General features: G+C 36.0%; 2 protein-coding genes across 3 annotated transcripts; one reads left to right on the top strand and one right to left on the bottom strand.

Annotated features, from left to right (window-relative positions):
- Window positions 1-27,993: 27,993 nt before the first annotated feature.
- LOC141711759 (putative F-box protein At4g22660) lies at window positions 27,994-32,961 on the top strand. 2 transcript variants are annotated; one of them, XM_074514433.1, is made up of 3 exons: window positions 27,994-28,245; window positions 30,588-31,883; window positions 32,559-32,961. In XM_074514433.1, exons 1-2 carry the CDS (start codon window positions 28,185-28,187, stop codon window positions 31,868-31,870), a joined length of 1,344 nt encoding a protein of 447 aa, XP_074370534.1. In that variant the 5' UTR covers window positions 27,994-28,184; the 3' UTR covers window positions 31,871-31,883; window positions 32,559-32,961. The 2 variants fall into 2 exon arrangements, with proteins under 2 accessions (XP_074370534.1, XP_074370536.1); XM_074514435.1 differs by having other exon boundaries at window positions 27,995-28,312; window positions 32,559-32,959.
- Window positions 32,962-37,479: 4,518 nt separating this feature from the next.
- LOC141713909 (cytochrome P450 72A397-like) lies at window positions 37,480-45,312 on the bottom strand. The gene is made up of 6 exons (XM_074517472.1): window positions 45,033-45,312; window positions 44,700-44,926; window positions 38,581-38,763; window positions 38,460-38,542; window positions 37,977-38,364; window positions 37,480-37,896 (listed from the first exon to the last, which is right to left on the bottom strand). Exons 1-6 carry the CDS (start codon window positions 45,310-45,312, stop codon window positions 37,480-37,482), a joined length of 1,578 nt encoding a protein of 525 aa, XP_074373573.1.
- Between the last annotated feature and the right edge of the window lie 26,777 nt (window positions 45,313-72,089).

The raw sequence follows: 72,089 nt of genomic DNA, 5'->3' as shown, positions 1-72,089 counted from the left end.
TAAAGACTGATCATATAACCCATTTGAGGGAAGCTTTTGAGATCCTGAGGTACCACAAGATGATGTTAAATCCTACAAAGTGTGCTTTCGGAGTAGGATCTGGAAAATTTTTGGGATTGATGGTCTCCAAGAGAGGGATCGAGGCTAACTCCGATAAAATAAAGGCAATCCTGGACATGGAATCACCAAAAACTGTCAAGGATGTTCAGAAGCTCACAGGAAGGGTTGCTGCACTGGGATGATTCATCTCCAAGTCAGGAGATAAGTGCTTGTCATTCTTCAAGTCACTAAAAAACATTAAGGACTTTGTATGGAATGAGGAAAACCAGAAAGCATTCGAAGAATTGAAGAAATATATGGCCCAGGCCCCGTTTTTGGCCAAGCCAGCTTTGAATGAAGTTTTATTCTTGTACTTAGCCATTTCAGAAAGTGTCTTGAGCGCTGTATTGGTTAAGGAGGAATTGAAAGTCCAGAAACCCGTATACTATGTCAGCAAAATTCTGCATGGTGCTGAGTTGAATTATTCAACTATTGAGAAATTTGCTCTAGCCTTGGTGATGGCTTCAAGAAAGTTACGTCCCTACTTTCAGGCTCATCAAATTGAGGTGCTAATAAATCAGCCCCTGAAAAATATCACTCATAGTCCCAAGGCTAGTGGGAGGTTGATCAAGTGGGCAATAGAGCTGGGAGAGTTCGACATTAAGTACAAGCCACGGACGGCAATAAAAGCCCAGGCATTAGCTGACTTCGTGGTGGAATATACCATATCCAACCAAGAAGTCGGGGGGCAGGAAGATACTATACCTCAGGACAAGGAAATTCATAATGGGAACAAAGAGAAGGCTGATAAGGAGAAAGAATATTGGGTTCTCTATTTTGATGGAGCATCAAAAAGAAACTCAAGTGGAGCAGGATTGGTTTTACAAAGCCCTGATGGGTTCTTGATTGAGTATGCCATGAAATTAGACTTCCCAACCACAAATAATGAGGCAGAATATGAAGCCCTGATAGCTGGCCTCGGCCTAGCAGGGACACTTAGAGTCAAAAACTTAAAAGTCCGTGGAGACTCGAAGCTGGTCATATCCCAGGTAAAGGGAGAATTTGAGGTAAGGGATGATACGATGGCTAAGTATGTCCGCCTAGTAAGGGGTGTGATGACCCAATTCAATGAATGCCATGTTGAGCACATTCCAAGGGAGGAAAATGCTAAGGCAGATGCGTTATCAAAGTTTGCTTCATCCGAGATAGAAGAAAGTTCAGGAAGTGTGTACTTCCGCGTTTTGAAGACACGGAGCATAGATGTTAAGCTCGCAGCTCCTGTAGGCCTGGGGACGTCATGGATAGATCCCATTAAGGCCCACATTCAAACCGGTTGGTTGTCAAATGATGTTACTAAGCACGGAAGTTAGCTGTTCGGGCACTAAGGTACTCTTTGATAGAGGGGATTTTGTACAAAAGATCTTTCGTAGTTCCTTACTTAAGGTGTCTCAGGCCCGATGAGGCACGCTTGGCTCTTGAGGAAGTACATGAAGGTATTTGTGGGCAACACTTGGAGGGCAGGGCCTTGGCTCATAAGATAACCCGTGTAGGCTTCTATTGGTCGGAAATGATGGCTGATGCCAAAGAATATGTGAAGAAGTGTGATCGCTGTCAGAAGCATGCACCTGTTGTTAGACAACCCCCCGAGATGCTGACCTTTATCAACTCGCCCATTCCCTTTGCTATGTGGGGAATAAATATTCTGGGGCCTTTTCCCATGGCCACGGCACAAAGGAAGTTCCTGATTGTAGCCATTGACTATTTCATTAAGTGGATTGAAGCCAAACCCTTGGCCAAAATCACAACTAAGCAGGTTGCACAGTTCCTGTGGGAAAATATCATGTGTCGGTATAGAATTCCCCGTATCCTAGTCACCGACAATGGAACACAATTCAACGAGGAATTCAAGAAGTACTGTGAAGAAAATGAAATTGAGTTACGATTCACCTCTATGGCTCACCCACAAGCTAATGGGAAAGCGGAGGTAGCGAATCGAATGATCCTGGATGAACTGAAGAAGAGGATCGAGAAATCGAGGAATAATTGGGTGGATGAGATACTTCCAATACTATGGGCCTATAGGACTACCTGCAGAGTCACGACTGGAGCAACTCCCTTCATGTTAGCATATGGGGCAGAAGCAGTTGTTCCCCTGGAGATATCACATTCCTCTCCCAGGATTTAAGGTTTCAATGCTGAGGAGAATGAGGAAGGACAAAGGTTAGCCCTGGACTTAATTGATGAAGTGCGAGATGAGGCACATGCGAAGATAGTGGAATATCAGAAAAAGGCTTCATTTTACTACAACCTAAGGGTTAAAGAAAGGTTCTTCAAACAAGGTGACCTAGTCTTAAGGAAGATAGAAGCTTCTGGTGTAGGACAGAAAGGGAAGCTTGCCCCGAATTGGGAAGGGCCATACAAAGTCAAAAGTGTTCAAGGTAGAGGAACCTACAAGCTGGAGACTATGGATGGTTTTGAAGTCCCGAAAACTTGGCATGCACAAAACCTGAAGATTTACTATGTGTAGGGTAGCTGAATACGATTCTCACTTGTCAAGATGACAAGTAGGTTGAAAAGCACCTTGAAGCTTTGCTTGCTTAGGATTTATATGTTCTAGTTTTATTTTGAGATTTATTAAGACTCATATAAGGGATGAATCCCAACCAATTTATGAAAATTCATAAAGTTCTCGAGATATGTTTGAATCTATATGGCAAGGCAAGTAAAACCAAATACATGAAATGCAAGCATAAATTCCGATAAATAAAGTAGATCAAATATTACAAGAGTTTGATAAATAAAGTCTCGAAAATAAGATGAAGTAAACAAGCCACGCAGGGCTGGAAAAGCTCTAACGAGTTGAGGTGCCATCGGCATCCATATCATCATCCCCACCGCTCTCGCTAGATGTCTATGTCGTCTCAGAGGAGGAGGAAGAGCTGTCATCCTCGGCAGGTCTGGAACAAGACTCGGGAGGAGGAAGAAGCGGGTCCTGAGGGACGTCACCCGAGACAACTACTCGAGCACAAAACCTCTGCAGCAAAGCCTCGTCATCAGGGCAGACATAGTCCGCCGGGTTAATATCAGGACAAGCCTCGTTCACGGTCCCAAGGGCCGTGTCCCAACCAATCCTAAAAAACCCGGGGAAGACTGAGTCATCCCTAATCCTTATGGACTGGGCAAACTCCTCCGAGTCCAGGTAGTTATCTATAGCTTTATCCTTCTCTGCCCGAAGTACCACCAGCTCGGCATTAGATTCTCCGAGTTCCTCCTCCTTGCGCTTGAACTTCTTCTCTAGAGCAGCATACTTCTTCTGCTGCCTCCTGAGGGCATTGTCGGCCTTGTCAGAAGCCCGCTTCCACGACTCGGCTTGCCTCACAGCGCCTTGGAAATAGGCGTTAGACTGAAATAAAACAATTAACGAAGTGTAAGGCAGGAAAATGCTACAAGTAAGAAAGATTAAAAAAAAGAGAAGGGAGGCATACCGAAGCTAGAGACTGAGCTCCCATGAGCTTTATCCTCTCAAGATCAGGGGTGGCCACCACATCAATAAAATCCTTGGGAGTCACACCATGGTAGGACCAATCCCAATCATGCTTCGTGGATCCAACCACGGTATCTCCTCGGCGGAATCCCCAGAGAGGCTGGAAGGCGCCTGTAGCAGCAACAGCAGGGGCAGCAGCAGTAATAGGAGCACTGTGGCCCTCAGCTCCCTCAGCTGAAGCTTCCCCCATGGGCTCCTTGTGCTTCCTCAAGAAGATAGGCTTCGTGGCCTTTCCTTGAGTGTCCAGGCCTGCAAGGCGAGCTTTCTTCATTCTAGCAGTTTCCTCAACAAGGGGCACGTTCTCCTCGTTGATCTCCTTGACAGCTGCAAGACAAGATAAAAAACAAAATAAGTGGCGTCAATAATGCATGAAATGAAATAAAATTGAGAAGGGAAGAAAAATACCCTGTTGAGAAACATAGGATAGTCCCACATGAATGAGGGAGAATTCCTCTAAGATAGTACAACTGGTAGTAGTGTCGTCGTCCCGAGTTAGCTCATTATAAATATTAGTTTCCTCGGGAGTTAAGTGAATGGATTTGAGGCTACCATCACTAACCTTCCCGAAGGAAGATCTGAATAGTGTGCCCCAGTCGTCATTCTCCCAACGTAACCCAACGAAACTATTCCTCCAGTTTTGGTTATTATCAAGAATGGAGGCGCCGTTAAAGATATGCTTACATTTGGGTCTTTGTTTGACATAGACCCAACCACAATTACCAGAAGCACTATTGTAACATTGAAAAACCTTCCTAAAAAAGCTACAAAAAGGGGAAAACCTTCTTTAAGGCAGCAAACCATAAAACATAAAATGTTCCTCCAAGCGTTTGGAGGAAGCTGACATGGGTTGATTTGTAAATCGGCTAAAAGATGAGGGATGAAGGGATGAAAAGGGAACCTAAGCCCAGCATCAAGGGCATCTGTATAGATAAAGAGAGTGTCGGGTTTCCAGTGGCAAGTACGGTCACCACCAGAAACTGAAACTAATCTAAGAGGAGGAAGAACGTTATAAAGTGCATTTAATTTATCGAAATCAATGTTGTGCCAAGTGTTACAATGATTAAAAGAATCGAGATGTGCAGTAGAGGGATATTCATCCCCCCTAATGTTAATCATATCGATTAAAGACATGAATGAAGAACGAATCTCGATATCCTTACCTTGTTTTGAAGCCGAGGCTATCTTGGCCGCCCTCTCGGAATTCTTGTCAGCCATTAGTAAAGCTGGGAAAAACCTGGAAACCTTGGAAAGAAAGGTGACTGGAAAACTAAAGGAAAATAAGTGATTGAGAGTTGAAGATTGTGTGAAGAGGTGAAATGAGAGGTGTGAGGAAATCACACTCTCATCCCACCTTTATATAGCCAAGAAGGAGGTGATTTGGGCCTTGAAAAGCCCATTTGGGCCCAAAAATAAGAAGGTTATGGAATTATCCAGGAAATTCCTGGAAAAATCAAGAGAAAAACTTGATTTTTTTGAAGATTCTGGAAGAATCCATAAAATCCTTAGTAGAGTTTGGAATTTGGGCTCAGAAATGACGCCCAATTCTAGAAAAATCTTGAAAAACCCAAGGCCCAGTACCAAGGCCCAAATACAAAAAGCCCTGTTTGAGGCCCAAATGATTTTTAGAAAAGCCAAGTCTTCAGGCCTAGGATTAATAAAAACATTGGGCCCAAAGGTCAGCCCAATGAAACCAGCCCAGAAAAGGGCCCAATTAGTTAAAAATACAAAACCCAGTTGAAATGGGCCCAAGTTATAAACCAAAAAAAGGGGGGATGGCCCAAAAGAATCCAGCCCAGGTTTAAGGGCCCAAATCCCAATTACAGAAATATATGCAAGAAATTAATATATTTAAGACCCATTCGACCAGGAAACATGAAGAAATCCTGATCGAAGATCCTGAGGTCAGAATCTTGTCGATTAAGGCTGAAAAATAAACTTAATTCGACCAGAATTGAGACTCATTCGACTAGAAATCAAGAGAAGATCCTGATCGAGTGGATCCTTCCCGAATTTCTGTCGACCTAGGCAACTAAGGGAAGTTAATTTGATCAAAACTAGGGCTCCTGACCGAAATTAAAATTTCCTACTCGAAAATTTTCTGCTCGAAAATTCAAAAAAGAAATATATATATATATAGGAAAAAATCCTGGCCGAAATTCGACCAGGATTCTTGCTCGAACCCATCCTCCTCGAAATACCGTCGACCAGGGCTGAATGGAGGGTAATTCGACCAGGATCCTGGTCGAATGGGATTCCTGGTCGAAATCAATATAAAAAAAAAAGAAAAAAGGAAAAAGGGGGAAGAAAAAGAAGAAAAATTCCTGGAAAATTACAGAAATTAAGAAAATTCCTTAAAATATTTTCTGAAAAATGTTAATATTTTCAGAAATAAGGAATAAATCCAGAAAATTGAGGATAAATCCCATAAATTAAAGGAAAAATCCAGAAAATTAAGGATGAATCCCAGAATTAAGGGAAAAATCCAGAAAATTAAGGATAAATCCCAGAATTTAGGGAAAAATTCAGAAAATTAAGGATAAATCCCAGAATTAAGGGAAAAATCCAGAAAATTAAGGATAAATCCCAGAATTAAGGGAAAAATCCAGAAAATTAAGGATAAATCCCAGAATTAAGGGAAAAATCCAGAAAATTAAGGAAAAATCCCAGAATTTAGGGAAAAATTCCTGAAAATTAAGATAATTCCTGAATAAAAGGAATAAAAGAAAATCGTTGTAGATGTGTAGGTCGCTTCACACTTTACGTAAAAATGACACCCTGGAAGGGAACGAAAGAACTTAACTTCTGCGAAACCTAGTCACTATTTCCCAAAAGTTGGGGGGCAAATGATAGGGATAAATAAATCATGATTACGTAGTTAATGTTGCATTAATTACTTATGAATTGGGCTGTAAAGCCCAATAGGAAGATGTATGATATTCAGACCAAATAGGATAAACACGTTGATCAGGCCTGATGGATCAGATCAGGCCTGATGGAACAAAGAAGGCCCAAAACCCTGATTATTAATTAATTTCGTAATTAATTAATAAGGGAGAAAAACAGCTATTAAGATAAGTCCTAGTGGGGATATAAATCCTTGTAGATTGGACTCCAAGGAACCTCATAGGATAAGGAATCAGCTTTCTACTTCCTAGGACTCCAAAGTCCATTCTAATTCAGAGACTTGACCACCAAGTCTCCTATACCAAGTCCAATTCAAGGATTTCTAACATTTATATAAGGGGCCTCACCCCACAGATCAGAACGACATTTTAGACTTAGTCCTTGGAGGGCATGAAAGTCACTACGTCCTTGGTGAGCCCTCGCCTCCATAGCCCCGAGGGCAAGTATCACCAAGAACTACATTTTTTGACTTGATCCTTGGCAATCAGCAAGGTACGTAGGCATCTTGTTAAGGCAGATTGAGTCACGAAACACAAGAGCAGTCAAATCGAGCCTCGAAGCTCACGTTCCTTAGTAATAAATACAGCAATTATACATCTTAGTGCCCGCAAGGGTTGGCTCAATTGGTTAAAGAGAGGATAATTATCCTCTTGGTCACATGTTCGAATCCCATGGGAGGAGAACTTATGATTATACCTCCTGAGTCAGAGCCTGTCGCTTAAATACGGTTTACCTTGGTTCACGTGGTTTGCAGGCTATTACGTGAGCCCGTAGGGTTTACCCAGTGCGCACCCAAAGGGTAGCGGCTGCGGGTTACCTACGATAAAAAAATAAAAAAATTATACATCTTAATTTTTGATACATAACAAATATCTCTAAAAATAAAATAATCGGGGTTAAAATATAAATAAATTTCACAGGAGCCCAAGGATAAAATTATGACATATTGTCCGGAAGGAAGAAAATAAAGCAGAGGATTTATGATACTATAGATCAATCTTCTGCTAGCAAAATTATTGTTCTTTTAAATTAAATGGAAGATGCCATTTTAATTGATCTTCTTTCTGATATCAGGCAATTGTTTTGGCTTCATCAATGGCTTTTTTACCAACTAAAGATCATTTCTTCTTTGCTTCAGGTAACCCTAAAACTTTTATGCATACATTGTAAGACTTAGTCGTCGCTTATGGTTCCCAAAATGTAGAGCCCACATTTTTGCCTTCCCTATATATGTACATACCGAAATTTTATAAAAATAGTTGATTACTTAGTCAGGATTATGGGCTTGGAAGTTAGCGGTTTGGAATAAATGTGCTTAATGAACTATATTAGAGGTTTGACTAAAAAACTTATAATCTTAATGTTTGATAGTTAGCATATGAATTGAACTAGCGGTTTGGACCTTATAAGCTAAGGGAGTGTATTCGATTGAGATTTTGAAGGATTGATAATAATTCATGGATTTACAAGTATTTCGTTGATTTCAAATGTTTTTAATTTTTAACGGAGTTGATAAAAAAATATTGCAGAGTTTTTATGATTTTGTGAAGTTTTTTACAAATCCTTCAAAATCTCATGTATTTTGGTGAGATTTTGAAATCCTTAAATGAATTAGTTGTTTCATTCAAAACATTCAAGTTGAACTCGCTAGTCAAAACAACCAATCAGTTTAAAGGATTTTTAAGGATTTTCAAATAATTTTGAGATTTTGAAATACTTAAATGAAACTATTTGAAATCTAATTTTTAAGGATTGGTTGTTTTGACTAGCGAATTGAACTTTAAATGTTTTGAACTTAAGGATTTGATAGATTTTAAATGATTTTTAAGGATTTTCAAATAGTTTCATTCAAAACATTTAAGTTCAATTCGCTAGTCAAAATTCAAGTTAGAAACCAAAATTTTGAAAATAATTTAAATTTATATTAAAGTACAAGTTAGAAACCAAAATTTTGAAAATTCAAAAATTCGTACAGGCTCCCGATTTTTTTGCCACTCTCATGCTCTTACATACACATGCTTTACTAAATTTTCATACTTGACCCAGATTTCTGTAATCTTGAAACCCATTTGGGTTAATTCATTTGGGTAGTTCCTTATGTGTTAATCTTCTTGGTAGGGGAAGGGAGAGGACTGTGTATAAAGTGTTAATTTTGTTTTACTTTTCTTGTGATTTTGACATATTAATAATTAATACTTTTATGGATTGCTTGTTGAATATTTGTGTTTAAATTGTTCAAGATAATAATTACAAGAGCAATGCTAGATCTCTAAAAGATGTGCAAAAATTGTCCCCGATTTACACATGACATTGATTGACATATTATCATTTGAGAACTGGTTTGAGGCCTCTATCATTACAATTTAAACTCTAGGTTATATGCTAATCTAAAGTGCTTATCGTAGAAGTAATGCAAGCACTATATCATATGACATTGGAAAAGATTTTATGTAATTATTTTATATACAACATCGGCCTATGTGTTATGTTATAATATATCATGAGTAGAATTTGGAAAGAACTAGATACAGAAAATAAATGAGAACTTCTCTTCATTATATCACTTTTCACTAAACTTGTTCATTACAGGATGCCTAGTACAAGTTACATCGCAATTAAGTGCTTAATTTATATCTCCTTTTAATGGAAGCAAAGCCAAATGTTACATCTATTATTACTATAATCTATTATATCTATTATAGGTGAACATAACTTTTCAATCTATTTAGTAAGTTACTAATATACGCTTCTAACCATATTAATCTAAAAAAAATGCTCTCAGTTGGAATTGAACCCATGACCTCTCATGCTTAGAGAAATTTTTTCCGCATCCACAACCGCTGCACCAACACAACATTTGATACAATTCTTCACCAACACAACATTTGATACAATTCTTAAAATCATTAATGACATATCTTGAACATGGCTATTAAACATATTTCTTAATTACTTCTATACCCTTTTTTTACTAAACTACCTAGACACCCCTTTTCCCTAAACTATTTATATACCTTTTTTATTATATTAACGTATAAAAATGTCTTTTATTGGGATTAAACAGACCACATCATGAACAAATAAAAAAACTGGATTTTAAAAAACGATTACAATATAAATTAATATAATAAATTTGAAAAATAAATAAACTTTTAGAAACATTAGAAATATTATATATCATATTTTAACTTTACATCAGTTATCCTATTAAACAATTCGATGAATTAGTAGACAAATATTACTCAAGAATGTAACCACAAAAAATTGAAACCACGATGGATGTTAACTTAAAGAAGTGTCTCCAAGTCATCGAACACGAGATTGTGGTGAAAACAAAGAAAGAGTTTATGATAAATGTAGTAAAAGTATGTACTTGTAAATATTTTTTTTTCTTGACATGTACTTAGAACTCATGCATGATCAAATCTTATTTAATCATGTACTTGCAGATAATCGTATTGGAGATTTCAGTTAAATAAAAAAACGTATATAAAAATAAATGTTATATAAGTATGTAGCTAAAAAGAATTAAACTTGAGATTGGTACGAAGTCAAAAATGTGACAACCCAGGTAAATCCCAAGCCTTTTTCAAAAACTGAGTAAAGTTCCAATCCGGGTCCGAAATAAGCCGAAACCTACTAACCCAAATGCAGCCAACTTAGGTAATTCACAAGACTACCACAAATCCCTAAAAGATCATGATTTGTTCGCACACTTAGTACAGTACTTTATCTTATAAAATGAACAGAAATCCTATTTTTTTCGATGTAAAACTGGGGCATGTAGCTAAAAAGAATCAAACTTGAGATTAATACTGTTAGGAATATGTGTATTAGTTTGATGATGAGTTAAGCAAAACACTTAAGTAGAAATCTAGTGTTTGTAGCCTCAACGAATAAGACCATCTTGGCTATCCGTCGAAGGAGTAGCTGTACTTAGCAATAAGTTTAGTATTGTAGCACATTTCACTCTCTGGTTTCAAGCTGTAATTCTTAGATGTTGTTAGGAAATAATCAGTCATGTTGACTACTAATGGATGTACAAATAGGAGGGCTAATTGTAAATATTTCATGCCTTGTAATTTTGTATAAGTGAAGAAGTGTCAACGGATATTGAAGACCTTCAACGGATAAGAAACAAAGCTTCAACGGATGTCTCTATTGCTTCAACGGATAATATCCATCAACGGATAAGTGCTTCAACGGATAAAGACTTCAACTAATAATGCATCAACGGATAAAGCTTCAACGGATAAAGCCTCAACGGATAAGGCATCAACGGATGAAAGCTTCAACGGATGCTTAGTTCATTAGCAGTTGATAGTGACAATTCACAAGCTGACAGAGGCACATGGGTTGACAGAGACATACTGGAATGTGGAAGCCTCTAGGAGGAATCAAGAAAATGCAGCATTTCCATTCTGATGCAAACAAGGAAGTATTCAAAGATTTACAGATTATCCTAGATTGCATTGGATAGAGAAATGAAGAAGAAATATGTGAAGAATCTTTTCAATTGTATTTTACAGTTTGTCTTCACTTGTAAACTTGGTGATATATAAACCAAGTAGCAGCTAGTAATTAGATATGAATTTTCCTGAGCTGTTTAGAAATATCAAAAGAGAAAATCATCTAGTTTGTACTAGGAAGCAGCTGTGATTTAATTCCTTGAATCACAGATTTTCTGAAATAACACATCTCTGGTGGAACAACAAATCCACCAGAAAAGTTTATAAGTTCTTTGTGCTCATTACATTTGTGTTTGAATATATATCTGTCTGCATCAGCTTCAAGCAATTCACACACATTTGATCACTCAAACACTTAGCCTTAGAAACTGCTCAAAACTTGAAAAAGTTTTGAGATTTACATTCAACCCCCTTCTGTAAATCTCATTGTTAGTCCACTGGGAATAACAATTGGTACCAGAGCAAGCTCTTAACATACAAAGAGTTTAAAGATCTATTCTGCTAACATCATGAGTGCACAGAAGAATCCTCCTGCTACCATCATGAGTAGGAAGGATATTGGTGTAAAGATCCCAGTCCTGGAAAAAGATAATTATCATCACTGGAAAGTGAAGATGCATTTACATCTTCTTTCTCAAGATGAAAGCTACATCAACTGTATTGAAAATGGTCCTCACATCCCTCACAAAGTAGCCACAGCTGCTACTGCAACAGTTGCTGTTGGACAGTCCATTCCCAAGCCAAAAGCAGAATGGACTATTGAAGACATGGAAGAAATCCGCAAGGATAAGAGAGCTATGAACATTTTGTTTAATGGCTTAGATCAAGATATGTTTGACAATGTCATCAATAGCCAAACTGCAAAGGAAGTTTGGGATACTGTACAAATCATCTGTGAAGGTACTGAGCAGGTCAGAGAGAACAAGATGCAGCTTCTTATTCAACAGTATGAATATTTTCACTTTGAAGAAGGTGAATCATTAAATGATACCTTCAACAGGTTTCAGAAACTGTTGAATGGATTGAAGCTGTATGGTAGAGTGTACCAAGTCAAGGATTCCAACTTAAAATTTCTTAGGTCTCTGCCAAAGGAATGGAAGCCCATGACTGTCTCTTTGAGAAATTCTCAAGATTATAAGAACTTCACACTTGAAAGACTATATGGAATTCTGAAGACTTATGAACTTGAAATGGAGCAGGATGAGCTGTTGGAAAAGGGAAAGAGAAAAGGAGGAACAGTTGCTCTTGTAGCTGACAGTGAGAAGATGGAAGCCAGGAATGAGGAGAAGACAATACCAAGTCTCAAAATTGGCACAAGCAAATCAGAATCAAGCAAGGGTAAAGAGCAAGTTGCTGAGGATGAAGACAATTCCAGTCAGGATGAATCTGATGATATTGAAGAACATTTGGCCTTTATGTCCAGGAGGTTTGCAAAAATGAAGTTCAGGAAAAACACAAAGTTCACTAAGCCAAACAAAAACATGGTGGACAAATCAAAGTTCAAATGTTACAACTGTGACATTAGTGGACACTTTGCAAGTGAGTGTAGGAAGCCAAATTCTGAGAAAAAGAAATTTGAGCAAGTTGATTACAAAAAGAAGTATTTTGATTTGCTCAAACAAAAGGAAAGAGCATTTCTCACTCAAGATGATTGGGCAGCAGATGGGGTAAATGAAGATGATGATGTGGAATATGTCAACCTAGCCCTGATGGCTAATTCTGATGAAAATGAAACTAGTTCATCAAGCAACCAGGTAATTACTACTGATCTCTCTCAGCTTTCTAAACATGAATGCAATGAAGCCATAAATGATATGACCGATGAATTATATCATTTGTGTGTTTCCCTTAAATCACTAGCAAAAGAAAACACTAGGATCAAGGAGAATAATGTGTTTTTAAGTGATAGGAATGTTGTGTTAGAGGATTAGGTAATTGAGCTTGAGAAGATAAAACTTAAATGCTTGACTGTTGAGAGTGAACTAGCAGAAGCTGTTAAGAAAGTAGAAATTTTTTCTACATAGTTAGAAAGTGAGCAAGAGGTAATCAAGGCCTGGAAAACATCTAGGGATGTTAGTGTTCAGATTGCAAAGGTTCAGGGAATTGAATCATTCTGTGAGGATGCCTGGAAGAAAAACAAAAAGGAGTTAGAATTAATTGATGGATTGTCAACGGATGTGGAATCAACGGATGATGAAAGTTATCCGTTGAAGGAAGAAAAGGAGCATCCGTTGAAGGCTCATCAATTAAAACAGGCAAGTTCTTTTAAAAATAAAAGTCTCAATAAAAAGAATGATTCAACTCTCAAGAACTTTGTCAAAGAAGGAGCCAGCACATCCAGAGATGTCAGTAAGGTGAATATAGGACACATGACTTTAGATCAGCTAAAAGATAGGCTTAAGTTGGTTGAGGATAAGAAGGAAACTAAAAGAAAATCTAAAAGAAATGGGAAGGTAGGGATTAATAAACATAACAATTACACACCTGATAGGTATGCTCCTAGAAAAAGCTGTGTGCATTGTAAAAGTGTTAATCACCTATCTGATAATTGCAAATCTGCAAAAAATGCTCCCATGCCTTCAAATCCCTCCATGCCTAACATGTCTATGTCACCTCTGCATGCTATGCCTGTTATGTCTCACCAGAATCCCCATGCACATTTTGCAAACATGCCATATATTAACAATCCTTATTTTACTGCATTTAGTATGCCTCAAATGCCATACAATATGCCTATGTGGAATAACATGTTTGCACAACCTATGCCTTATCAAATTCAATCAAATGTGTTAAATGATTCTGTGACTAACCCTACACTTCAACCAACCACATCTGAGACCAAGGTTGACCCAAAGTTACCTAAGTCAAAAGATGCAGGAGGAATGAAGTCTAGGAAAAAGACTAACAAGGCTGGACCCATGGAAACTTGGGTACCAAAATCAACTTGATTGATTTTGTTGTGTGCAGGGACAAAGAAGGAATCTATGGTACTTGGACAGTGGTTGTTCAAGACACATGACAGGAGATTTCACCCTGCTCACAGAGTTTAAGGAGAGAGCTGGCCCTAGCATAACCTTTGGAGATGACAGCAAAGGATTCACTATAGGATATGGCTTGATTTCAAAAGAAAATGTCATCATTGATGAAGTTGCATTGGTTGATGGTCTCAAACACAATTTATTGAGCATCAGTCAACTATGTGACAGAGGGAATAATGTTTCCTTCAATTCTGAAGCCTGTATTGTCACAAGTAAAAAGGACAATAAAGTGGTTCTAACTGGAGTTAGAAAAGGGAATGTGTACTTAGCTGATTTCAACTCTACAGATGCAGAATCCATTACTTGTCTTCTCAGCAAAGCAAGTCCAGTTGAAAGTTGGCTATGGCACAAGAAGCTGTCCCATTTGAATTTCAAGACAATGAATGATCTAGTTAAAAAGGACTTAGTTAGAGGAATGCCTCTAGTGGAATTCACAAGGGATGGACTGTGTGATGCTTGTCAGAAAGGAAAGCAAAAGAAAGTATCATTCAGTAAGAAGCTTGAATCTGCAATTGATGAACCACTACAACTTCTACACATGGATCTTTTTGGACCAGTCAATGTATTGTCAATTTCAAGAAAAAGATACTGCCTAGTGATTGTAGATGATTTCTCAAAGTTTTCATTGGTTTATTTTCTTAGATCAAAGGATGAAGCTAGTGAAATCATCATCAATCATATCAAGCAAGTCAACAATCATCCTGATTTCAAAGTAAGGAATATTAGGAGTGACAATGGAACTGAGTTCAAGAATTCAACCATGAAGTTGTTCTGTGAAGAAAGTGGGATCATGCATGAGTTCTCAGCTCCAAGAACTCCACAACAAAATGGTGTGGTGGAAAGGAAGAACAGATCACTAATTGAAGTTGCAAGGACAATGCTTGAAGAGTCAAAACTCCCAACTTATTTTTGGGGTGAGGCTGTTAACTGTGCATGTTACACTCAGAATATTTCTCTAATCAATCAGGCAAAATGCATGACTCCCTATCAATTATTCAAGAGAAGAAAACCAACTTTAAACTTTCTACATGTCTTTGGTTGCAAATGCTACATCTTAAGGAATCAATCTGATCACAAAGGGAAGTTTGATGCAAAGGCTGATGAAGGAATATTTGTTGGTTATTCTGCTGGAAAATCATATAGGGTCTACAATCTTAGAACCAACATTGTCATGGAATCTGTACATGTTGTGTTTGATGATAAAAAGATTGATGGACTAACAGATGAGGGACATCATGAAGGACTCAAATTTGACAACATTGAGATATACTGTGATGATAGTGAAGATGAGAATGATAAAGAAGGCATCTCAAGAAGAATTCAGAATCTGCCTTTGGATAATGCACAGAATGCTGCATCCGTTGAAAGTCATAATTCAGCTTCCGTTGAAAGAAGCAATGCAGCATCCGTTGAAAGACAAAGTGCATCATTCGTTGAAGTTCATAATGAAGCATCCGTTGATCACAGTCTGTCAACGGATAATCAATTCACTTCATCAGTTGATAGAGCTCCCAATTCCTTTCAAAGGATCAGCAACTCAGGGGGAGTTTCAACAAATCAACATTCTATCTCACATCATGACAATACTGAGGCAACCTCATCTAGGGCTAATCTACCACCTCAAAGGAAATGGACCAAGAATCACCCTTTTGAACTGATCATTGGTGATGCTACATCAAAAGTACAAACTAGAAGGGCTACTCAAGATGAATGTCTGTATAGTAGCTTTCTATCACAGGAGGAACCTAAGCGAGTGGAAGAAGCTCTATTGGATCCAGATTGGATTTTAGCAATGCAAGAGGAGCTAAACCAATTTGAGAGGAACAAAGTATGGAAGCTGGTACCCAAGCCAAAGAACAAGAGTTCTATTGACACAAAATGGGTATTCAGAAACAAGATGGATGAAAATGGCATTGTCATAAGGAATAAAGCCAGATTGGTTGCTAAAGGCTATTCTCAACAAGAGGGAATAGATTTTGATGAAACATCTGCTCCAGTTGCCAGACTTGAAGCCATCAGAATCTTTCTAGCCTATGCAGCTAATGCCAATTTCAAAGTCTATCAGATGGATGTCAAAAGTGCATTTCTAAATGGGGAATTGGAGGAAGAAGTTTATGTAAGCCAACCTCCAGGTTTCGAAGATCCAAATTTTCCAGACCATGTGTATTATCTGTTGAAAGCACTCTATGGACTAAAGCAAGCACCTAGAGCCTGGTATGAGACTTTGTCAAAGTTCCTTCTAGATAATCACTTCACAAGAGGTACTGTTGACAAAACTCTCTTCTTTAGAAATGTTAATGGCTCTAAGATACTTGTACAAATTTATGTAGATGATATTATATTTGGATCTACAGATGATAAGCTTTGTAAAAAGTTTGCTAAATTAATGCAAAGTAAATATGAAATGAGCATGATGGGAGAGCTAACTTACTTTCTTGGTTTACAAGTTAAACAAGTTAGTGGTGGAATTTTCATTAGTCAAACTAAATATATTTATGATCTTTTAAAGAAGTTTGACTTAATGGATTGTTCACCTACAAAAACTCCCATGGCCACTGCCACTAAGCTTGAATTAAACAAGGCTGAAAAGTCTGTGGATATTACAAGTTATAGAGGCATGGTTGGCTCACTTTTATATTTAACTGCTAGTAGACCTGATATAATGTTTTCTACATGTCTCTGTGCTAGATTTCAAGCTGACCCTAAAGAATCTCACTTAGTGGCTATTAAAAGAATTTTCAGATATCTCAAGGGGACTCCAAATCTAGGAATTTGGTACCCTAGAGAGTCTGGTTTTGATCTAATTGGCTACTCAGATGCAGATTATGCAGGTTGCAAAGTAGACAGGAAAAGCACAACAGGCACCTGTCAATTTCTAGGGAACAAGCTTGTATCATGGTTCAGCAAGAAGCAGAATTCTGTTTCCACATCAACAGCTGAAGCTGAGTACATTGCTGCTGGTAGTTGCTGTGCACATATACTATGGATGAGGAATCAACTATTTGACTATGGTCTGACTGTTGACAAAATTCCAATATTCTGTGACAACACAAGTGCCATTGCCATTACTGAAAATCCAGTGCAGCACTCAAGAATCAAGCACATTGATATCAAGTACCACTTCATTAGGGAACATGTGATGAAAGGTACAGTGGAACTTCATTTTGTTCCAAGTGAAAAGCAGATTGCAGACATATTTACCAAGCCACTTGATGAATCAACATTCACAAGATTAGTAAGTGAATTAGGTATGCTTAATTATTCATAATCTATGTCATCTATATAATCTGTCTTGAAGCCTGAAATGAAATTTGCTGCAAGAACAAAGTTGGCTTTAATTAAGACTTATCCTATCAACGGATATTCTCTATCCGTTGAAATCCAAAATTGTTCTATCAACGGATGTTCATTATCCGTTGAAAGACAAATACATTTCTGGTAATTTTATCCTTCAACGGATAAAATGGTGTTGTTCATCAACGGATAACTATTTCCCTTATCCGTTGAAGTGTCACGTCAGTTACTATAAGTGAGTCACAAGCGTTGATTCTTTTACTCAACCGTTGATACAGATATATAGTGTTGTATGTAATTGTATTTAAGGTAGTTTTCAGAATTTCTACAGTTTTATTTATTCTTGAACGGCTGTAACTTACTTAAAATTATCATTCAATCATTTTATTTACGTTTTGATTCAAGAAAGTATAAAAGCCCAATTGAACTCTTATTCTCACTTTACGCTTTCTTGCAATTCTTATTCTCTTTATCTCTAAATTCTCAAGTTTTTCTCTGCAACCTCTACTCACAACAATGGCACCAGTAGTCAAAATTATGTCTCAAACAGGATTTGTTTATGAAAAGAATAATTTCATAGCCTTGGTTGAAAAGAATGAAGCCCATTCTGATTATCACAAGATGATGGACTTCATCAAAAACTGCAAACTAAGCTATGCAATGTTGGAAGCCCCAACCATCTACTGTGAGGTGATTGAGGAGATTTGGACAACTGCAGAGTTCAACTCCACAGATATGACTATTGCCTTCTCTCTCAAAGGTAAGGACTATTGCATTAATTGTGATGATATACAATCTTGCTTTAAGTTGCCTGAGAATAATGCCATGACACCACACACTGATAAAGATGTCTCTGCTATGCTAGATTCCATAGGCTATGCTTTTGATTCTGCTAGTTTAGGTAGTATTAGAAGGAAAGGCCTTAGGAAAGAATGGAGTTTTCTTGGAATTGCCTTTATTAAGGTTTTCTCTGGGAAGATTAGCAATTTTGATGCTATCACTTCATCTCTTGTTAATATGCTCTATATGCTAGTTTCTGATAGGTACTTTAATTTTAGCAACTGTGTTATGCTAGAATTAGGTTCCAGATTAGGCAACAAAGCTAATAGATCACATAACATCTACTATGCTAGATTCTTTATGTTATTGGCTAACCATGTTGCTGAAGGTTTGGTTATATCCAATGAGAATAATAAACTCAAATGCTGGGCACAAGAGAAAAGGGTCCTTGCAGACCTTTTGAGAATGAACCTCAACAGCCAGGTGCCATTGGTATACTTGCCAATCATGAATGCACCACAGGTAAGTGAGGTAAATACTTCTATAACTCCTACTATTTCCAACCCCAATGTTTCTTTGCCTTCTAGTGTGGCTATGGAACCTGTGTCTTTGTCCAAACAGGCTCCTACCAAAGCCACCAAATCTAAAGTTTCCAAAGTCAAGTCAAAGAAACCTACCTCTGTTATTTCTCAAAAGACAACAGTTGTAACAACTACCATAAACCCTGAAGGGAGTGAACAGGGTGTGAGTGGTGAGGGGAGGGGTGAACATCAAAAAGCCCCACAGGATAAGGTGGGAGAGGTGAGTGGTACCCAAACCAGCCAAGCCACAGTCTCTCAAAAGACTGTGGTAGTTCAAAAGGAGTCCAACACATCCCTAGTTGCATCCTCCCAAAAGGTTGTAACTATTGAAAATAGTACCCAACCAGGAACACGGAACAAAAGAGGGAGGGACACTGAAGCCACACATTCACCATTTAAAGCCTTTTCAAGGAAGAAGAAGGCCAAGACCCTAGTTTCCACACAAGGGACACACACAGCACATATACATCCACCAGTATCTGTGCCTTCTCAAATTCAGCTTGATGTGATTCCAGCAAATGTGGAATCACAGCCCCATTCTCTCAATATAGAAATACACCATTCATCAAACTCTCCAACACCCTCTCTGGATGGGGATATGATATTCACATCAATTCCTGATTCTCCCTCATTAAAACTCAGGGAGGAGCCCCACTCAAAACCTGATGATCATCATCTTTTAGATGATTTGTTGGATCATCAGCCAATTCTTTCAGATGTAGTTGAAGAATCTGTGTTACCTCACTTAAAATCAATCCACACAGATTCTACAATTATGTCACTTTCTATATCTACATCTTTTCCTTCCTCAACGGATATCTCTCATCCGTTGACAAGTGGTTGTTCTTCAACGGATAAGCTTAACAGCAGTTATCCGTTGATACCATCAGTTTCTACTTCAACGGATACTCCCTATCCGTTGATGGTCTCTACACACTTAACAGAAATAATTCCAACTGTAGAGGACATGGCAACTGTACAATCACTTTTAGGTTTGAGGGAAGGGAGTGATCTTTTGAGTGAGAGGTTGGGTTGCTCCCAGGCAAAAGGAGAGGTTGAGAGTCACCAAATGCATGCTATTTCTTCCAGCATGGCAAAAGTGAGTGAGAGGAGTGCCATCTTAGAAGGTGAAGGTGAGGGTGTGAGGGTGTGTGTGAGCCAGGGGGAGCCCCTGATGCAAGAACAGAGAGAAATTAAGAGAAAGGCAGGTACAGAAGCTATAAGGGTGGATCCAGCCATTGCTAGTGAGTTAATGAAAGTGGATGATGCAGATAAGGAAAGACAATTTCAGCAAAATTACAAAGCTGTCATTGATAACATTTCCTTGGATGCTGACATTTTTACTCACCCTGTTTCAGCCTATCAATTATTGGCTGCACAGGGCAATGTGGAGGCAGAACAGACACTACACATTGTACACACTTCAGAATCTCTTCTCAACGACAAAGCTATTGTCAACAGGCTGCCTTCTCAAGCTGGTGAGCCATCTGAAGAATTTGGAGTAAATTCTAATGATGATGACTCTAATTCTTTGAATGAGAGCATGAACTTAGGGGGAGTAGCAGGCCCAAGTTCTGTTCCCGATCTTCCTGCATGGGCATGGGCAAAACCATCAACACCAGGAGAGTTTGGTGTCACTTTGGTCAGACAAGTCATGACAATTCAGCAGGCCCTTCAGGAGACTCAGGATGCTGGTACCAAGGCAATTCTTCAAGCTCATCTGGAATCTCTGCATCTCTTGCAGTTGCAGCATTACCAGCAAAATCTAAGTGTGGATGAGCTCAAGCTGGACATTGCTGATCTGAAATCCTACAATGCTGAGAAATTGGATTCACTTATACCCTATGGTACTATGCAAGATTTGTTGGGGAGACTGAGGAAAACATCTGATGCTGACAAGAGGCTGGCCAGATTGGAAGATAGGGTTCAAATCATTGAAGACTCTATGGTCACCATTCTTCAGAATCAACAAACTCAAACAAATCTACTCATGCAGCTGGCACAAGCACAAGGCTTAACCCCTACCCTTGATGATAATAAAAAGGGGGAGAATAAAAGGGAAGGGGAAGGAGAGCCATCTACAACAGTTCAGATTTCTCAAGTGCTAGTTCCTGTCATCACAACTTCTCCACCTATTCAAGTCAAAGGAAAGCTAGATGGAATTGATCTAATACAGATAGCAGCAGCTGAATTGCAAGTCAAAGAGCAAAGAAAGAAGATTGATGAAAAGATGCAACTAATATTTAGTTCTACAACTTCTCAATCACAATCTGTGAAGCATAGCACAAAAGTGGAATCAATTATTATGGAACTCAAGCCAGTAGGGAGGCATAAGGATGGAGAAACTTCTTCCAAAGATCTGCAACCTATGGTTCTCAAGCCCAACAACAGATCCAATAAGGACTCTACAAAGAATCCTCTAAAAGAGGTGGATTTTCCTCTTCCAAAAGCTGATGAGGACAAGCTTTTAGGTAGAAGTATTGCATATCTCAAAGACCATGGATGAGGCTGTAAGGAGAAACATGGCTATTATCTTCAGAGAGGGAAAGAGCATATGTGTGATGCAAGGACATCCCAAATTCTCAATAGCCAAGAGGGAAGAAGCCAAAAGGTTGAAGGAAGAAGCCAAACAGCTAAAGGCTGACAACAGAGCACAAGCAAAGCTTGAAAAACAGCTAAAGTCAAGTCAGGCTGAAGAACAGAAAGAAATTGAAGACAAAGGTGAAGATGAAGCTATGGGGGACATGGTTGGTACTGAGATGGAGGAAAAAAGTAAGGAAGAATGGCAGAAAGGGAAAAGAAAGAAGGTCAATGCAAAGAGAAAGAAGGTAGATAAGACTGAAGAAACCCAATCAATATCCAAACCGCTACCCTCTATTCCTGAACCAATTGTACCTGACCCCTTCATGAACATTCATGGTGAAACAATCATTCCCAAGGAGGAACCAATTGATTGGGACACCATCAAATTGCCCACCTTCCTAACCTCTTCTCCACCATCAAAGAAGCAGAAAAGAAGAATCAAATCAACACCCTCTAAAGCCTCAATCAAATTCACACAGAAGCCTAAGCCTAAACCTCAAACCTCTAAAGATGATTATGTTCACATCTGTGACATAAAAGAATTTTCAGACATTGAACTCTATCTGGATGAGCTGGAGGAAGTAAGGGGAATAGCTGCCTACAGTTCTAGTAGACATAAATAGGGGGAGATTGTTAGGAATATGTGTATTAGTTTGATGATGAGTTAAGCAAAACACTTAAGTAGAAATCTAGTGTTTGTAGCCTCAACGGATAAGACCATCTTGGCTATCCGTTGAAGGAGTAGCTGTACTTAGCAATAAGTTTAGTATTGTAGCACATTTCACTCTCTGGTTTCAAGCTGTAATTCTTAGATGTTGTTAGGAAATAATCAGTCATGTTGACTACTAATGGATGTACAAATAGGAGGGCTAATTGTAAATATTTCATGCCTTGTAATTTTGTATAAGTGAAGAAGTATCAACTGATATTGAAGACCTTCAACGGATAAGAAACAAAGCTTTAACGGATGTCCCTAAAGCTTCAACGGATAATATCCATCAACTGATAAGTGCTTCAACGGATAAAGACTTCAACTGCTAATGCATCAACGGATAAAGCTTCAACGGATAAAGCCTCAACGGATAAGGCATCAACGGATGAAAGCTTCAACGGATGCTTAGTTCATTAGCAGTTGATAGTGATAATTCACAAGCTGACAGAGGCACATGGGTTGACAGAGATATTCTGGAATGTGGAAGCCTCTAGGAGGAATCAGGAAAATGCAGCATTTCCATTCTGATGCAAACAAGGAAGTATTCAAAGATTTACAGATTATCCTAGATTGCATTGGATAGAGAAATGAAGAAGAAACATGTGAAGAATCTTTTCAATTGTATTTTATAGTTTGTCTTCACTTGTAAACTTGGTAATATATAAACCAAGTAGCAGCTAGTAATTAGATATGAATTTTCCTGAGCTGTTTAGAAATATCAAAAGAGAAAATCATCTAGTTTGTACTAGGAAGCAGCTGTGATTTAATTCCTTGAATCACAGATTTTCTGAAATAACACATCTCTGGTGGAACAACAAATCCACAAGAAAAGTTTATAAGTTCTTTGTGCTCATTACATTTGTGTTTGAATATATATCTGTCTGCATCAGCTTCAAGCAATTGACACACATTTGATCACTCAAACACTTAGCCTTAGAAACTGCTCAAAACTTGAAAAAGTTTTGAGATTTACATTCAACCCCCCTTCTGTAAATCTCATTGTTAGTCCACTGGGAATAACAAATACGAAGTCAAAGATGTGATAACCCGGATAAATTTCAAGCCCTATTCGAGAAATGGGTCAAGTTCCGATTCCGAGTCTGAAACTAGTCGAAACCTACTGGCCTAAATACAACCAACTTGGGTAATCCACAAGCATACCAAAGATCCCCAAAAATTATGATTTGTTGGCACACTTAGTACGATATTTTGTCTTATAAAATGAATGAAAATCGTATTTTTATCAATGTGGGAGTGGGGTGTTATAAAAGAAGTAAAATTAATTAATAAATCTTGTTTAGTCATGTAGTTGTAAGGATTCGAACCTGCAAAATCAAAAAAGTGAAACCAAATTTGATCTTAAAAAATCATTCAAAGTGGAATTTGCTTTTTAACAAAATTGATATATTACGTAACTAGATTATATTACAACATATAACATCATTAAGACTAAACACATATTTTATATAATTAAAAAATACCTAGGACCGTAAAGCTAATTGAACAGGTACCAACTACTAACATTTAAATAAATCAAGATATGTATACTAGATTGATATGAAAAGTTCATGTAACTATAAATATTATCTAATTATGTAATTGGAGATAATCGAACCCGAGATCATGTACTTACAAATTATAGAACTCGATATTAGATGAAATCAAAAAAATATTTATGATAAATGTTGTTTAAATATGTAGCTAAAAAGATTCAAATTTGAGATTAGTGTGAAATCCAAGAAGGGAAAGTAAATCTTATATTATCATTTAGTTGTAAGGAACTAAATTCGAGAACGGGGTGAAACCAAATAAACTGAAACTCAATTTGATGTTGAAGTATTATTAAAAGCGGATTTCGCTAACTAATAAAGACCATATATTACTTAACTTTATTAGATTATAAAACTAGGATTATAGAGTCTGAGCAAAAAAATTATATAATTATTGTAAAGCTATTTGAACTAACAACTAACATTTAAAAAATCGAGAAATATGGAGCAGATTAATATAGAAAAGGTCTATTATTAAAAATATTAAAAAAAACATGAAATAAAATGTGGCACGTGCTTTGCACGTGTTTTAAATAATGCTAGTTATAATGTTCATTCAACATGATGCACTATGATCTTTGTGAGGTCTAAAATTACTAAATTCCTTATTAAAGAAAGTATCATGTGCATGACATTGAAGTGCTTTTAGATCTCATCTGGGTAGTACATTAAGAATCACTCGAATTACTTCCCATTTGATTGTGTAATTGTGAAAATTAAACTATGGATTACTAGAACATAATGTTACCCAATCACCTAGGTCATGCATATGATTAATGGAGTTACATAATAGTTGTTAAGAGCAAGCCCAATGACTAGCTATTCATGCTCCTAAATAAATTGAAAGGAAGGAGAGTAAAATCAGTCCTTGTTTATAAGTAGCATTTGCTTATTTTTAAGGATATTAACAAGTATTTTATAATAGAAAATGAGAACCAATATCTTTCTATCTCTTGTACTTTAACCAAAATTATGCACCTTTAATGATAAAACATTGAATATGGAAGGATTGTATATATCCTAGACCAGTAAAAGCCAATTTAATATATTTTTAGTAAGGAGTGAATTAAACGATTGTTGAACTTGCTCTAAGTGTATTATCTTTTATTAAATACTAACAAAATTATATATCAAATAAAAAAATATAAAATATATGTTTAAATCTTAATAAGAAATATTAAATTCAAATTAATTCTAATATATAAAAATTTATTTTGATTTTCTCATTTTTATCATATTTTTTATATGTAAATTAATATTTAAAATTTATTTATTATAAAAAAATTAAATCCAAATTAAGTGTCATGGTATTAGCTTATATCATGTGCATATGTTACTTCTAATATTTTTACTTTAATTTTATATTTTCTTATCTTTTTTTTTCTTATTTTGTTATAAACCTTGTTGATAATGGATTTGTAACATAATTAATCCCGTTTAAATAAGTTTTATAATAGTAGGTCTTAGAGATGTATTTAAACTAAATAGTTGTATGTGTTTTAATTTTATTAGTTTTGTAAATGAGTTAGACCCGTTATAAGTTTTAAATGAGTTACTTAAAATATGTTTATGTTAAATTTTGGGTCAGGTAGTAAACTTAAGTCTTAAAACCCAATTTGCCTACACTATATACATGTTGTAATAGGTTTCAAGGAGGTGTTTATATTGCATCATGAGTAGAAAAACTATGAACGTGTTTGGAACTTAAGTCTTAAAACCCAGTATGAAATTAACTTAATACAACATTAACATGTAAAATTAATTTAGTACAACATTAATTTAATTTTATCAAAACATGACATGGAAAGTACACAGACACGAAAATACACAAAACATTAATGTACTTACATTTAGTTAATGACGCAAGGTTAATGTTGCCACTATTTTAAAAAGCGGGAGTAAAATTGAATATTAAATTAGAAAAATATTAAAAATAAAAATCATCAATTAATTTAATACAACATTTAACATGTAAAATAAAGTAGCATTGTACAAATCTTAAAAATTAATATTAGGTATCGTTTTGAGTAAAATTTTATGGAGACTGCTATTTCATCGGAGACATCAGAGACCACTCATTTTTCTACAATCAAAACACTATAAAATATATTATTTTATAAAGTATGTTCTACGAATATCACTAATTCATTAAAATTGTTGAAGATCTTTTAAGTTTAATAAGTAAAATATGTATGTTCTGCAAACTGAACAAATGTTTTGTAAACTAAACATGTTTCGTAGGTTAAACATTTTGCAATGTTATACATGCGGTTAGAGATGCACAAAAAGTCCGGGCCCGAAAATCTGGCCCGGCCCGATCCGGTCAAAGCCCGGTCAAGCCCGGCTTGGTCAAAGCTCGGCCCGGTCCCGGCCCGGGCTTCGGGCCTCGACGGGCCCTATATTTTTAGGCAAGGCCCGGCCCGGCCCGGTTAAAAGCCCGGGCTTCAGCCCGGCCCGGCCCGATTAAAAGCCCGAAAAAGCCCGGTTATAATTTGATTATTCTAATATATTTTCTTATATATTTATAAATTCACATTTACTATACATATAAATAATACTTTAAACACATATATATTTATATATTTGTGATTAATAATATTATTTATATATTTCGTTGCATAAATAATGAAAGAAGATATAATAAGTACACTATATATATTTGGATATCATTGTTATCATAACAATCATAAAATATATCATATAAACATGTTTATTTTTTGCCGAACTTAAATGTTTTCAACGAAGTAATGTTTTCCTAAAATATTCCATGTAAACTAATATATTTTTACGATGATCCAGTTGCGAACAAATGTATTCTTCGGAATTTCTAATAATACTAGATCCGATTTAAATTAGAAAAAAGCCCGGCCCGATCCGATGCGGACCGAAAAAAAGCCCGGTTAGGCCCGCCTCGAGGGCCCAAACGGGCTTTGAAATTTCCGAAAAGCCCAGTCCGGCCCGGCCCGGTCAAAGTCGAAGCCCGAAAAGCCCGGCCCGGTCAAAGTCCGGGCTTTTTAAGACCCGGTCAAGGCCCGGCCCGGTGGGCCTTTTGTGCATCTCTACATGCGGTACATATATGATATTCAAGATTTTAAATTAAATAATGATCTTTGCATAACATGATTCTCAAAATAATAATTTTTGCAATATTTTTATGTAAGATTTTACTTGCAGAACATAAGTCAATTTATTCATATTTCTTTCTTTAATCTTTGCATATTAATTTTCAGTTTGAATGCTACGTAGCAATTCACCTTCTTTTATTTATTAATGTTTATTTTTTATTTATATTATTTATTATGTGTATAAATATATTTGTTATGTTTTAAATATTGATAGTATTAAAGCATAACTAATTTGTTAAGTTTTTTATATTTTCCTAACAGTTGAACCATAACCCTTGCCATTTAAATATCTCAAACATATTATGGTATATGTGTATGTAAGTAATATTATTGAAACATTTGGGTTGAATAATTGAAATCCTAATAAACTATACTCTTCTATGATTGACATCTAGTTGTTATTATGCAGTTGGAACGCCCCGGGGTTTTATTTTGCGTTTATATCATGAAATTTATATTCTTATTGGTTTAATTCTTGTCCTACATCTAGACGGGAAAAATAATTCATTTGTGTTGTGTACTTTCGCGTTACGTATACCCCAATACTAAATTCAAACATCAATCATTTAGGGACTAAAGAGCATAAAGGTGGCTAAAGTTTCTATAGATTAGCAAAATGTTGGCCCAAGTTTAAAAATAACAAATTGGTGGCCACATTTTACTCCCGCTTTTTAAAATAATGGCATCATTAACCTTGCGTTGTTAACTAAATGTAAGTACATTAAGGTTTTGTGTACTTTCGTGTTTGTGTACTTTCCATATCATGTTTTGGTAAAATTGAATATAAATTAGAAAAATATAAAAAATGAAAATATAAAATTTTAGGAAAGATTTGTAGGTGAAATTTTTACAAAATACATTAGGTGAATAATATTAAATCAGGTTTACATACCATATTGTGAAATCATGTATTACTATACAAATTAATATACATATGTTTATCATAAATATACTAATATCTATTATAATACTACTATTAAATATAAGTATATATGTATATGTCATGTCCTTTTGTATACGCAAAAGATAAGCTCAAACACCACACTAAATCTAAGTTGTGTACTTTAAATGTGAACACAAATACTAAATTTTTGTATTGTTTTGTGTGTGTATTGTTATTCATTTAAAATTTTGTATTATTTCGTTTAATGTTATTCATTCTGTGTACAAAATTGCCGAGTCTACCTAAAGGTACAAGTAATTATGCCTTGGACATTTGTTAATAAAAGACACAAGTGAGTGACAGTGACAGAAATACATAAATACATGCAATCTCACTACTTTACAGTACAATACACGTGGAAGTTATTTTAACAACACAATACACGTGGAAGCAAAAAAGTTGCATTATACAATAGTTATCTTTAATTGTAGTTCTATGCCATTCCCCAAATGAGTCCTCAAAATCTAATAATTTTGTCGTCCATACCCCCTTTAAGTAAAGAAAGGCGAAGGCAAATATTTTCAGTTTCCCATTAAGATTGTGATTGAGATTAGGTGTTTTGGACGATATCAAAGTAGTGGAGGAGCGAAAGCATTGTGATAATTAATAGCGGAGCAAAATTATGAAAAATGTGGTGGCTGAAAAGGAAACTGAGCAAGAAGGAGAGAGTTCCAAAAACGAAGGTATCTAAGAAAAATCTAGTTGCAATTTTGTTGCACGTTCCCTTCCTTTTTGCTAATTACTAACCAGGTGAGTTAATGTTCAATGTTCATTTTTTTAATTACTAATCAATTAGATTTGTGTTCTTTGTTTGGATCATAGATATTTATAGTTATATTGGTAGATCGAGTTATATATTTATCAAGATCTATGTGGTTATTACCTAGGAGATTATATAATTATTTAACTTGTATATCTTTCTCGTGCGTGTGTTTGTGCAAATTCAAACTTTGAGAAATTTGCTTTGCAAACGTAGGTAGTAGATTCAGATTTGGTGGCATATTTACAGACACACGTACATTTAGTGGCAGGGCAACATACTGATGAGGGTGTGTCATGGTGTTCATTGAAAATATATTTGCCTTCGTAAAATAATTATAGACATATATTAGTGAATAAATCAACCCAAACATACCATTGCATGAGAGGGAAGATTTACATTGTTCACCGGTATTTGTATGAAAGAAGATAAGAGAAGATAAACAAAAAAATAGCGAGTGAACTTTTTCTTGCGTGCTTTTTAGTTTGGTGTAAGAAAGGGAGAGAGAGTAATGAAAACAAAGGACATGTCGGGTTTATTCATCAATTTGTTGGAAAGGATGTTTGCAAATCACCCTATTTTAAGGAAGAAGGTTTTTTTTGAGAAAATTATAGGAATCCCAAAAAATTCATGTTAGGAACACGCTTCTGAAGAAAAATTCTGAAAATCCTCTTCCACTTTCTCTTCTTTTCTCTCTTTTTTCAAACTCCGGAGCACAGAGAGTATAGAAGTTATTTCCACAAATACCCCCAACTTGAATATTATGTTAGTACAAAATATGTACATATGTAATGCAACATAAAAAAATTGGAGCATAAAAGAAAGAATTAGTCTAACCATATACGAGTAACTTTAACAAATCGTAGAAATTATAATTTGAACATCAGTTATGTATTAATTACATGTGATTTTTCTATTTTTTTATTATTAATCTTTGAATTTTGTATTGTATTTATATTTACAACGTATGTATATTTATATTTGTCAGTTCGTTGTATTGTATTGAAATGTCATTTTATCACTTTGAGAATCTCCATCTAGCTCTTGACTAATAAATTAAGGACGGAGAACAAAGATGTTACTCTAACAAAGTAATAGCGGATATTAAGAGATTTTCTCTCTTCTCAAACTAAAGTGCCCAATTGCACTCCTAACTAAAGTTATATTATTTTTCAACTTTCTCAACTACACTCTCTTTCTCTCTTCACTTCCCTTTATACTCTTATGAATCTTAAATGTTTTAAATATTAAAAAATTAATTGAGGAGTCAATATGAAAAATGAACACATACTAAATCATTAAGTCAATAATTTATATTATTAATAAATAGTGAACTGAGAGTCTTTTGGAGGTGCTCTTATATGTTCTGTATCCAATTTAATAGTCATTCATATGTGACCTCTTATCTTCTTAGTTCCATTTTCTTTTTGCCTACTATTACTTTTTAACTTTTATCCAGTTATTGCATTAATTTGTTATTTTTGTTATATGCTAATTTTTTTGGTTGCAGTGTTCAATCATTTTTTGTTATTTATATGATTCTTGAATTTTTGCTTTTATTGTGCGTATATTGGCATATTTCTGAATAAAATTTATATCAATTTCTAGAGTAAATGGATTCCACTATGCAACTTAAATACTGAATTAAACTTGGTTGTTCAAAATTGACCCACACAAGTATATGATTTATATGAGTAACATGTCGCTCCTATTATGTTAAAAGTTTGTTTGATCTAGGGGATCCTTGAAGCTGTAGGTGAGAATTGAAGTAGTCCCATTTCTGCTGTTCGTCATAGAATTTACTAATTTATTACTTGTGAATGGAAAGTTAAAGTAGGTGTTTCAAAATTTGATGTACATTTTATCTATAATATACCAGCCCTTTACATCATTATCTCTGCAACACAGAAAAAGATCTCAATACTGTTCTTATGAAAATAAAGAAGGAAAAAAAACGCTGATTTGCTACAGAAATTTATGGCTAACCCAGAACAGGATGTTTGGAATCATAATTTGCTATTATTTAAAATACTACACACGTTTTCAGTAGAATGAGACATTTGTTTATGTGTTTGTTTGTTGTTGTAACTTTAAGGTCTTTGATTATCTTTAAACATTTGTTATAAGTTTCACCTCTTTCCAGAATATCCTTGTAGAGGAGCTTGTCCAAGAGAATTGTTTGTTGCTTCACAGGGAGATTTGCTAGCTTGTTTTGTGGATAAATAACAGTTTAACCAATTTCCTGTCAAATTGTTTTGTCCGCAGAGTTTGGCAGGTCTGGTGCATTAACTTCATCACCCACTGGTTTTTTTGATCTTCCTGAAGATATGTCGGACAAGATCTTATTGAAAATGTCTCTAATCAGCATCTTGAACTTTAAGACTGTGTGCCGTTCTTCACGAAATGTTGTGAGATCTTTTGTCTCATCATCATCTAATAGTCAGGTCCATCTAGTACCGTGGATTTTGCTTCCTAGAAAACTAGAAGATAAAAGGAGAATCGGCTTCTCTACCTATGATGATCAAATGGTGTTTATGCGCACTAATGCACCCCCTGAATTTTATGATGGTTTATGTTTGGGAACCTCTCACGGATGGCTGGTGATGTTGGATAAAGATATAGAGCCATATCTCTTCAACCCTTTTTCATTTGAAAAAATCACATTACCAGAAATTTTTACTTTTCCAAATATTCAGTGTCTTTTTGGATCAGTTGGGAGTGGCTACTATATACACTACTATGAAAATCCTTATAAACACAGGCGGCGGATTAAGTCTGTGCAGGAATTAAGGACTAAATTTGTTTCTAAAGCTGTAGTTTCAGCGAACCCTTCTCACAACAATGGGAACTTCTTTGTGTTGATGATATCTGCATGGCGCAAGACTGGAGCAATACTTGCCTTTTGTTATTCTGGTGATGATGTATGGATGCAGCTAGGTGACCATGATGAATCCTACTGTGATGTTATATGCCATGATGATATGTTTTATGCTTTGAACTATCCAGACGAGATTGAAATTTGGGATGTCCATAATGGTTATCCTACAAAAAGAACAAGTATTGTTGCCAAGTACCCTCAGAAAGTTTTTGATACCAAGCGTTCTTTAAAATTCCGTGATTGTGATACAACCCGCAGTTACTTGGTGGAAGTGTCAGGGGATCTATTTCTTGTTGTGAGGTTTATTGGGGGGCTCGTCCGTAGTCATGAAACAAGTAAATTTGAATTGAGACATGAGACACTTTGTTTCCAAGTGTATAAGCTTGACACTAGTATAAAAAAGTGGGAAGAGGTGGAATCATTAGGTGATCTAGTGTATTTTGTAGGTGGAAATCAATCCAAGTCTCTTTTGGTCCCAGATAATTCAGCATACAAAGCAAATTCAATTTACTTTACGGATGATTATTGGGATATGATGTATTGGCGTAAAAATCATTATGATATTGGAGTCTATCACATGGAAGATAAAAGTATCGAGAAAACTCTTCGGTTTGATTGGCAGAATGAACCACCGCCTTTCTGGATTGACCCGGAATCTTTAGTACATTGATGATACAGAGCAGGTATGGCTACAATGTAATCTCCCTCTGCATTTTGTAAGGATGTATGAGCCAAATTCTCCCTTTTGTAAGGATGTATGAGCCAAATTCTCCCTTTTCAATTGAACTTTTCGACAACGTCAAATTTTCTTTCATTTCTCTACATAATACTAGATTATGAAGTTTATGAAATTACTTTAGGAAATCTTATCCTTCTGTAATTTTGAAGTTTTAAACTATTAGGATATCTGCATAAAATTTGTATATCTGATTTCTGGGAAAAAAATTATGTTTCCTGGATCTCTTTAACTATCAAAGACATATTCAAGCAAAGCAAATGACCTGTTTTTTTTTCTCAGAAACACGTCTAATTTAGTTGGCTATTGCTTGAAGTTATTTTATTAATATAACATTCTTTTCTATATGTGAGATCATTTTTGTAACTAGCTTCCGGGTCCATGCAAGTGCGGAGGTTTATTAGCCTTTTTCTTTTGAGATGAAGCTATATTATTTAGTTCTTGATTCCAGGTAAAAGAAAACGTTCTCAACTTACAGAACAGCCAATTTTGTAATGATGGAGTCTAAATTGAATCGGTTGCTCGTCTTCTCAATTTACTCTCATTGAGGATTTTCAAGCACATGCCACATTTTGCTTGTAGTTTCCAATTTGCTGGACTGACGTCTACTTCTCATTTGCAGGTCTGGGAAAAGATTGATGTGTCTCACTATGATACTGCAAGTAGTTATGATGTACTGAATGCAGCAATGGCGCGGTATTATGGAGTTGGTCAATGGCTAGATGTTTCATATCTTACAGAATCTTCTGGACAAGCTCACTGCAACACACCCTTGTTCGAGGATTTGCTTTGATTGTACTACTGCTTTATTTGGTCTGAAGTCTAGAGATTGGTTATCAATGTTTTTATTAGTTAAAATGTTGTCATTCTAATAAATAAATTCTGGATGTGTATGTGTGCTTTTGGAGAATAAGGCCCATTTGGCTGTTTGGGCACTTAGAAACGAGCTTCTTACATGCAATTTTATAATAAACCAAAGTGGATGTTTGATTCAGTGGTTTGCTTGTTTATTGATGGGACAAGTGAGGGACAGTATATAAGTCTTGCTATTTTTCCTAATCAGAATCCTGGTCTGTTTCAGTGATATAGTTGTAAATGAATGGTTGCGGAAGCAGAAACTGAATCCTTCAGTTGCTGGAGATGTTCTGTTCCTATGAGCTTTTTAGCCTTATTTCTTATTTCAGTTTTTCCTGTGGTATGCTTGTGGGCATACACTAAGCACAAACTTCTATAATTTTAATTATTTTGATTGGCCAACACTTCTTATTAATGGTGGACCTCCTGCGTTTACAACAAATACACCAACCAAATCACTCAAATTTTTATAAGTTGTAGTACTTAACATGTAACATGTGTCCATGGGCACACACCACACAAACTTTTCTTATTTTAGGATAAAGAAGGTTAAATGTAACTTAAATTTCTATTTGCCAGATACATCTGTGCACAAAATAATTTTTGTTTTTTCTTATAAAAATTTAAATGTTATTCTTTTTGAAAGAAATAATTTGTGGAGTTGTTATGGATAAAAAAATAGGGTGTATTTAAAACTGTGTTTATTACTAGGGTTCGTGAGCTTCAAGACTCTATTTGACTACTTTCGTGTCTCATGACTCAATCTGCCTTCACAATATGTCTACGTACCTTGCTGTGTGCTAAGGATCAAGTCAAAAACGTAGTTCTGATTTGTGGGGTGAGACCCCTTATAGGCATGATATGCCGAATTGGATTAGGGTTAGGAGACTTGGCGGGCAAGTCTCAGATTTAGAATAGATTTTGGAGTCCTAGAATGTAGGAGATTGATCCCTTATATGAGGTTTCTTGGAGGCCAATCTCCAAGAAATTATACCCTTATTTGGAACTTCTACTAATTACGAAATTAATTAATATTCAGGGTTTTTAACCTTTTTAAATGAGTTTTATTTGCAACCCAAACAAGGTTTTAATTAATGCCACATTAATTATATAATCAGGATTTATTTTATCATCTATCATTTGACCCCCAACTTCTAGGAAATCGTATAGGATTTAGTAGAAGTTAAGCTTTTATTCCCTTGCAAGGTATCGCTTTTAACGTAAAGTGTGGAGCGACCTATACATTTACAACGATTTGCCTTATCTGAGGCTTCATGAAATTTTCTGGAATTTTCTTAATTTTCCATGCTCATTTTTTCACCTTATTCTTATTTTTTAGGAATTTTCTGGTATTTTTCCTTAATTTTCAGGATTTTTCCTTAATTTTCAGGATTTTTCCTTAATTTTTCAGAATTTTTTCTTAATTTTCTGGATTTTTCCTTAATTTTTTAAAAAAAATTCAAAAAAAAATTTATGCTAATTTCGACCAGGAATCTATATTTGGTAAGATCCTGGTCGAATTATGCTCTCATTTCTTCTACTCGTGAACTTTTCGGTCATAATGAATTTCTATCAGAATCCTGGCCGAATTTCGGTCAGGATTTTCCTTGGTCTAAATTCCTGACCGAGTTATGCTCTCATTATTCCAGGTCGTGAATTTTTCGACCACGATATAATTCGACCAGAATTTCGGTCAGGATTTTTCTTTAACTTACTTCCTGACCGAATTATGTTCCCTTTATTCCTGGTCGTGAGTTTTTCGACCATGATGGAATTCGACCTGGATGGAATTCGACCAGGATCCTGACCGAATTTTGGTCAGGATTTACACCTTGACTCAATTACTGACCGAATTAAGTACCTATAATTACTGGTCGTGGGTTTTTCGACCAGGAGGTTTTTCGACCAGAATTCTGATCATATTTTGGTCGAATTTGATCAAGATTCATTCGACTAGAATTGAACTTCAACCCCAATTGGGCTCTTTTGTGGGCCTCTTTTTGGGCCTATTACCTTTTGTTAAATTGGGCATTCTTTCTAGAATTCTCCAACCGGGCCATTAAACTGGGCTTTTGACGGGGTCTGTCAACTCGACCCCCTTTCTTTTTATTTTTCTTGACTTCTCCAGAATGTTCTGAAGTTTTCCAAATTACTATTTTATTTATCTTCTATTTATTTTTTATTCCTCAAGAATATCCTAGAAGCTTTTGAAATTGGGCCCAGGCTTTTGGGTTGGGCTTTTGACCGGCTATAACCGGTTAACATTCTCCTTCTATCGGCCCAATGACCGGCTAGAAGTGCTATATATGTGTGGGGGGTGAAGTGAGATCACTTCACACTTCACTTTCACATTTTCAAATCTTCCTTCTCATTTTTCCTCTCCTAACCCCTAAAGTTTTTTCCGGCGGTCAGCTAATTTTTCCGGTCATGATTTCTGGGTCTATGCTTGAAGATCAATTGAATCTTCACCTTCTTCATCCAATTTCTAGTTACAAGCATTCATCTCATCTCCATCAATGGTGGATAAGAGTGTAGAGATGGCTACAAAAATTGCCTCAACTTTTAAAAGAGGTAACGAAATTCAAGTTCGTTCATCTTATATATCTTTGTTAGATATGATCAATGCTTTGGGAGACAAATACCCATCCGATGCTCACTTGGATTCTTCGATGACTGCAACAAATGGTATAATGTAGATGGCATTAAACATCTTAACACAACTTATAATGTTCGTCCTCCTCTTAGGATAGTTCCTGTTGACGGTGGTGATCGTACATGCCATTGGAAAAGCGATACTCTTTTTATTTATACAGATTCCCTTACCGCGGGGCTTAGGTTTCCCTTTCACAAGTTTATTCCTAGGTTGTTAGCTGACTTACAAATTAACCCTTGTCAGCTTCTACCTAAAGCTTGGAGGAATGTCCTATGTTTTATGGGTCTTTGTCTTCGGCACGGTTTCCCCTTTCTGTAGCTGTTTTTAAAAAAATCTTTCAGTGCTATAACAGTGCCCAGCCTCTTGTGGTTGGGTTTACATCAAACAGAGACCCAAATGTCCTCAAATTTTCAACAGTGCCTCCATCCCTGATAACAACCGGCATTGGAGGGACACTTTTGTTGGGTTGAGATGGGAGAACGGTGATTGGGCACACTCTTTAGCTCTTCCTTTGGTAAAGTTAGTGATGATAGCCCCAAAACCCTTCGCCTATCAGATGAGGAAAATCTTATATATAGAAATCTTATAAAAGATGAGGGCAAGACCGCAAGTTGGACTTTGTTGGAAGAGTTTCCCTGATTCATGTTGGACTTTCTTAAGTCATATTTTATGGTATTTCTCATACTCTTTATTTCCGTTTTCCCTTTTTTATATGTTATTAACATAACTTATTCTTTTTTTTTCTGCTTTCTTTTCAGCGGCTCAGGAAATAAACAACACCATTGTGTCGGTCGTTGAGGAAACGGGCAGGATGAAGAAAGCCCGGCTTGCAGGGCTTGACACTCGTGGGAAGGCTACTGAGCCCAGCTTCCTAGGGAAGCATAAAGAACCTGTGGTGGAGGCCTCCTCAGCTGGAACTGAGTCCACAGCCATTCCCGCTCCTCCCTCTACGGGCTCATTTCAACCTCTGTGGGGATTTCGTCAAGGGGACACCGTTGTTAGATCCACGAAGCATGCTTGAGATTGGTCCTACCATTCTATTACTCCTAAGGACTTCACGGATGTTGTGGGTGGTCAGGACCTAGAGTGGGTTAAGCTCATGGGAGCCCAATCCATTGCTTCAGTATGAATTTTTCAAAATTTATTTTAATCTCCTTTTTTTAAGGACTATTTCTGCCTTGTCTCGTGATTGTTTTCGTTTCAGAACAATGTTCAATTCCAGGCAGCTATTCGTCATGATGAATCTTAGAAGAAGGCTTCAGAGATATCCAACAGGGCCTTAAGGAAGCAGAAAGTCAAACACACTGCTCTGGAGATGAAAATGAAGCACAAGGAAGAGGAACTCTCCGAGGCCAACGTGGAGTTGGTGAAGCTTAAAGCTATGAAGGACAAGATTATTGATGCATATTTGGATACAGATGAGTTTACTCAGTCTATGAGGGTCATAGATGACATGGTGTTTCCAGAGTTCTTTAGGACTGGTTGAGGATCGACCCTTGAGACTGTAAATGAAGCTTGCCCGGATATTAACCCCGTAGACTATCCTTGTCTAGACGATGAGCCCCTCCTTCAGAGGTTCCGTGCTCTTGTGGTGGTCTCCGAGGATGTCCCTCGCACCGAGCTCCTTCCTCCTCCTGTTTCATCTTCCAGGGCTGCTTTAGAGGAGTCCAGCTCTTCTTCCGGTGAGACCGACACTAAAGGGACAACCGGAGAGAGTGAGGGAGAGGATGGCATGCATGTTGAGGGTTCTCCACCTCACTGATATTTTTATTAAGCACTGCGCAACTGTTTATTTATTTGGAACTCGTGCTTTTATGTATTAAACTATTTATTGTCCTTCTTTTTATGCACTGAACTACTAAATTTATCTTCCTTTATGCAGTTTTATTTGCCCATCACATTTAGAAACTTAATGCCACAACTGAAAACTTCATAAATTTCATAAATCCTTGGGATCCATCCCTTACATAGATTTTTGTAAATTAAACTCAAAATAAAAATCCTAAGGAGCCAAAGGTCATGGTTTCTGTGAACCTTATTGTAAATTATCCCCATATTGTGGTTGAAGAGTTATCAGAGTAGCTGGGGCATGGGTATATGAGGCCGAAAGCTCAAACGAGAAGTGTTGTAAAATGGTAGCAAGAGCTAGTTTGGTTTCTAGCATTGCAAAGTCATGTCCTAAACATAATCTCGGTCCCCATCTGAATGGAAAATAGGCTGCCTGAATACTTTTTGTTGCTTTAGACACTCCTTGTGCAAATCTTTCCGTATCAAACTCTTTTGCATCCTCTCCCCATAGATTTTGGTCATAATGAAGGAGCAAAAGTGGCACAGCTACTTCCATTCCAGCAGGTAATTTAAGTCCTCCTAGGGTAGTATCCTCGTATACCTTTCGATTCAGTGTATGTGCAGGTGGATATAATCTTAAAACCTCGTGCAAAATCATAGTAACCTACATAAATTTAACTTACAGTTAACATCTGATCAATATTTATTATTTTGTGCATATGCATGTGTACACAAGAACTATACGATTTTGAGGTGGTTAAGATTGTCAAAATCAGGTTTGCCATGATTCCCCAACACCTGAAGAACTTCTTCTCTGGCACGAATTTGCCAGTTGGGGTGAACAACAAGTAAAATTATGGTCCAGACAAGGATATTTGAGGTAGTTTCTTGGCCAGCAAAGTAGAAAAACTTGCATTCACCAATTACATCGTCCAAGCTCATTCCAACATTTCTCGATCCATTTTGAAGTTGATCACTGGAAATGGATTCCAACAATATCCCTAGCAAGTCATCACTACTACTTTCTCTTGCCTGCATTGCCTTGGTCTTTTTGCTAATAATATTTTTTAAGGATGATTGTATCATTTCATTTAGCTCCTTCATCTTTCTATTGTTCTTGGTTGGCAGAAATCTACAGATATTTATAAACAGTTACTATGTAAACGTGGAAAAGGACATGAGGAAAAAAAATGCTTCATTCATATATTATAACCAAATGAGTAGTACCTCCATCCAGAAATGTACACTGACTGCAGAGACTTCATTACAAGCTCAATTTGTTGGCGTTGAATCTCAAATACCCTGCTTCCCTCCTTATAGCTACTTCCAATGATGTGCGTGAAATCACATCGCTTGTTAATTTATGACCCTCCTTATAGCTACTTCCAAATGATGTGCACAAAATCACATCGCTTGTTAATGTATGAAGATACGGTGCAATGTCCAATTCGCACCACCCATTTTTCTCTACCTTCTCCTCCCATTTGCTCACCAGTTCTGTGCAACTAATATACATTACTGGTAGCATTAGCTGCATCAAAATCAGGAAAATTAGCGTCTCAGTGTATTTTAATGTACAACAGTAGGGGTATCAAAAATTTCCAGGACTGGAAATTTAATATATAATAACTTCTACTATTTTCTAAGAGCAAGTTCAAGAGTGTCCTAGTAGTTGCCTTATAAATATTATAAAATAGAGTGTCCTAGTAATTTATGACATTATTTGTATACATGAACTCCAACCTTTAACTTGTGAAGATGAAAAGCTGGGGTAAGAAGTTTCTTGTGTTGAGCCCACTGGTCCCTGTCTATGCTTGCCAGACTATGAGAAAACATTCACACGATTGGAATTTGCTTAATCTTCTTGAATATGTTATTTTTGTTCATCACTTCTTTAATGAGCTCAGGATCTGTGATGAGCAACCTTGGAGCCGGCCCAAACCACATGAAACTATTTTTACCTGCAAGTTGTTAGAAATCAAACTCTCCATCAGGATATTAAATGAATTAAACAAAGCAATTGAAAATTATAAGTTAGAGAAATGGCAGCTGTACATGGGAGAAATAAAAGATGGTTGTGCATGAGAAAAAAAGAAAATACAGCAGTTTTTCATGGTCAATAATAACAAGCTACAGGTCTTGGAATCATGTCTAAAAAATTAGGTAGGCTATTAACCTCAAGAAGATGTTATCCAGAAGGCTTGGTCAAAGAAAGAAACAGTATATCCTGAAATTAAGGTGGGGACTGCAGAAAAATAAGAACAGCTTGAAAGGTGACAGTTGTTTTTGGTAGGCTGCATGGGAAAACATATAGCAACATATGTAAGCGATAACATAAGCATTTTAGAGCCTATAAATAGCAGTCCTACCAGTATCAGTAAAAAAACACAAAAGTGAAATATTTGTAAGGAAAAAGAGCAGAAGCTCCGTGTCTTGTAAAGGGTTGTATCCTGTATTATAAAATAGAGTCCTTGTGTTCCTATTAAGTAGAATAAAAGTATTGTTGAGTTTATTTTAAGTAATATCTTATTCTAAAGCTCATTACGTTTCCATAAAGTGGCATCAGAGCTAAGGTTCCGTTCGTGAAAAATGACAACGATGGTGCAACCAAATATTCCAAAATTGACGAGTACAAATTACGGGACCTGGAGTATTCAAATGAAGGTATTACTCGGTTTCTACGATAATTGGGATATTGTCGAAAGCGGGTATGACGAGCCCACAGATTCAGCCGCTTAAGTAGCCCTGTCAAATGCTGAGAAGATGATTTTGAAAGAGACCCGGAAAAAAGATAAAAAGGCGTTATATACAATTATTCAAGGAGTTGACGAATCAACCTTTGAAAAAATTTCAAATACAAAAACGGCGAAAGACGCGTGGGAGATTCTGCAGAAATCGTTCCAGGGTGTCGAGAAAGTTAAAAAGGTTCGGCTCCAAGTACTACGTGGGGAGTTCGAAAATTTGAAGATGAAGAGTTCCGAAAATATTGGTGAATTTGTTACGCGTTTGAAAACGGTGACAAATGAGATGAAAAGAAATGGGGAAAGTCTCGATGATGTTCGGGTCATGGAAAAATTACTCCTTTCGTTGATGAGGAAATTTGTTTACGTTGTTACTTCTATCGAGGAGTCAAAGGACTTGTCCACAATTTCCATTGATGAGCTCGTAGGTTCACTTCAAGCTCACGAGCAGCGGATGAACCAGTATGATGATGCAAGCCAGTTGGAAAAGGCGTTGCAAAGTAAGGTGTCCATTGGTGACAGTTCTGGCAGTAGCAGTTCTGCACGTGGCGGAGCTGGCTTTAGAGGTGGCTACCGAGGTGGACAAGGACGTGGAAGATAATCTTTCAATAGAGGCCAGAATTTCGAAGGTTTTCAATCATCTGGTCGTGGTCAAAATTTTAGAGGCCGAGGAAGAGGTGGATTTCAACGAGGTGACAAATCTCAATTTCAATTTTATAATTGTAATAAATTTGGTCACTTCAGTTATGAGTGTAAAGCACCAAAAGTGGAAGAAAGAAGTCACTTTGCTGCAGCAAAAGAAGATAAAGATATTGGTTCTGCTATATTTCTCACTTATAAAGGAGACGAGGAGAACAAGAAAAATATTTGGTATCTTAACTCAGGAGCCAGCAATCACATGACTGGTCATAAAGATTTATTTACGGAGATAGATGAGACCATCTCTGAAGAAGTTACTTTTGGTGACTCGTCAAAAATTCCGGTCAAAGGAAAAGGTACAATTACGATTATGTCAAAGAATGATGAGAAAAAGTATATAAATGATGTTTATTATATACCTTCTCGTTGGAAAATCATGGAAATTTGTGTGAAGCGTGTGTCAAGGGGAAGCAACATAGACAAAGTTTTCCCGTTGGAAAATCATGGAGAGCTAGGAGGCCATTGGAGATAGTTCACACAGACATGGCTGGTCCATTTGATATTCCATCACTTGGAGGTAATAGGTATTACCTAACTTTTATTGATGATTTTAGCAGAAAAAGTTGGGTATATATCATCAAAGAAAAATCAGAGGCTCTTGATAAATTCAAGGAGTTCAAAGCACTTACAGAAAAGCAAAGTGGTCAGTATCTGAAGACACTCAGATCAGATAGAGGAGGAGAGTATACTTCCAACTTGTTCAGAAGTTTTTGCAGAGCACATGGCATCAATCATCAGTTGACAACAACATATACTCCTCAACAAAATGGCTTTACAGAAATGAAGAACCGCACAATTCTTGACATGGCAAGGAGTATGGTAAAAGCAAAACACTTGCCAAGAACTTTCTGGGCGGAAGCTATTCAATGTGCAGTTTATTTATTGAATCATTGTCCAACAAAAAGTGTCAGAAATAAAACTCCGAATGAAGCATGGAGTGGTAGTAAACCATCAGTTGGGCATCTCATAATTTTTGGATGTATTGCTTATGCCCATATTCCCGATCAGAAAAGAAAGAAGCTAGATGACAAAGGCAAAAAGTGTATTTTTACCGGATATGACAAAAGGAGCAAGGCGTACAGGCTCTATAATCCCTTTACAAAGAAATTAATCATTTCTCGAGATGTTGAGTTTGATGAATCAGATTATTGGAGATGGAGCGAGGAAGAAAGAAAAGTTGCAGGTTTATTTTTCAACGATGATGATGATGATGATGGCAATGACGGCCCCAATATAGAAGATGGTGGAGATGATGATCCAACTCCTCCACAAAGTCTGAATCAACAAACTACCGTATCAACACCATCAGATTCAAGTGGAAGCAGAAGTTCAGGGGGAGCAACTAGAAAAATGCGGAGTCTGGATGATATCTACGAAGCTACAAGTCCGGTACAAACAACCTTTGATTATTCATTATTTTGTTTAATGGCTGAATGTGATCCAGTTACATTCGAGGAAGCTTCTGAAGAAAGCAAATGGAACAAAGCCATGGATGAAGAAATTGGCGCAATCAAGAAGAATGATACATGGGAGCTCACAGATCTTCCAGAAGGACACAAAGCAATTGGTGTCAAATGGGTCTACAAGACCAAGACGAATCAGGATGGAGAAGTGGAGAAATACAAGGCGAGGCTAGTGGCTAAAGGCTACAAGCAGCGATATGGCATTGACTATGATGAGGTGTTTGCTCCAGTTGCACGAGTTGACACCATCAGACTTCTTACAGCAATTCCCGCTCAAAATTAATGGAAGATTTTTCAGATGACGTGAAGTCAGCATTCCTAAACGGTTATCTTGAAGAAGAATTCTATATTGAGCAGCCTCCCAGATATGTTCAGAAAGGCCGGGAAAACAAAGTCTACAGACTGAAGAAAGCCTTATATGGTTTGAAGCAAGCTCCACGAGCATGGAATACAAGGGTTGATGAATATTTTCAGAGAAATGGTTTCGTGAAGTGTCCATACGAGCATGCCCTCTACACGAAAACAAATTCAGGGGGAGATATTATGATCGTTTGCTTATACGTGGACGACATGATTTTTTACTGGAAACAATCCTGGTATGTTTGATGATTTTAAGAAAGTTATGACTAATGAATTTGAGATGACAGATATTGGTCAAATGTCATACTTTCTTGGAGTCGAGGTGAAGCAAAACAAAGATGGGATTTTTATGTCGCAGAAAAAATATGCGGAGCAGATTTTAAAGAAGTTCAGAATGGAGGAATGCAAGCCAATAAGCACACCAACAGAACCGAGCATAAAGCTCAGAGTTGATTGAACAAGGGAGTCAGTAAATCCGACATTGTTCAAAAGTTTGGTTGGAAGTCTGAGGTACCTAACTTTTACTCGTCCAGATATTATGTATGCAGTTGGATTGGTTAGTAGGTACATGGAGAAACCGAAGCAAGATCACTTAATGGCAGCTAAAAGAATTTTGAGATACATTAAAGGTACACTTGGTCATGGATTATTTTATTCTCATTCTCAAAATGTAAAATTAGTTGGCTACTCAGATAGTGATTATGGTGGTGATTTGGATGACGGGAAAAGCACTTCTGGATATGCTTTTCATATTGGTTCAGCGATATTTTCGTGGTCTTTAAAGAAGCAACAAACAGTTGCTCTCTCAACATGTGAGGCAGAATACATCGCAGCAGCAGCATGCGCATGTCAGGCTATGTGGCTAGGCTACGTATTGGGCGAGTTAAATTTTGCAGTGGAAGTTCCAGTTAAAAATTTACGTGGATAATAAATCCGCTATTTCTCTCGCGAAAAATCCAGTGTCACACAGTCGCAGCAAGCACATCAATATTAAGTATCATTTTCTTCGCGAACAAGTGAATGAGAAAATTGTGGAGTTGGTGCACTGTAGGACTGAAGAAAATTTAGCGGATATTTTCACAAAACCATTGAAGCCGGATGTGTTTTACAAAATAAAAAATAAGCTCGGAATGCAAAGTTGAGTTTGAAGGGGAGTGTTAGAAATCAAACTCTCCATCAGGATATTAAATGAATAAAACAAAGTAATTGAAAATTATAAGTTAGAGAAATGGCAGCTGTACATGGGAGAAATAAAAGATGGTTGTGCATGAGAAAAGAAGAAAATACAGTAGTTTTTCATGGTCAATAATAACAAGCTACAGGTCTTGGAATCATGTCCAAAAAATAAGGTAGGCTATTAACCTCAAGAAGATGTTATCCAGAAGGCTTGGTCAAAGAAAGAAATAGTAACTCCTGAAATTAAGGTGGGCACTGCAAAAAAATAAGAACAGCTTGAAAGGTGACAGTTGTTTTTGGTAGGCTGTATGGGAAAATATATAGCAATATATGTAAGCGATGACATAAGCATTTTAGAGCCTATAAATAGCAGTCCTACCAGTATTAGTAAAAAAGCACAAAAAGTGAAATATTTGTAATGAAAAAGAGCAGAAGCTCCGTGTCTTGTAAAGGGCTGTAGCCTGTATTATAAAATAGAGTCCTTGTGTTCCTATTAAGTAGAATAAAAGTATTGTTGAGTTTATTTTAAGTAATATTTTATTCTAAAGCTCATTACGTTTCCATCACAAATAATGTAGACAAGACTCGTAAGGTACATAACGCAAATAATTCGTTCATTTGTTTATATGAATACAAGTAATTAAGTGAACTTTATCTATTTAGTCAGCCTTATTAAATTGAAGTTATGTTCGTTTTTTGTAAAGTCGGATACTGAATCATGGTTGCAGCCCTGCAGAAAAAGAAATGAAAATTTAATCTTAGTGGATGTTAGTGTTACCATATTTCTCGACCGTGTGATGGATGAACGGGCTTGCCCGTGCAACAGCATCATCGGATAGATTAATAGGCTTTGAAAGAGCATTCTTAACCAGAGCTGAGCTTTCTTTGGAATCTCCATACAAGAAGTGATAAGAGTTTCCATTAAGGCCTTGTTGTCTTAAGCACTTCTCCATCTTCTGCGGTTTCACCCATACCCAATTCAAGACTCTCCATGCCCATTCTACAAACAAAGCTAAAGCTAAACTCACTGCAATATTTTTCAACTTGTGAAGATGAAAAGCTGGGGCAAGAAGTTTCTTGTATTGAGCCCACTGGTCCCCGTATATGCTTGCCAAACCATGAGAAAACATTCTCACGATTGGATTTTGCTTAATCTTCTTGAATATGTTATTTTTGTTCATCACTTCTTTAATGAGCTCAGGATCTGTGACGAGCAACCTTGGAGCCGGCCCAAACCACATAAAACTATTTTTCCCTGCAAGTAATGTAAACTTTATTTGTTTATAGTTGGATCTTGAATCATGGTTGCAGCCCTACAGAAATAAGAAAGAAGATTTAAGCCTAATGAATGTTAGTGTTACCATATTTCTCAACAGTGTGATGGATGAACGGGATTGCACGTGCGACAGCATCATCAGAGAGATTGATAGGCTTCAAAAGAGCATTTTTTACCATTTCTGAGTTTTCTTTGTTATCACCGGACAAGAAGCGATAAGAGTTTCCATGAAACCCTTGTTGTCTTAAGCACTTCTCCATCTTCCGCGGTTTCACCCATACCCAATTCAAGACCCTCCATGTCCATCCCACAAACAAAGCTAAAATTAAACTCACAACAATATTTTTCAACCCTATTGTATCCATTACTAGCTAGTTTGTAATTAAATTATAAGTAGTTGTTATGTTAAAGTAAGGATTAAATAAGCATCAAGATTATAAGTAGACAAAATATAAGTAGTTACATGGCGGGACTGCAAGAACAATTTATATATTTGTAAGCAACTCAATGTGGTCATAACTGACGCCCTGAAACTAATTTTTCAATCTAGAATTAAGTAGACACATGTGTTCTTCATCACATGTTTGCTTTCTCTTAGGTTGTTGACTTATATTTCTCAAAAGAAAATTCAGCTTTCCTAATTCAACTGCTCCTTTGATTAGTTTCTTTTAGAAATCAATAAACAAAGACGAAGAATAAAAGTCATCACTGGTCTTAAATCTATTACTGTATCATTCTTTTTATGCATCGGATAAATAGAGAAGGTACTATGAGTGGTTCAGAATAAGCTTTGAAATCTTATCTTAACTTAGATTATTTCTGATTGTTCTACCTATAACATGAATAATGTTCTTCCACTTGTTTTGGGTTATATGGTTGAGTTATATAAAAATGTCAAGTTATCGGCTCTCCTTGTCATCTCAAGTAGTTAGAAGCATAACTTAATTCAGGCATATATAGTATTCAGCAAACACAACGAGTTAAAGACTCTCCAAATATCAAGCGGTATACAGACAACTAGCTATACAACAACACAAATAGAAATATAGAAATAAAACACAGCATTCAAATAATTAAAAATCTTTAGCAGAAAATTGATTACAATTCTGAGTCAAGAAACAATGGGTAAAAGTTAGGTAGGCCTCGCTTCTTTCAACTTACTAATAATCTGAAAGCTTGATATGATTATTGAGCTTGATCTGGCCAAACAGACGGAAATACTGTGAACAACGATCTCCCCCCCCCCCCAAGCAGAGGGTAAATCATGAGCATGTTCTGTTCTGACTTAATTATTACTGACTTAGCAATACATATCCTATAAGCTCATCAAGATCACTATAGTACCGTCCTTTTCCATCATTGCCCCAAACATTTTAGTCATGGTGAAGGAGCAAGATTATTGATATTACTATTGTGCCTACTTACAGTTTTAAGGTAAGTAAGATTGTCCAGACAAGGAGATCTAAGGTTGTTTCTTCGCCAGTAAAACTTGCATTCACTTTATCACATCGTCCAGGCCCATTCCAACATTTCTTGATCAATTTTGAAGTTGCTTACTGGCATTTGATTTCAGTTGATATCTCAACCAAGTCATCCCTATTACTTTAGCTCATACTAAAATCACTACAATGCTTTCTAACGTTACTGTATAATTAATTACTTCACAAAAATTGCAATTAAAATGAAGCAAAAATTTGTAGAATGTCCATATTTTCAAGTTATTGTTGTAAGCAACGGGAATAAATAATACTCCCCGTCCCCCAATAAGCCCCAAATGTCATTTTTTTGAATCAAATTACCGTTAATGTCAATTTATGAAAAGGTGACACTAATTGTCACTTTAAAATCAGTTCACATTTTTGTTAAATATAAAAACTCATTTCTGTTTCACGTTTTCAACATTTTTTTATTTTTCTTTACTATGTTACATAACTTAAGTCATATTCGGAGACCGTAAACAATACTTGATATTACGTTTTTAACAATAAAACATAACTTAAAAATATGTTTTCATTTATTTTTAATTAATATTTTATATTTTCATAACTCTTATTGAGTTTCAAAAATATTAAAATTTTAAATTAATTTTTTAAAATTCAAGTGTGGGCTACAATTCAACAATCATTAACTTTTTAGGGTTCAATAATCACTTTTTTAAATTTTAGAAATATTAAAAAATTGAAAAAAATATGTCTAATTTAATAATTTTTAACATTTTAGGATTCACCCACCCCATTTCAGGTTTTTAGAAATATTAAAAAATAAATTAATAAAAGATACACTGATTTAGGATTTAGGATTTAGGGGGCCTAAACCCTAGAGTCTAAACCCTAATTTAATCTAGGGTTTACGATCTAAACCCTAGACATCAAACTCTAATTATTCACCGGTTTTAATATTTTAAGGTTAACCAATTCCCAATTTGAGTTTTAAAAATATTAAATAATTAAAGATCTGAATAAAATATGAAAAAAACCCGTTAGAGTAAATTTTTAAACTTTAAAATATAACATTATCTAGCATTTTGGGTATAAAAAAAAACAAAACGCAAACTCAATATGCGTTAACATGAAAAACATAGTTTGGGATTGTGTTTTGCCCCGGTAAACATGATTGTAAGTTACATTTTTAGTAAAAAAATAAAAAAAAATGAAAATGAAACACACAACTACGTTTTTGATTAAAAATAAAACAGAACACGAAATTCCGTTTTGGAGTGACATTTGGGCCATATTTTCTCGAAATGACATTGAGGGTCATTCTCCTTCAAATTGTGACAGTTAGGGCCAACACCCCCATCCCACTAAATTCTTAACATTTGAAATAGAAAGTTCGACATGTTGCCCACTGAAGATACAATTGTTTAAGGGGGGTTTGATACAATTGTATAAATGTTTCGAACAAGTGATAAAATATAACAGCTTTTTATATATCTGATAAAAACTGTTACAAAACTCTCTCAAGAAATTCTGATATTCTTGAGAGCTGCTAGGTCGAATGATACTCGAGATCGATACACTTAGTGATGACCTAAACTGTGTTTATATACTATACAGCTACAACAAATCAATTAAGATATGCATTATCAAAAGATAACTGAAACTGATACATATCTTCAACTGAATAGATAAAGTCCTATAACTCAGACATAAAAGATATATGCTCCACAATATAAGGAATAAAACAAATCTTTTAAGCTAACTGTTTTCAAATACTGATGACATCCAAATGCTGATGATGTGTCAAATCCTGACGACACATCAGATACTGATGACACCCGAATAGCCAGATCCTGAGTTTCTTCTGATCATTGAGAATTCAATATGTAACAATCTCCCCAAATTTATGCTTAATGTTATGAAGCACAAATTCCATTCTCAATGATGCCAAAACCAATCTATAAAATGTACAAGGAGTAAAGCTTACTTCAGTAACTGAAGATAACTGACAGTTGTTTCCAGAAAGTTTTTCAATCTTTCTTCCTCCTTGTCTCGTAGGACTTTAACAAGCTTTTTCTTCAACTCTCTCTTCTCTTCAGTGTCTTCTCCAAGCTGATAGATAGCTGATCTCAATTTAGAAATTGAGCTTTTTCCTATCTCAAGATCACCAATCAACATGTAGGTTAAACTGACATCTTCATGATCAGGACTGAAGGATAACTGATGACTGTTGAGAAAAACTTGTAGCACTATAGCTCCCTTTTTCATCTTTATTTCTTGACCAGTATAAGTTCTGTACTCAGGAACATAATCACCATTATATTTATCATCTTTTGTCATGACTCTTCTTCTGATGACTTCAAGTATCATAGAAGACCAGTTTCTAGTGACATTGTTCTCAACTCTAAGAAGATAGTGAATGTATTTCAATTCTGTCACAGTCTTCATTAAGAGTTGCTACAATGTAAAGTTATTTATTTTACCATCCCTGAAAAAGTACAAAATCTCTTCTCTGACATCATTATCATTTATCTTTCTATAGACGATCTTCGCAGCTTCAACTTTCTCAAGATGTGAAGGAGAAACTTTTTCACCAAGATTCTCTGTCAGAGTATTTGTATCCAGCAGATCATATCTTAGAATCTCCATATCAGAATGATCAATCCCTCCTCTGGTTCAAGATTTGACAAGTTTCAGTTTTTCATTGTATTCCACCCAAGAAGGTTTTTGATGGACTTATCAACATCATTCTGTTCTGGAATAGAATCTCTTAACCCTGCCGACATAAATTCAACATGCTTGAACCCTTTAGGATAGTCAAATGTATAAATATCTTTCCATCTTCTGTCTTTCTTGCTGAGAGGAGCATAAGTTGTAGACAGGTCATTAATCTTCCCTTTTATTTTATGTCATAGCTCTCTCTTTGATTTTAAAACTCTCTGCAAATATTCTTTACATGCCTGATCAGCTTTCCTCCTATCAACCTTTTCTTTTTCATCAACCTCTGAAGAATGAGGAGTGACTACTGGAGTAAGGACTGAATCATTTAATATTTCGATCACCTTTTCATCAGAGTCAAAATCAGTTATCAGGTTCATAGCATCAGAATCTGCTTTTACCTCAGGATTTGTGTCTGCATCAGGAGTTACATTCTGATTTGTTGTATCAGCTTGATCATTGTCAGTGGATGATCTTTTCTTCCTTGGTATAATCGACTCTTCTGGCTTCTGAACTTCTTCACCTTCTTCATATCCTTCATGTCCTTGTACAGGAACATACCCTTCTCTGGATAGAAAATTCGGAAAAGTAGAGTTAAATACAGACACATGACTTGATTTAGAAATTCTTCCTCCTATTCCTCTAGCTCTCGTAGATCTACCACCTCTTTTTCCTCTTCCCTTAGAAGTGTTTGCATTAGCTTCAATCTGAGCCATTAGCTCCTTTTGTTGCATAACCGCTTCTTCAGGTGTCATATCAGGAAATTCTTTAGTTATATACCTAAGAGCACTCTTAGCATTCTTTTGCTCAAACCTCTTGTCTTTGTTGTACAAGACAATCTCTTCACCTGTTTTCTTATGCCTGTGAGGAAAGAATTATCCCTTAGCATCTGCTAAATTAGAGATTGTAATATCATCATCCTCAGGAGCACCAGCAGTAGTTTTGTGCTTGGCTTTGTGAGTACCAGTAGACTTCTTTTGTCCTGAAGAATGAGTCTTCTTGGAATGTTGAGGTTATTGAGCAATAGAAGCAATTTGAACATCTGTAACCGGATTATTCTTATCAATATCATCATCAATATCTTTATCCTTTGTCTGGATATAATCTGGTATACATTTTGTAGCAACTATCTTATCCCCCTTTTTGGCATCGGTATTTGAAAGAAGACAAAATAGAGCGTCCAGTTTGTCACCTATAGAAGAGACCTTATCTTCTAGGGAGGAAATTCGAGAGGCCATGCTGTGTTGAGATTCAACAACATCTATGATAATATTTTTCACACTTTTGAATTCAGCTAAGGTAGGTGTGTGAAGCAAAAATCCATCAATTTTCTCCTTGACAGCAGCATGAGACTTCTTCATTTCATCAAGGTCAGAGTGAATTCCTTTAACAGAAATAGTGGAGACCTTAAGATGCAACTTCAGATCAGGAGTTTGAATTTCATCATAGGCACGATGAATATGTTGCAGTCCAACAGCAGATGAGATAAAAGTATTTGCAAGTCTCCATTTATAATCCCATTATGTCTGTTTGTTTGAAATGCTCAGCATCAACATAGTAATAAGAAGGATTTTCATTGAAGTGCGAAGAAGAACCAATATTGGACTTCTTAGATGCATCAATTGCAGACTTAAGCTGAGCTGTGTTAGAATTATCCTAATCACTGTCATTATCTGAATCAGACAGCCCATCAGAAGAATTTGCAGAATCAGGCAGAGTTACCTTGCCTTTATCCAGATTCTTTGCAAGAGATGCCTGTGACTGATGAGATCCTGAAACAGAAACATGGTAACACCTAAATCTCTCTGTTCTTTTCAAGTGATCTCATCACTTCTCACACAATATATTACTTTTAAGAGTAATATTGTTCTCACAGAAGAAACTTTATAAGTAAAGAAAAACTTATAAGATTCTTGTCTCAAAGATACCTCTCCTTTTGCCAGTACATGAGGCTGCCACTTAATTTTTTTTCTAATCTGATATTTTCACACAGTCTCACAGAAAGGCTCAATTACACATTTAGCAAAGAAATAAGAGATGGTTGAGAAGAGTTGTATGTCTGTCATATAAATAGAGGTAACCTCAAAGAAGAGACTATTTATAATCATACAAACATGAGAATATATATGAGAAAGTTAGCAATACCTTAAGGTGAGTCCTCAAGTGGAAGTGAGGATAGTGGAGGAACAAACAGCACATCAGGATGCTTCTAAAAACTAGCAATCATTAGTGGATCATTAATAGTAGTTAGTGCAGTTGAAGGATGATTCTCAATAGGAGCTGTTGTAACATCAGGATTTGTTCTGTCATGAGAAAGTGAAAGACCAGCATCAGTACTTTGAACTGATGGTTCTTGTGGAGTCTGAGACATGTGAGCTGCTTCAGCAGTACTTGGTGAAGGTTCTTGTGTGCTCTTCTCAAAAATAGGATCATTTATGATTGCATCCACCTTTGACAGTATCTCCTGATGAGTTTGATTTTCCTGTAGTAGTTGAATAGAGTCAGCAAGAAGATCACTCTGAGCAATATTAACAATAATCTGTGCATCCTCATTGTCTGCATCTTCCCGTTGAGAAAATGGTTCTTGTGTGACTGGTTATATTGCAGTTGCTAAATCCCTTTGAGACTTAGGTTCTTGTGTACTGACATCCTTGGCAAGAGGCTGAGTCTTCTTCTTCTTTCTGATGTATCTAACTACTTCTTCACTTTTTCTTTTCAACTGGCTCTTTGAAGTTTTCTTGTGTTCAGCAGTTGCTTCATGAAGGGTTTTTAGCACATAAACGCAATGAAAACGTAAATTTAAATCTTAAAAAAAACGAAACCCTCCGCAGGATCCATGCGAAAAATAATATTTAATTCGTAGTTCAGTATGTTTACCTTAAGAAACTTTACGTTAATGGAAAGATGGAGGTCTTTAATAGCGATCCAAGAACGATGAAGGGAAATCCCTAATAGCTGATCCTCAAGTGTGAAGCACTCCACTGGTATCCACCAAGAGTACAATGTGATGGAGGAGGAAGAGGTTGAGAGAATTAGTTGCCTCCCTCTTTTTCTACTTTAGAATTATGGTTAATTATTTGGGTTGAGGCAAATAGGGTTTATAATAGTATATTTATAGGCAAAATTTTCAGGTGAAAATTTTCCATAAAATATTATTATTATTAACCCTTTAATTGATTATTCTTTTTAACCAATTAGCTAATAATTAAAACACCTTTTAATCATTAATCCATTTTCTAAACACTTTAGAAAAATAAATCTCTCACTTGATTTAATTTCCAAAATTAAATTCTTAATTAATAATATTAAGAATTAATTAAATCTCATTTAATCAATTATTAAATCTGCTAATTAATTATTTATTTCACAAATAAATAATTACTAGCCATTATTAATTAATTCATCCACCATTAAATCATTCTCTTTTATGGTGTGACCCTGTAGGTTCAATATTAAGCCGGTAGTAGAGATAAATAATAATAAAACTATTTTATCATTATTTATATAAATTCTCTAATTCATTAAATATGATTAATTAATAAATTAATCATATTTATTCTACATCGTGAGGGATACTTCTCAGCATATCGCGACTATCCGGATAATACGAATTCACTGCTTAGAATACCAAGAACCTATTCAGTGAGTAGTTACCGTACAATCAATTCCTTCTACCCTGCAATGTCATGATTAAATACAAGGCATGGAACTTGTGTCAAGCCTATCTTATTTAATCATTTTCTTTCCCATTCACTATGCTTAGTTCTATTTAATGTAAATTAGAAACTCCTTTCTAATTTCATTCACTCTGGCCAGAGATTCCTGAACTAGCAAAAGTGGATTAGCATTGAACATTCTCTTCCTTCACTGGAAGGGGTAGAACCTTTATTGATCATACACTATCTTCGTGTACAAATTCCTAACCCAGTAGAGCCCTTATAATTGTCCCTGGAGACTAAGAACTAAACCAAAGCATAGTTCAGTGTACACAAGATGACTATGATGACCTCAAGTCTAAGGATACTTGTACAACTATCACTATGTGAACAACTGCTGACACGTGAGTGAACTCCATCAGTTGTTCAGCTGTGTGAGTCATGTTCAGTGAACTTATTCTATAATAAGCACCTACATACTAGCTATAGTGTCACCACACAAATGTCTATGAGAACAGACATCCTTCATAATGAAGCAAACATAGTATGTACTGATCTTTGCGGATTACTAATTACCAGTTAGTAATCCTACGACCAGGAAATATTTAAGTTTAGAGTTATTATCTTTTAGGTCTCATTATTCTGATCTCATTATAATCCATAAAAAGCTTTACTCTAAACTATGTTTTATCTTATTTAAACACTTAAATAGATAAAGCCCACAATAAAACTAAAACAAGTCTTTTATTAATATCAATGAAATCAAAATAGATTACATAAAAGTTATTCCTAAATCATCATACATGATTGGACTTAGGACACATCTCTTTCACTTCCTTTACTGGAAGATTGTCAAGCAGAGCACTAGCATCAGTAGTTGGCTCCTTGGTTCCAGTAGTGTTTACAGAGTCATCAGGATGTTGATCAATGGACATCCTGATTTTTGATAAGGACCCTATTGGCATCTGATCATCTGAGTCAGAATCTTCTTGTATGATCAGTCTTCGTTTCCTGATTGGAAAGCAGTCTTCTTTCTTCTCACTCTCACTCAGTGAGGCTTGTTTATCTTTCTGTCCAGATGTGACAGATTTCTTAAACAGCCTTTTCTTTGTTACAACTGATGTCTTTTAAGAGACAGCAGAGGAAGCTAATATAAGAGCTTGATGTGTTTGCTGTTTGGAAGAAGAAATGCTTGGGTTAGAAACAAGATGGGTGGTTTCTTGATTCTCAGCATTAGGAACTGTGACAGAGGTGCCAGCATCAGGATTTACAGGCACTTATGTAGGAGTAGGTCTATTTCTTAACAAAAATTGCCTGACCTCTCTAGGAAGAAAGGGAGGTCCTGAAAATTTATTCTTTTCATCCCTTTTAATATGATCAGTGATTGCTTTTTTAGAAATTTGAAAAACAGGGAGTAATTCATTATCATCAAAAATAGCATTAGGGCATAGAAAATTGAAAATCAGTTGTAGAAATCTAGTATACCCTATTACTCCTGAAGCATCTGCTCTCCTAGCAATTATGAATTGTAGTATAGTATTACCATAATCAAAATCACCAGAGTAAAGAAGAGAGTACCCAATTCTCAGAGACGTGGATGGAAGAGCATCAAAATTTGTTGTCTTATTCAAGAAACTCCTACTGATGCAGTCAAAGAAAAAATTCCACTTTCTTTTCAGTTTAGTCCTGGCCAGTTTTCTAATGGTTGTGATTTCTCCTTGATTGCCTAAGGTCCTTAGCATATCAAACAGCTGCTCAGTGGTATGAGTATCAGGAGCACCATCAAGGGCATGCAATCTCAAGGCTTGAAGCAGAATATCAACATCAACTTCATATCTTTGGCCCTTATATTCAAAGGAAAAGCCAGTATTTGTTGAATTTACCACAACTGTATTCCAAACCTGCATGACAGCCCTGTTTGACACCTTGACATGATTCGTGAGAGCATACCCAATTGGACATAGAAGGAGAAAATCCTGAATATCATGAAAAGATGATGGTAGCTGCTGATGTGTAAGCATAGCTAGGTAATTGTTAGTGCCAAATATATTTCCATGAATGATTGTGATTTGACTGAAGAGTGGCGAAACTTCAGACGTTATCATAATGTGTATAGCTTGTGAGAGACATAATACGTGAGATATGCACAGTGAAGCTATGTATACGATGAATTGTGTCACATAATTTCTTCTGTTATAACTTTTCTATTCTGGAGTATAACACATTCCTATGAAGAAGGTAATTAAGTGAATATGACTTTGAACAGGTAACAATTACTGAGTTATAGAATTTGACGGTGGAGTAAATTATGGAAGTAAAGATAAAATACATACAGATATGTCAAGACACAACTGTAGAAATTTGTTTATCAGATAATCCACCATTAACCAATAAGTAAGTGAGATAATTAATTACAGCAAGAAAACTACTCAGAAATTAATTAAGATTAATAATCTGAATTAGAACGTGCTGACCTGTCGTCAGTATTTGAGACCTTGTTTCCTTCAGAATTTGACAAACTCAGGATATGTCGATTCGAATTCAATATTTGTTTGTCAAAGCAACACAAATTATTAGCAACCACAATTTTAATCAAAATAATCATCAAGATATACAATTTAAGTAGATGATGTAAAGATTAACAGGCTTCAATAAGAACATTCACATGCATATAATACGAGATAAGCATAGACTAAATCTTGTAATCAAAAGAAATTTCATTAATATATCAGAAGAGTACATTTTATGAAATTTATAGATTACATGCAATAAGATTACAAGATAGTCCTAGTCTAAGATGGTGAACATCAACAGCCTTGGTCTAAGAAGCCTGACAAAGCTGATGGTGAAGAGAAACGGATGGAGGATGTTTAATGCTTCTTCCTACTTTCAACAAAGAGAACAACAAGACGAATAATTTTCTCCTGCTGTTTTCGTGGAGATGAAATTCTCTCTGGAAAAACAGAAGATCATTTTTGATGACGTCTGGAAGTTGAATCCAAATGTCGTGTGGAATGTTGTTGATGGGATATCGAGTTTGGATTCCATTTCGAAAAATTGTCACATTATTTGTGCCATAGCAGTAGAACCAGCTGGAATTCGCCATTGTGTGTGAGAATTGAAAGTGAAGAAATGTATTTGAGTATGAGAAGAGGTAAAATGACTTAAGGATGAGTGGTCATTTAAATAACCGAGAGCGATAGAGAAGGAATATCAAGAGACTAAGAGACTGGCCAATTATTAAGTGAAGAGTTAACTTAATGTTTAACCAAAAGATGTCTTTTGAAGGCACATCTCCCTAGATTGATGTGTAATTATGACAATGATATATTTATTCATACATGCACACTTAGCAAATAAATTCACTTAATTTATCATGCATATAAAAATGAATTACATCAAATATTTCTGGCTTAATATCTAAAAACACATCATTTAGGACATATCAGGATTTGATCAGTATACATCAGGATTTGATCAAATATAAATTGAAATAAATTTATTTATCCCAATTAACCATACCAAGTTCATTCACAAGCTTTGTAAATGTTGCTTCAAGTAATGGCTTTGTGAAGATATCCGCCAGCTGCTGATCAGTAGGAACAAAATGAAGTTCTATGGTTCCTTCCATTACATGCTCTCTTATGAAGTGATATTTGATACTGATGTGTTTTGTAAGAGAGTGTTGCACCGGATTTCCTGTCATAGCAATAGCACTTCGATTATCACAATAAACAGGAATTTTTGAAAATGATAATCCATAGTCCATGAGCTGATTCCTCATCCATAACAACTGAGCACAACAACTTCCAACTGCAATATATTCAGCCTCAACAGTTGAAGTAGAAATAGATTTCTGCTTCTTGCTGAACCATGAGACTAATCTGCCTCCCAAAAAATGAAGCTTCCTGATATACTCTTCCTGTCTATTTTGCATCCAGCAAAATCAGCATCTGAATAACCACATAGTGCAAAATCAGCTTCCCTTGCATACCAAAGTCCAAGTGAAACAGTACCCTTGAGGTATCTGACAATTCTCTTTATTGTAATGAGATGTGGCTCCCTTGGATTTTCCTGAAATCTTGTACACAAATAAGTGGCAAACATAATGTCTGGCCTACTAGCAGTTAGGTATAAAAGAGAACCAATCATACCTCTGTAGCTTGTGATATCAAATGTTGTACCTTCACGAGGATTAAGTTTTGTAGCAGTTGTCATAGGAGTACTTGCAGTTGCACTTTCTTATATATTAAACCTCTTCAGTAGATTTTTTGTGTACTTGGACTAATTAATATAGATGCCATTATCAGTCTGTTTAATTTGCAAGCCTAGGAAATAGCTCATCTCTCCCATCATACTCATCTGATATCTTGATTGCATCAATTTTGAAAACTTATCACACAGTGTTTGATTAGTTGATCCAAAAATGATATCATCCACATAAATTTGAACTAAAAGCAAATCTTTACCTTTATTCAGATAAAATAAGGTTTTATCTATTGTACCTCTTTTGAATCCACTTTCAAGTAAAAAATGAGCAAGGATTTCATACCATGCTCTAGGTGCTTGCTTCAGTCCATAGAGTGCTTTATCAAGTCTGTAAACATAGTCAGGATGTTTAGGATCCACAAATCCTGGTGGTTGTTCAACATAGACTTCCTCTTCAAGTTCTCCATTGAGAAATGCACTCTTGACATCCATCTGGAAGACCTTGAACTTTTTGTGAGCAACATATGCCAAGAAGATTCTGATTGCTTCCAGCCTAGCAATAGGAGAAAATGTCTCATCATAGTCAATACCTTCTTATTGGGAATAACCTTTAGCCACCAATCTTGCCTTGTTTCTGATGATCGTTCCATCTGAATCAGTCTTATTTCTACAGACCCCCTTTGTGCCTACAATTGACCTGTTCTTAGGTCTAGGCACCAGCTTCCATACTTCATTTCTTTCAAACTCATTCAATTCTTCTTGCATAGCCATGACCCAATCTGTATCCTTAAATGCATCTTCTACTTTCTTTGGTTCTTCTCTTGAAAGTAGATTATGATATAAACATTCATTCTGAGTTGTACTTCTTGTCTTTACACCATCATCAGGATTTCCAATAATCAGATCAGGAGTATGATCTTTAGTCCATTTTCTGGCACTGGAAAGTGTCCTTCTGGAGCTAGATGCTCCCCCTGAATTGTATGCCTCATCAAATGCATTTGAGGCTCCCACTGAATATGTTGTGTTATCTCCTGATGAGATATTGGGACTTGACTCATATTCATCTGATGTTAAATCAGCATTGGATTCTGAGAGATTAGATTGAGAAAAACCTTGAGATGATTCTTCAGTGTTAGTGCCATCAGCTGACCCTTGCAGTTGCTCCCCCTCAATATGTGCAGGTTCATTAGTACAATGATTATCTTCAGGATCTGAAGGAGTGTCAAGATTTGGATCATCAGGATTTGTCAGTTCATTACAGTTTGATCCAGATTCCAACAATACATTTTCATTTGCAAAGATTAGACTTTCATGAGTATCTTCTGCAAATCCATGAATCTTCTTATCATCAAAAGATACATTGATAGAGACATTACAGTGCTTGTTCTCAGATTGAAAATTCTGTATGCTCTTGAAGGTGAGTATCCAACAAATATTTCTTCATCAGCCTTTGATTCAAACTTTCCAAGCTGATCAGTATGAGTTCTCAAAACAAAGCACTTATATAACACCCTCCAAATCCGGGGTATAGATTTGGGGCATTATTAACAATAACTACAAACTAAACCTGCACAAGCGGAATATAAATATAATAATTACCCCGAACTATTACTACTCAGGATCTTTTAAGGGTTGAGTTGAAAACAAGAACCACATACTACACTTTATTACAAACCCAAGAACTCTCTTTGTTACAAAACTTTATTCTATCTACATTCTCACCACACAACTTTTATTTAAACTACACAAAACTTTTATTCAACCCAACAGTACTACTTATCCTATTACACCTGATCTGGCAATTCAAAGCTCTATTCGGGAATAGGAAGGAACACTCTTGGTATAAGAGGGTCCCGCTGCTTGACTCGCTTCTTGACTACGCGGGTCCTGATGGGTTTCATTCTCTACCTTAATTGTAAAACAATAGGAATAACAATAAAAGGGGATGAGCCAAAATTGCTCAACAAGCCTGCAACAATATATATAGTATAAAGAGAGAGAAATAAGTGAACCAATAAGCTGCTGGTTTAAACAACCATCTGAATCTGTATAGGACAATAATTTGCCAATACTGGCGAGTACCAAATGAACAAGACTGGAAACAAGAACCAACATATGCACTATAACCTGCTGATCAGTCAGGATACAGTGCGGATCTATACCCAACTGCATAGACCCAACCAACATAAAGAGTACTCAGGCAACTATGGCCTATTAAATAATGGTTAGGGTAAAACCCAACCCGTATAGTAACCATCCAGTCCAAGGTATAGCATCCGGAACAATCAGAATGCTTTTGATATATCCCAACACCAGGATATACCAGAGTATATGTAACAAAGGTAAAAGTATTGGAATATGAATAGGGGATTCAATAAATTGAGAGAAATCAAGAATCGAAATGAAATTGAAACAAGCATTAATAAATAGGTAACATTGTATATGAACAATGATTATCAAAGGTAACTGATATGATAAAAGAAATATAATTCACTCTTCTGAATTTAGAATAGGGGAAAAACTTGTCTTGCGCGTACTTAACCTGGTTCAACTCACCGCCTTCTGTCTCTAGCCTGCTCTGCCTTGTTAACACTGAACCAATCATAGAAAGATAGTCGTTTAGATAGCTTACTACATACGTGTATCTCAAATTGATATCACGTAACCTTATCAGTCTACCCATGCGTTTCTATCTGACTCGCATAGATACACATATAATTATATAGCACATAAGATTCACATAATCACGTAAAGCACATAGCACATAAAGCACATAATTAATTTTTAGACTTATAATTATTTTTAGAATTAATTTTAGACTCATACTTATAAATACTAACCCTATCTAATTTTATTACAATTTTTCGGGATTTATTCGACTCAAAGTGTGAGTAATAGAATACCACATGATAACCTCTGTCAGTGATTTGACTGATGCTCAGAAGATTATGCTTCAGTCCATCCACCAGAGCTACATTCTCTATTGCTACCTTTCCAATTATCAAGTTGCCATATCCCAGAGTGTGTCCTACATTTCCATCTCCATAAGATACATCTGGGCCAGCCTTCTTCTCAAATTCTGACAGCAGGGATTTATTCCAAGTCATGTGTCCTGAACATCCACTATCCAAGACAAGTATATTTTTCTTGTTACCCTGCAATCAGAAGAATAATTAATTAGAAGGATTTTTAAGGACCCACACTTGTTGGGCCCTCTTTTTGGACAACTTAAGCCTTTGTGTGTCAGGAGTACTTTTGACAGTTTTTTCTTTGTCAGGATTTGTAATAACCGGGAAAATTATGTGAATATTATATGTTAAATAAATAAATATTATGTGTTTAAAGTAATTGTTGCCATGATATTAGATGTACAGTGATTATATGTGTTTCGTGCGGACCAGAAAATTTTTCGATTGATTAATATATGTTTAAACTGCAATTATATGAACCTATCTGCAATCGGGACGTGTATTTATTGGCGTCTTTATTAAGATACTCGTTTTATTTCGTTTTACACTTGTTTCAATGTATTTTACGTGTTTTCGGGATTTTCTGGTAATTTAGGGATCGTTCCTGTTTTTCAAAAATTATCGAACCGGGACCCCACCGGGACGTCAAACCCCACAAAATCCGCGTTTTCATTTTTATAAAATTATTCGTATTTCAAATACCCCGTATCTTTGTATTTTTGAATTATTCGCAATTTTTGGGGAATTTTGACATTAATTTTGTATTTTATCATTTTTAAAATTATTCCCCGTAATTATTATTTTGGGGCCCTAATTATTGTAATTTAGGGATAAAAACACCCTTAATTTATTTTGGGGATATAATTTCAGATTTAATATAAATAGCTGAACTGTTTATTTATTTATTTTTATTTGATAAAAAAAAAAAATCAGAAATTCATACAACACCAAGAACAGCTTTGGGGGTGAAATTCTCTGCACAAACTTGAATCACTGTTTTTGATTGATTCTGGGAACCAAATCGAAAGCTCTGCACACCAAAACGATCCTTATTACGAGCTCTATCTATTGATACCATTTTCAGAATCTGAGGTGGGGTATATTGCAAAATCGATTTTTGATTTATGTTCTTGAAATTCGATTTTCATTTTGGATGATTATTTATTGTTTTTAAGGTTATAATTAGCTTTAGGATGATGATTAGAGTCGATTTCAGTATTTATTTGCATTGTTTGATCCTCGGAATGATTCCAACGAGTTCTTGTTTTATTTGGGTTTTTGATTTCGAATATTTGATTAATTTTGAGGTTCTTGATGATTTTTGATGGTTAGAATAGTTTTTAAGTAATCTAGGCTTTATTTTGGTACCAGAATCTTCAATTTTGGGTTTGATTTGATTGGAACTCGTATTTTCCGGTCGTTCGCCGGAGTTGAGTTCGGATTTTGGCCGGGATTCATTTCCGTTGTTGATTTGAGGTTGATGCTGTGTTGTCTGGACTGTAGAACTGATTTGGAACGGTTAGGGGTCAAAAACGGAGGCAACCGGCATGGTTTTGGCCTGTTATGGGCTCGCCGGCGACGAACCGGATTCCGGCGGAGCTCACCGGTTTCTGGGATAAAGCCCAGATTCCGGCCGAGGTCCGACAGAAATCCGGTCGTTTTCCCCGACCTTACCGCCCTCTGATCTTTTCTGTTTCAGAACAAATTGTAGAAACTGTTTCTACTAAATTTTCTTTTATTTTAATTCAAAATTCAGTTTAAATTTTTCAGATGATTTCTTTTAATTTCAAAAATCATTTACTTATTAATTATAAATTCTAAAAATTATTTTCTTAATTGTTTTAAATTCATAAAACTATTTTATTTTATTATTTTTAAAAATCCAATTTGATTTAATTATATATAATTCATTTTAGTTAATTATTTATGAATTTAATTAATTGATTAAAAACAAATTAATCAATTAATTTTATTTATAAGTAGTTAAATAAATGTAAATTATTTATAATTAATTCAAAAAATTTTCTAAAAATTATTTTAAGGTTTTAAAAATTATATTTTGGTATTTAAAAATCAATTAATATTATTATTAATTGATTTAAATCTATTTATTCCTTATTTTATTCATAATAATTAAACTGTTCGTCCGTTTAATACGAAACGAACGTGTACAGACTCAGAAAAATATTGCGCTTCCAATAAAAATACTTTTGAGACCTAATTTCTTTTATATTGCAATGTCATTTGATTTGTGTATCAGTTTAAGTCGGTATTTGATCGGTAAATGCTAATATTGACCTAATTTTCATTCTGAATGCACTGAGACGTATTTTTTTAATGATTTGACTTATGTGTTACATAAAATATGTGAGTACGTGTTATATAAATGCCATGATTACGTGTTACATGCTATCTGTTATAATTTTAAAATGCCATGCTAGTTATAAACGATCGGGTAGATGTCAAGACGTATAGTTACGTCGATTGAGTTTAGTTCTGTCAATTAAGATAGTCCTTTTGTTTATAGAATCGAGTAGCAAGGAGCGCAGTCAAGTGTTAGACGGAGATAGTAGCCAGCAGTTAGAGACAGAGTTAAAGTAAGAGGTTATTGAGCATACCAGGCAAGTACCCTAACTTCACTTATTGTTCCAGTGACGTTTATTTTGAATCTTATTATGCAAATATTTATATGTTCACATACCATTCAAGTGTTATTGACTCTAAATTTATCCTTTTAATTTCTCTACTATTCTAAGTTCAGAATAGTTAAATATTTTTACATTTCGCTATAACTTACTCTATATAGTGAAGCTTTGAATTGAGACTAGCGAATAACTAATTGTTCTGGTTATTTCGCCATTGGTTGTTGAGAAAACTTCGGACCATGAGAAATGGGGAGTTATGTGGTTAAGGATGTCATTTGATTCGGCTCCTTTGACGGAAAATGGTTTTATGGGTTGGATGGTTGCGTAAGAGGCCGTGGCGGCGGTCCAGTGTGAGCTATGTGTTATACAGGATATAACACCTTGCTAGGCCGATATGTGCCTTGGGTACCTTTTGTTTAGTTGGATATGCTTCGGCATACCGGTGTTGCTCCGCGGCTGATCACCGGCGGCAACACACCGTCGTTCGAGGATTCCAATCCCAAAACATAATATATTGCGAATGTTGTTTATTATCAAATTTATATCAGTTTTGATACTGTTCAGTTATTGTAGTTGGTTTTGTTCATCAGATATACTGTTGTTATTCCAAATCATAAGCTATTTACTACTTGCTGAGCATTTCTTTTGCTCATACTTGTTTCTTATCTTGATTCTTTCAGCTAGGCCAGGGCAAGCTTAAGTTCCAGGTCTGACCAGAGGTTATGTGTTTGTAAATAGTTGGTGTGTTTCCAGGTAGACAGTTTGGGATACTTAATTAGTCTAGAGGTTTGTAATAAAATTTGAATAAGTTGTAAAACTAATTAGACTATGGTTTGTAATAACACTTGATTTGTAGTAGTGCCTGTTCCATACTATAACCTGTGATCGATCCAGTGCAGGTAAAGGGGTTGTATTTATTATATTATTCCGCTGTGATTATTTTATTATAATTTAGTGGCAAGTGACCCCCAAATCTAGACCCCGGGTTTTGGAGGGCGTCACAGGTTGGTATCAGAGCTACAGGTTATGGTCACTGAAACAGGCGTAGGATTGTCATAGATGAGTCATAGGAAGATCACATAAGATAGGCGCGTGTAATTTAGCTTTTATAGGAGTAAATTTAGGATATTGGGTTGGGTTATAGTTAAGTTGTTTAGGTTTCCTGTTTTGCGTTTAGCTTTAGGCCTTGTGTCATTGCCCTGCTATTTTGTTGGTTTAGTTAAGATGAAAGCAAGGATTTAAAAGGGTTGGATAATTCAGAGTAAATTTTCTTTGTGTTATTATTCTTAAGATAATAAGCAGGATTATGTGATAATCATGTCGCTTGTGTTAATATGGTAGCAAGTTTATGATATTCAAGGAAGAGATACTATTTGCGAATTTTGATATGCTAAGGAATTGCTACATATTTGACACAATGCTTGACAGATTATTATATATGTTGCTTGTTTCTTACCAGAATAATGGCACCAAAGAGAAGGAATAATTCAGGAGAGGGTAGTACCGAGAGTCGTACAGTTCCAGCGATTATCCAGATGTTGGGACTGATGCAGCAGCAGATGTTACATCTTACGCAGCAGCAACAACAGCAACAACAGCAGCAAGCAGCAGCACCACCTGCAGTGACTTTTAAGCAGTTTCAAGCAGTGAAGCCACCTGAGTTCAAGGGAAGTGCTGATCCTGTGGAAGCCAATGCATGGCTCAAGGAAATGGAAAAGGCTTTTGAATTAGTCGGAGCAGGAACTGAGCAGAAGACCAAGTTTGCAAGCTACTTTTTGAAGGGTGAGGCGAACTATTGGTGGGAATCCACGCGAGCATTGGAAGGAGGTGAGTTTATAACTTGGGAGAGATTCACAGAGTTGTTCCTGGAAAAGTATTTTTCGAGGTATATGAAGAATCAAATGGAGATTAAGTTCTTGAATCTGACCCAGGGTGATCTTACTGTGGCTGAGTACGAGGCTAAGTTTACTGAGTTAGCAAGGTTCGTGCCAGACCAGGTTGATACAGATGAAAAGAAAGCAAGAAGATTCGAACAGGGATTGAAGTTTTGGATTCAGAACAGAGTGGCCATGTTTGAGTTGACTTCATATGTGGCAGTGGTTCAGAAGGCAATGGTGATTGAGAGTAGGAGTGATATGTCACAGAAAGGAAAGGATGGGAAGAAAAGGAAAATGGAAACCTCAGAGGGAGGTCAGCAGTCAAGTAATTTTCAGGGCCGTTTCAACAAAAGGCCAGGATTTCAGGGTAATAGGAATGTGGGATTCAAGAGACCACAATCAGGAAATGGAGGACCAGTCAACCGTTTTTAGAATTCAAATCAGCAGAGGTCCAATCGTCCACCAATGCCAGATTGCAAATTTTGTGGTAGAAGGCATTTTGGGATTTGTAAGGCTAATGTGTTGTGTTATAAGTGCAATCAGAAGGGACACTATGCTAATGAGTGTCGAAGTCAGACTACAGCTCAGAGATCAGGGACAGTATGCTTTAAATGTGGAAAGATGGGGCATATTTCCAGGGACTGCCAGACAATTGAACCAACTGCTAATGTGCCAAGGATTGAAGGACCACCAACAAAGGACCAGCCAAAGGCTAGGACATTCAATATGACTATGAAGGATGCTGTTCAGAGTTCAGACGTGGTGGCAGGTACGCTTCCAGTCAACTCCATAGATGCTAAAGTTTTATTTGATTCTGGAGCTACAAGATCATTTATTTCTCAAGATTTTGTCAATAAACTGCATTGTGAAGTTAAGTTGTTAGAACAAGCATTAATGATAGAATTAGCTAATAAGGATCAAGTTTCCGTCGACCGAGTGTGCCCGAAGTGTAATATTGAGGTAGGAGGACATCATTTCTATGCCGACTTAATACCTTTTAAGTTGGGAGAATTTGATGTTATTTTAGGAATGGATTGGTTGTCAGAAAATAATGCTCAGATTGATTGTAAGAATAGGAAAGTAAGACTTCAAACTTTGGATAGTAAGAAGAAAGTGATATTTCGGGGGAATAAACAAGAGAAGAAGTTCTTATCGATCACTCAAGTGAAGAAGTTATTGCGTCAGAATTGTGAAGCATATTTGGCCCATGTGGTAGACACCAGTAAAGAAGTTCCAGCACTAGAAGCGATTCTAGTTGTCAACGAATTTTCAGATGTTTTCCCAGACGATCTACCAGGATTACCTCCCGACAGAGAAATTGAGTTTGCAATTGATCTAGCACCCGGAACAGAACCAGTTTCTAAAGCCCCGTACCGGATGGCACCAGTGGAAATGAAAGAATTGGCATCTCAGCTGCAAGATCTTTTGGAGAAAGGAGTTATAAGACCCAGTGTATCCCCATGGGGCGCACCAGTACTGTTTGTCAAGAAGAAGGACGGGAGTATGCGACTGTGTATCGACTATCGAGAACTGAATAAGCTAACCATTAAGAACAAGTATCCGTTACCAAGGATCGATGATTTGTTTGACCAATTGAGAGGCGCTGTATGGTTTTCTAAGATTGATTTAAGATCCGGATATCATCAACTAAAGATCAAGCCTGAAGACATTCCGAAGCCCGCATTTAGAACCAGATATGGGCATTATGAGTTTCTAGTGATGGCATTTGGATTAACCAACGCACCAGCAGCTTTCATGGATCTAATGAATCGAGTATTTAAGAAGTATTTGGATAAATTCGTGATCGTGTTTATAGACGATATCTTGATCTATTCCAAAACAGAAGAGGAGCATGTAGAGCATTTGAGGATAGTTCTGGAGATACTGCGACAGGAGAAGTTATACGCAAAGTTTTCCAAGTGTGAATTTTGGTTAAAAGAAGTACGATTTCTTGGGCACGTGATTAGCAATAAAGGAGTGGAAGTGGATCCAGCAAAGATTGAAGCCGTAATCAACTGGGAGAGGCCAAAAACACCAACGGAAGTAAGAAGTTTCATGGGACTGGCAGGTTACTATAGAAGATTCGTGCAAGATTTTGCGAAGATAGCTACGCCATTGACAAAGCTCACCAGGAAGAATCAGAAATTTGAATGGGATAAGAAATGCGAAGAAATTTTCCAGGAATTAAAGAATAGATTAGTATCTTCTCCAGTGCTAGTCTTGCCAGATGATCAAGGAAATTTTGTAATTTATAGTGACGCATCGTACAAAGGACTGGGATGTGTTTTGATGCAGCATGACAAGGTGATAGCCTACGCTTCAAGACAGTTAAAACCACACGAAGAGAAGTATCCAACGCATGATCTGGAATTGGCAGCTATAGTATTTGCATTGAAGATTTGGAGGCATTATCTTTATGGGGAAAAGTGCGAGATCTACACGGACCATAAGAGTTTGAAATATATCTTTACCCAGAAGGAATTGAACATGAGGCAGAGGAGATGGCTAGAACTAATCAAGGATTATGACTGTACTATTAATTATCATCCAGGTAAAGCAAATGTGGTGGCCGACGCGCTGAGCAGAAAAGAAAGGTTGAACATGATAACTTCATCCGAGGAATTAATCAGGGAATTTGAGAAGCTGAAAATAGAGGTTAGTATTCCAAGTATGTCTACAGAGGTGTTGTGTGCAATGTCTTTTCAACCAGAATTATTAGAGAAAATAAGAAGATGTCAGGAAGAAGTAATGAGCCATGAACGAGACAGTTTGACAGGAGAAGAAATAGGGAGTCAAAAGGATGATAAAGGGATATTAAGATTTTCTTCCAGAATATGGATACCCAACATAGCCGAGCTGAAAGATGAAATTCTTCGAGACGCTCACAACTCCAGATACTCAATTCATCCCAGGAGTACGAAGATGTATAGAGACTTAAGAGAAAACTTTTGGTGGCCAAGCATGAAGAAGGAAATTGCAGAATGGGTAAGTAAGTGTTACACTTGCCAGCGAGTCAAAGCGGAACATCAAAGGCCCAGTGGACTGATACAACCATTGGACATTCCAGAATGGAAATGGGAGCATATAGCAATGGATTTCGTAGTTGGATTACCGAGGACCAGGGCAAATCATGATGCTATTTGGGTTATTATCGACAGATTGACGAAGTCAGCGCATTTTCTTTCTATCAACGAGAGATTCTCAATGGATAAATTGGTGCGGTTATATCTTAAAGAAATTGTGACAAGACACGGAGTTCCAGTATCCATAGTTTCAGACAGAGATCCTCGATTTAACTCAAGATTTTGGAGAAGTTTTCAAGATTGTCTCGGAACGAAGCTGAACATGAGTACCGCGTATCATCCGCAGACAGACGGTCAAAGTGAAAGAACGATTCAAACTATTGAAGATATGCTAAGGGTATGTACACTAGATTTTGAAGGTAGTTGGGACGAGCATTTGCCATTAGTTGAATTCTCCTACAACAACAGCTATCATACCAGTATTGGAATGCCGCCTTACGAAGCATTATACGGGAGAAGATGCAGATCTCCAATATGTTGGGAAGAAGTTGGTGAAAGAAAGATTTTGGGTCCAGAATTGATCCAACAGACGAAGGAGAAAATAGAACTCATTCGGAAAAGATTAACAGCAGCTCAAGATCGTCAACGCAAATATGCTGATCCTGCCAGAAAAGATATGGAATTTGAAGTTGGAGAGGCAGTGTTATTAAAAGTTTCTCCTTGGAAAGGTTTATCAAGATTTGGAAAGAAAGGAAAGCTGAGTCCGCGTTATGTTGGCCCTTTTGAGATTTTGAAGCGTGTGGGAAAGGTTGCTTACGAATTAGCGTTACCCCCTCACATGCAGCATATTCACAACGTGTTCCACGTGTCAATGTTGAAGCGTTATTTGCCTGATTCGAATCATGTGATAGAATACGAGCCAATAGAGATCCAGCCAGATTTGTCTTTTGTAGAGCAACCAGTGCAGATTTTAGATAAGAAAGAAAGAGTGCTTAGGAATAAATCTGTATCTTTAGTGCGAGTCTTGTGGAGGAATCCCAAGGTTGAAGAGTCGACTTGGGAATTGGAAAGCGAAATGCAATCCAAGTATCCTCATTTATTTTCCTAGGCTGATTCTGAGGACAGAATCCTGTTAAGGGGGGAAGGATGTAATAACCGGGAAAATTATGTGAATATTATATGTTAAATAAATAAATATTATGTGTTTAAAGTAATTGTTGCCATGATATTAGATGTACAGTGATTATATGTGTTTCGTGCGGACCAGAAAATTTTTCGATTGATTAATATATGTTTAAACTGCAATTATATGAACCTATCTGCAATCGGGACGCGTATTTATTGGCGTCTTTATTAAGATACTCGTTTTATTTCGTTTTACGCTTGTTTCAATGTATTTTACGTGTTTTCGGGATTTTCTGGTAATTTAGGGATCGTTCCTGTTTTTCAAAAATTATCGAACCGGGACCCCACCGGGACGTCAAACCCCACAAAATCCGCGTTTTCATTTTTATAAAATTATTCGTATTTCAAATACCCCGTATCTTTGTATTTTTGAATTATTCGCAATTTTTGGGGAATTTTGACATTAATTTTGTATTTTATCATTTTTAAAATTATTCCCCGTAATTATTATTTTGGGGCCCTAATTATTGTAATTTAGGGATAAAAACACCCTTAATTTATTTTGGGGATATAATTTCAGATTTAATATAAATAGCTGAACTGTTTATTTATTTATTTTTATTTGATAAAAAAAAAATCAGAAATTCATACAACACCAAGAACAACTTTGGGGGTGAAATTCTCTGCACAAACTTGAATCACTGTTTTTGATTGATTCTGGGAACCAAATCGAAAGCTCTGCACACCAAAATGATCCTTATTACGAGCTCTATCTATTGATACCATTTTCAGAATCTGAGGTGGGGTATATTGCAAAATCGATTTTTGATTTATGTTCTTGAAATTCGATTTTCATTTTGGATGATTATTTATTGTTTTTAAGGTTATAATTAGCTTTAGGATGATGATTAGAGTCGATTTCAGTATTTATTTGCATTGTTTGATCCTCGTAATGATTCCAACGAGTTCTTGTTTTATTTGGGTTTTTGATTTCGAATATTTGATTAATTTTGAGGTTCTTGATGATTTTTGATGGTTAGAATAGTTTTTAAGTAATCTAGGCTTTATTTTGGTACCAGAATCTTCAATTTTGGGTTTGATTTGATTGGAACTCGTATTTTCCGGTCGTTCGCCGGAGTTGAGTTCGGATTTTGGCCGGGATTCATTTCCGTTGTTGATTTGAGGTTGATGCTGTGTTGTCTGGACTGTAGAACTGATTTGGAACGGTTAGGGGTCAAAAACGGAGGCAACCGGCATGGTTTTGGCCTGTTATGGGCTCGCCGGCGACGAACCGGATTCCGGCGGAGCTCACCGGTTTCTGGGATAAAGCCCAGATTCCGGCCGAGGTCCGACAGAAATCCGGTCGTTTTCCCCGACCTTACCGCCCTCTGATCTTTTCTGTTTCAGAACAAATTGTAGAAACTGTTTCTACTAAATTTTCTTTTATTTTAATTCAAAATTCAGTTTAAATTTTTCAGATGATTTCTTTTAATTTCAAAAATCATTTACTTATTAATTATAAATTCTAAAAATTATTTTCTTAATTGTTTTAAATTCATAAAACTATTTTATTTTATTATTTTTAAAAATCCAATTTGATTTAATTATATATAATTCATTTTAGTTAATTATTTATGAATTTAATTAATTGATTAAAAACAAATTAATCAATTAATTTTATTTATAAGTAGTTAAATAAATGTAAATTATTTATAATTAATTCAAAAAAATTTCTAAAAATTATTTTAAGGTTTTAAAAATTATATTTTGGTATTTAAAAATCAATTAATATTATTATTAATTGATTTAAATCTATTTATTCCTTATTTTATTCATAATAATTAAACTGTTCGTCCGTTTAATACGAAACGAACGTGTACAGACTCAGAAAAATATTGCGCTTCCAATAAAAATACTTTTGAGACCTAATTTCTTTTATATTGCAATGTCATTTGATTTGTGTATCAGTTTAAGTCGGTATTTGATCGGTAAATGCTAATATTGACCTAATTTTCATTCTGAATGCACTGAGACGTATTTTTTTAATGATTTGACTTATGTGTTACATAAAATATGTGAGTACGTGTTATATAAATGCCATGATTACGTGTTACATGCTATCTGTTATAATTTTAAAATGCCATGCTAGTTATAAACGATCGGGTAGATGTCAAGACGTATAGTTACGTCGATTGAGTTTAGTTCTGTCAATTAAGATAGTCCTTTTGTTTATAGAATCGAGTAGCAAGGAGCGCAGTCAAGTGTTAGACGGAGATAGTAGCCAGCAGTTAGAAACAGAGTTAAAGTAAGAGGTTATTGAGCATACCAGGCAAGTACCCTAACTTCACTTATTGTTCCAGTGACGTTTATTTTGAATCTTATTATGCAAATATTTATATGTTCACATACCATTCAAGTGTTATTGACTCTAAATTTATCCTTTTAATTTCTCTACTATTCTAAGTTCAGAATAGTTAAATATTTTTACATTTCGCTATAACTTACTCTATATAGTGAAGCTTTGAATTGAGACTAGCGAATAACTAATTGTTCTGGTTATTTCGCCATTGGTTGTTGAGAAAACTTCGGACCATGAGAAATGGGGAGTTATGTGGTTAAGGATGTCATTTGATTCGGCTCCTTTGACGGAAAATGGTTTTATGGGTTGGATGGTTGCGTAAGAGGCCGTGGCGGCGGTCCAGTGTGAGCTATGTGTTATACAGGATATAACACCTTGCTAGGCCGATATGTGCCTTGGGTACCTTTTGTTTAGTTGGATATGCTTCGGCATACCGGTGTTGCTCCGCGGCTGATCACCGGCGGCAACACACCGTCGTTCGAGGATTCCAATCCCAAAACATAATATATTGCGAATGTTGTTTATTATCAAATTTATATCAGTTTTGATACTGTTCAGTTATTGTAGTTGGTTTTGTTCATCAGATATACTGTTGTTATTCCAAATCATAAGCTATTTACTACTTGCTGAGCATTTCTTTTGCTCATACTTGTTTCTTATCTTGATTCTTTCAGCTAGGCCAGGGCAAGCTTAAGTTCCAGGTCTGACCAGAGGTTATGTGTTTGTAAATAGTTGGTGTGTTTCCAGGTAGACAGTTTGGGATACTTAATTAGTCTAGAGGTTTGTAATAAAATTTGAATAAGTTGTAAAACTAATTAGACTATGGTTTGTAATAACACTTGATTTGTAGTAGTGCCTGTTCCATACTATAACCTGTGATCGATCCAGTGCAGGTAAAGGGGTTGTATTTATTATATTATTCCGCTGTGATTATTTTATTATAATTTAGTGGCAAGTGACCCCCAAATCTAGACCCCGGGTTTTGGAGGGCGTCACAGGATTTGTCTTGTCAGAAGCAGATTTAGTAAAACCAACAGAATTAAGCACACAAGCAAATTTATTAAACTTAGGCAAAGGTTCATAATAATTATGGTACAACTTGTGATAAGAATTACAAGTATA

The sequence above is a fragment of the Apium graveolens genome, chromosome 3 (assembly GCF_009905375.1).
Source record: "Apium graveolens cultivar Ventura chromosome 3, ASM990537v1, whole genome shotgun sequence".
Lineage (NCBI taxonomy): Eukaryota > Viridiplantae > Streptophyta > Magnoliopsida > Apiales > Apiaceae > Apium > Apium graveolens.
Note: the sequence above shows the minus strand (reverse complement) of the source record. Positions and strands in the feature narration are given on the sequence as shown.

What these genes read in the sequence shown, in the direction of transcription:
- LOC141713909 (XM_074517472.1), bottom strand. Translation starts at nt 45,312, where the DNA reads ATGGATACAATAGGGTTGAAAAATATTGTTGTGAGTTTAATTTTAGCT. An exon ending in TCACACTGTTGAGAAATATG is followed by an intron (nt 44,927 to 45,032) that starts GTAACACTAACA and finishes CATTACTTGCAG; the next exon opens with GGAAAAATAGTTTTATGTGG. An exon ending in GTGTACATTTCTGGATGGAG is followed by an intron (nt 38,365 to 38,459) that starts GTACTACTCATT and finishes AAATATCTGTAG; the next exon opens with ATTTCTGCCAACCAAGAACA.
- LOC141711759 (XM_074514433.1), top strand. Translation starts at nt 28,185, where the DNA reads ATGAAAAATGTGGTGGCTGAAAAGGAAACTGAGCAAGAAGGAGAGAGT. An exon ending in AGAGAGTTCCAAAAACGAAG is followed by an intron (nt 28,246 to 30,587) that starts GTATCTAAGAAA and finishes TTTTGTCCGCAG; the next exon opens with AGTTTGGCAGGTCTGGTGCA.